This window comes from Condylostylus longicornis, unplaced genomic scaffold (assembly GCF_029603195.1).
Source record: "Condylostylus longicornis isolate FDR11 unplaced genomic scaffold, ASM2960319v2 ptg000055l, whole genome shotgun sequence".
NCBI lineage: Eukaryota > Metazoa > Arthropoda > Insecta > Diptera > Dolichopodidae > Condylostylus > Condylostylus longicornis.
This window is the reverse complement of record NW_026578024.1, coordinates 5,240,283-5,312,371: the sequence shown is the minus strand read 5'-3', so window position 1 is coordinate 5,312,371 and position 72,089 is coordinate 5,240,283. Positions and strand designations below refer to the sequence as shown.

At 26.2% G+C, this 72,089-nt stretch overlaps 1 protein-coding gene across 1 annotated transcript; it reads right to left on the bottom strand.

The window, feature by feature from the left end:
- Window positions 1-26,678: 26,678 nt before the first annotated feature.
- On the bottom strand, window positions 26,679-31,363 carry LOC129611862 (insulin-like peptide receptor). Its single transcript, XM_055525266.1, has 9 exons — window positions 31,063-31,363; window positions 29,826-29,970; window positions 29,676-29,756; window positions 29,467-29,611; window positions 29,283-29,406; window positions 28,845-29,213; window positions 28,470-28,779; window positions 28,242-28,402; window positions 26,679-28,138 (listed from the first exon to the last, which is right to left on the bottom strand). Exons 1-9 carry the CDS (start codon window positions 31,347-31,349, stop codon window positions 26,731-26,733), a joined length of 3,030 nt encoding a protein of 1,009 aa, XP_055381241.1. The 5' UTR covers window positions 31,350-31,363; the 3' UTR covers window positions 26,679-26,730.
- Between the last annotated feature and the right edge of the window lie 40,726 nt (window positions 31,364-72,089).

The following is a 72,089-nucleotide window of genomic DNA, read 5'->3' as shown; positions in this document are numbered from 1 at the left end:
ACTGTACCCAAAACTGTTTTGTTTCAAAACGTAGAAAAAAAAATAAAATTTACCACAATGATTAGACAATTTTAATAAATTTTAATAAAATACAAAATATTATGTGAAAAATTGAAATTGAAATGATGAGTCAACTCTATTAATAGTAAATTGAAAAATTTTAAGCTCAACATGAAACCATAAAAGAAAATTCACTGTTAATCCAGAAAAAATTCTGTAAAGATTTTTGATAAATGCTGGTACATTATCAAGGACAAACTGATTGAAAAGTTGCTAAACAAACAGAGAAAGAAATAAAATATAAAAATTAACATAAGCGTGGAAAACTTAAACTTTTTTATTAAATCAAATCTTTCGTTTTTTTTTTTTTCAAAATACAATCACAAAATATTCCAAAGATAGAAAAAATAAAAGGAAATTCCTCAAAATTTAAAAAAAAAACTTCGCTCTAAAATTAATGCAAAGCTATAATCTTAAACTTCAACCTGAAATTAATAAAAGTGTGAGAACCAAAAAAAATCATTTTTTCTTCTAAATGGAATTTTCCTTTTAAAGGACTTAACCTTAATTCATACATTAAATAAATTTTTTTTTCCATTTCTTTGGTTGATATTTTTTTTTCTTTATTATTTTTTCATAAAATGAAATTATTTTAAATTTCATTTCCTACCTTATTTTAGCCGTACTCACTCTATACTACAACATTATAAAACACTGTAATAATTTGAATCCTTTAAAGACTTTAAACCTTAGCAAAAAAATAACAACAACAACAATAATAACGATAAAATGAAAGCAAGAAAATAAAGCAAGCAAAGAAAACTTCTTTTAATTTAATTTCATAACGTAATAAGCCCTTTCATATTTATCAGAAAATTTTCGAAAAAGAAAAACTTTTTTTTTTTTTTTCATAATAAAAAAATCGAAAACACATACAAAAGTAAAATAAAACAAAACAGAAAAAGTGAAAAACAAAAAAAAAAAATGAACGAAAACTTTAAACAAAGTTCTGAAGGACTTTTTTGTTCTCTTGTCATATATCCTTCCTCAATATTTTCATATTATATTCATTATAAAATTGAAAAATAGATGTACGACAAGAGGAGGGTGAAAGGGAGGGTTGGTGTATGGTAGAAGAAAAATATGAATGAATTTTTGTCGTGTTTTTTTTTTTATTTTTCTGACGAACAACTGAATAAACGAAATAAATAATTTTAATAATGTATGCATTATGTTTTAAGTTTACTAGGATAGCCAGATATTCTGAATATCACGCATTCGTAAACTTGTTTTACCTCGAAAAGAAGTTGATTGCAGTATATAACAAAGTCTTTTTCTGGTCGGTCAGTATAGCTGTGCACATTTGATTGTAGATTTGTACAAAAAGGGCAACAGTGCACCAATACCATGTATAAGGATCTATTGTGCACGCCTCCCCGCCCCCTACGAGTCCGGGCATGCCTTACAGCACACGTTTGAGACTCACCCTCCTACTACACTCAAGCAAATTGTGAGCCGCCGCGCCGTGAGGGCAAAGCCCCCTTCACCTTAGAATGGCAGTGCATATTAAAAAGAAAGCATAATTATTTTCGAATATTTAGTCTAAAATTCAATTTTGAAAACACTATACTCCAAAACCGGACCCCAAAATAAATTTACGCCTTGTGAATTTTCTCGATTTCAGATTGAATTTTTAAAATGTTTTTTACCACTCTTAACATTCGAATGTGCTACAATAATAAGATTATGCAACGTATTGTTTTGGAATGCACTAAAATATAAAAAAAATATATGAATTTTAACCTTTAATTCCTTAATTTTGCTTCGTTACGAAAATTTCAGCTTAGACTCTTAAAACGGGGATAAGTATAAAACAAGAGTCCAAACATCAGCATGTGCTCAATAATTTTATTAACTTTCTTAAATTCGCATATTAATCAATAATTCAACCAAATATTTGGAATTCATCTTACGAAATTTTCAATTATTCATAAAATTTTTTACGTTTTAAACTTCTTTGAATTTTGATTTAATAATTTAAAAAACAAAAAAATTTTGATTTTTAAAAATTTGTCAAAACTTTATAAAAGATTTAGAAACAGATTGTAATATAGAATTTCTTATATAATGAATTGTCTAGCCTGTTTTTCTTAAAAAAAAAATCTGATCACCTTAAGCGTGTTCTTATAATACGTATACGTATGTGTGAATGTTATCCTTATGACAAGATAATGTATGGAATTAGATTGAAAAGATATTTTATTGTCTAGAATTCTGTACAGATGAAAAAAATTAACATGTAGGTGGTATATACAAGAGTACATGTAAATCACAACTATATTGCATAATCATACACATACACAGCAATATAATATTACATTTTATATTTATTTTTAAAATTTACATTGTATTAATTTAAGTTATATGAGAATTTATTCAAATATTGAAAAATTAAAATAATTTTCATTTTTTATTTACAAAAATGAGTAAATTATAATATTAAATAAAAATGTAAAATAATATTTTTTATAATTTTATGAGAAAATAAATATTTATACAAAAAAATCTTAAACGCATGCATCAATGTTAATTTTTCTGCTATCATAATGAAAATATTAATAATTTTTTGGCAATCTATATAATATTTTTGCGTGATACAATGGGTTTTTCGGAAAAATGTAGACATGAATTGAAAATTTAATTGATCGTATTACATTATCAAGCCGAAAAATCAAATATTGCTATCACAAATTCAGGACATAATATTTTCTATTGTTTACAGTGCCTAAATAAATTGGAATTAAAGTGTTGGATTTCTAGGTTTGAATCGAAAATTAATGAAATTTTTGCCTTTTTTTCTTCCAAAAATAACAAAAATATTAAATTTCATAATTTTTTTAAAAATATTCATTTGTTCATGAGATAATTTTAAACCAAAAATAGAATTGAATAATTCAAATTAGAAATTCAAGTCAGAAGGACAAGGTTAGATTTTATTTATGGTAAGAATATGGCCAAATTATAACAGAAAATTTAGAATAAACTATAGATAGAATTTTAATTTACAATAATATTAAGCGGTTCTTGATTAGAACTGAAATATTTAGCAATTCAATTTATTTTTAGAAAAATAATTTGAATAAGAAAGTTCAAAGATAAATCGAATAAGAAGGATATATGGTATCGTTAAAATTGAATTTCAAAGGGTTACTAAAAAATAATTCATAAATATCTAAACATTATATAATTATAAATAAGAAACCCATTTTTCCCATAAATTTTAGTACCTTATTATCACCAAATTGTGGTAACTAAAATTGGGGAACATTCACGTAGGTTATTTATTTAGAAGATTAGTTTATTAGTTATTTAGAAGATTTTTTTAATAAATTCAAAAAAGGAACTTTGAAAACCCTGTTACATACAAGTTTTGTGAAAATCATGATGCACAAGGAATTTTTTCCAAACGCACGTTTCTTAAGCCTTCATTCGACATAATTTTCGCAACACTGTTTTAGATTCTCCTTTTTTTTTTTAAATTCCTCAAGTTTGACTGCAAAAATTTCTATATACAAAGACAAACTATCTTTCTTACAGATTGAACATGTCTTTTAATAACAGAATGTCGTCTCGCAAATGTCAGCTTGAATTTGTTTTTCTTTTCATTCTTGAATATTTTATTAATTTTCTTTTTTTTTTCAATTTTTATTCAAATAATTTTTAACAAAATATATAAGATTTTAGTATAAAATTATAATAAACTGTTATACATACATACATTATTTTTGATATTGGCACATACAAGCATACAAGTGTACGTGTAGTAATTATTTTCTTTTTAGAAAATTTTGATTTTCTTAAACATTTTCCACGTCATCTTACTCATCTTACACTACACATAAGAATTTTATGTTAATAATGTTATCATTGTCATGATTATTTTTTTATGAGAATGTCATGTAGATTGTTTTTTGTTTTTTTTTTTGTTTTAAAAGTATAATTTTTTTTTTCATATTATTTTTTACAAAAGAAAGTAATAATGAATTTTCTTTATAACATTCATTAAAATCCATTAGAGTTTTTCACTCATTTTCATGTTCATTATTTTGTCATCAAAAAAAAGAGAAATAAGGAGAAAAAATGAGAAAAAAAATCTTTGTTTTTCTTTACATGTGATTTTTAAAATTTCTAATTTTTGCTGTTGCTTTTTTTAATTTTTTTGTGCTCAAAGAAGGCAAGTTTTATATGAAGAAATTCGGCTGGCTTGCTTATGTTTTCTTAAAGTTTCTTTACATTACGTTTTTGTATAATAAAGAAGGTTTAAAACTTTCATTCAAATAAACTTTTTAATAATAAAGTTTGAAATTGTAATACGAATCGATTATGGAAAATAATAATTTGGATCTCCAAATTGGATGGCAGGACACAATCAAATCAATAAGGTAAGTTTTTTGTACGAATAAGGAAATTATTATTATTTTATGCGTTTGTGTATTTTTAGAAAAGTATGTAACTTAAAGAGCATGCATTGGCGTTTAAAAGGATGCAATCCAGGTCGGGCATTGCAGACTGGGATATCACCGGCTTGTATTTGTGTAGATTTTGCTATCATGAAGATGAAAAGGCTGAGCATATTCTCTGCTTTTGTAAAGCATTAACCAGGATGCAATTAGGTCGCTTAAGGAGAATATTTGCTGGCATCTTTGGACTTATGGAAAATGGCGTTTGGATAAATTTGAAATTATATGAGGATTATGGGCCTAGGTGGCGCTTTGTAAACAATGGGATGTTACAATAAGTTTGTAAGGGTGCAGTGTCCTGGACTGAGGTTGACTTCTGCGAATAAGTTCTTATGAGGATTGCATATATTCAAAAATTAAAATTTTTCACTTACCATTTGTATTACTTCCGGTACAAAAGTTATCATTTCTACTTCGACGTATTGTATAATAGGTCAGAAATTTCAAATGAAAAGTGCTTGAAATTTTCGAAGAGAGAAATGATTTTCAAAGAAAATTATTTGTTAAACAACCGGTTTAGTCAAAAGTTACTTAGTATATATACGCCTTGAATACTATTTTCGCTACTTAGTACATAGTATTCAATGTGTGTTAAGAAAGTGAAAGTAATATTTTTGATTTTTAAGATTATTTGAAGCAAAATTGGAAAAACATGAAATAGTTGTTAAATAATGCTTATAATTAAATGAAAAATTCAAAATATCCTTTTGTTTATTTAAAGAATTTTCCTAATAAATTTTTTATTTTTCTATTTATATTGCAAAAAAAAATCATTGATTTCCTCTTCCCCAACAATTTAGTAATTGTTCGTTATTTTCTATATGATTTCCTGAATAATTTTTATTTTATGATTTGCATATTATTAAAATCTAGTCAAAGTTTTCATATTCTAAATAATGTTTTCTAAATGGTAATATTCATGTAGCTACTCTTCCTCCATATTATATTTATCTTTGAATTAATTCCGAATTGACCAAAAAATTATACAATTTTTCATTAAATCTAAATAATATAATACTAAATAACATTTCTACTTACTTATGTAGTAGCTGCTATATAAGTAATAACTGTATATATATCCTTTCTCTTATTATAATGTCAACAAAATACTTAACCAAGTAATCAGCCACAAGAAATCAGCGTATTAAGCAATTAAATTCTAATTCTATGCATGTTTATAATTTTATTCTTAAATAATATTCATATTTGAGTATGTATGTATATGTACACACAATATTTTGATATGTACATAGAAATGGTAGGTACGTTATGTATGGTACCAATGTACACTCCAAAATAACACAAAGAAAAAACCGAGATTTTAATCTTATAACAAGAAAATGAGAAAAATAAAAAAATGTTATGATAACCATTATACCCCATATAGCTTAAATCTGCATATCTTAATTAAAAAGCATAAAAATGGAATCTACATAAATGTCAAAATATATATTTTTGCCCCTATTTAGTTCAAATATTTTATATTAAACAACAATAACAAAAAATAGGAAAAAAATCTAAATCAAATATAATAATAATATAGGAAAAAAAAAGTGAAGGAAAAATTAAATTTATTTTTTCATATTTTTAATGTTAAGAAATCAAAAAAGGATAAAAAAGGATATGTGTTTTTGTGATTGTTTGTCTTTTGGGTAATAAGAAATTTTTTTTTTATTCTTGTAAATAATAATAATAAGCAGTTATACCTCAAAATTATAGGAATAATTTTGATTTTGAGGTAAATAATTGTAATTGTATTCGTGTACTGAATTGGAGCTGCATTGTAGTAGCAGTACGCACCAATTTAAATAAGAGTTGTTGAAATTTTTGATCATAATTAAATTTTGTTGAAATTAAGTTTAGTTTAATCGCAATTCAAATATGTACTTGGAAAATTTTGCGATTTTTAAACTTAATAACAAAATATATGACAATTATTTAAATGTACACCATCCATTCAGCGATTCCATGATGTTTTCGTCAAAACGATGAATGTCAGTCATTTCATTTTTATTGAAAGCAATGAAGTGATAGAGCGATGGTATTTGTAATAAAATTATTGATATTTTAAGAAAAAGGATGAGAAAATTTTTCTCTTAGAAACAAAACGTGTTACCTGAAATTTTATTACTGAAACAATAACTCAAGTTTGACGCACCCTAATTTCAAATAGAATCAAAATCAAAAATGAAACGTTTACTGTCATTAATATTTACAAGCACCATCACCGTCTTTTAACAAGTTCAATTCAAAAATTCAAATTAAATAAAGTCCTTTAAACATTTTAAATATTGTAAATGAAATTCTTCGAATATTCTAAACTAAAACAGTATTTAAAAATGAAAAATAAAATCATTATACCTTTTTATTGTATATAAGAGAATAAAAATTCTATACATTTTCTCACTATATACCAAAATATAATATTATTATTATATTATAAGTGGCCTAATACAAATTTATATAATAATATATTTTTATTTAGTGAATATATTGTCGGCGAGAATTCTGTAGGGATATGTGGACCCGACCGACCATATACGTACATGGATATTATATGCTTTACATATGTATGAATGTACTTGAGTATAATATTTATATTTGTATAATATTATGGTTTACAAAACAATTATATTTATATATAAATAAATGAGTATGGAAGTTGAACATTTTATGAGTGTGTAAGACATTAACACATTTGTTATTTAGAAGGAAAATATTTTGATTTATCTCATGGGAGAAATTATTTAAGATATTTTTTTTTTTTATTTCGTATATTATTATTTTTGGGTTATTTTTTTCTGAAATTGTTAAGAGTAATTTCATCTTTTATAGTATTGTGAGAATTGCGGAAAAATTTTTTTTGCAAATTCTTGTATTTTTTTTTTATTGTCCACTTACTGTTGTGAATGCGTTACATAATATTATTGCAGTTGTACAATTCAGTAAGTGTTAAAAATAATTATTAACCTATTCATTTTAATAAATAAAAAAAAATTGCATATTTATAGGCTGTAAATCTACATTTAACACAATTAAAAATTTTTGTATACAGAAATATTATAAAATAATTTTGGAAAGGTCAACAATGAAATTTCTGAAGGTCAAATGAGTTTTTTATGTTATACTACAACCTTTTAAGGCTAATTTGGAAAAAATTTCCATTTAAAATAACTATAATTTTTTCTTAAATAGTTTTCTAATTATGTGAAATTTTTCTTTTGAATTATTATTCTCTTTTTTTTTTGTGACCCATAATCATAAAAGAATTCCAATGATTTCATTAAATTCGACTTGTTATTTGCTGTTTTAATGATATTTTATTTAATATTAACTTTATAATAGAATTTGTTACTTAATTACCACTTAATGTAGACTTTTGGTATTTTAATGTCGAATGAAGAGTAAAAAGTTTTCTTTTTTAGAATTGCTTTCAATTTTTCTTTATTGTTTTCCTTTAACATATCCTAAAATCCTATTAAAAAGCCATTTCTTTTCTCTGTACGAGTATTTAAGATTTTTATTTTTTCATATATAAAATAATTTCTTTGAAATTATTTGTTTTACTTGGAAATAAATATCAAAAAGTAAAAGAAATTTCTCATTTTTTTTGAATGAAGCTAGGCTATGGAATATTTTCTTTTCAATAATAAAAATTGAATTTCAAATTCTTTTAGAATTGATATAGAACGTGCGTATATAAAGTGGTTTAGATTGTGGTAGATGAAAACTGCTTGGATACGTTGTTCTATTTTTTTTTCTTTACACCATAATTATATCAAATATTTGAGGGGGGAAAATTTCATTTAAGGAACAGGAAATGTAAACAAAAAATTTTCTTTTAAAAGAATTAATTTTTAGAATTTTTGTTTTTTATTACTTTGGATAAAGAAAAATTTTGTATGTAGAAAAGTTAAAATTTATGAATAGAACAATTGAAAATATTATGCCCTCAAATATTTGAGGATGCTTTTATAGATTGTACATTTGCTTAAACTTAGAATAATAAGATTTTTAAATATTTTTTCGTGGGTCAAATACACTTAGGTTGCATTTTAAGGAAATATTTCGAACACTAAATTAATTTACAGTAAGTTTTTATTATGCTTAGTTTCAGGGCCTGATCGTCTATCTCGATAGTTTACTCGGCAAGAACTGAAGAACTGAATTGGGCTGTTAATTTAAAATTGAATCTGAAATATTTCCAATTATTGTGTAATAAAATTAACTGTCAAGAAAGTAAATCATACAAACATTTTTCACTCGACACTCATTTTGGTTTTGTTTTAAAACACAACAACGATAAGCCCTATGTACAATTTTTTATAAATTGAGAATCTTCACAATATCTATTGTTGTAGATCTATTTTGAATATATTTTGGAATTGAATGTGTAAGTATACTGTGTATGGTCTAAATTTTTACATATTTTATTTTGGTCATATATCCATAGGAATGAAACTTTACAATATTTACAACATACCACAAAACTAACAACATTGTGCTTCAGTTAAATTCGTTCTCAAACACACTAGAAGAAAACAATTTCATATAAAAACCATATGTATGTAGGAATAAATGACCATATTATTATTTATTTTTTCGTTTTTATTAAAAAAAAAAGAAATCTTGTCGAGTAATTGTATAAGATCATACATTATTGGTTTTATAATAATAACAATGGTAATAATAAGGACAATTACATACTTTTAGAATTCAACTAACAAGAATTCAATATAATAAGAAAATTATACAAAACAGAAATACAAACATAAAACATTTATATAGAAATTCAACATTTATTGTATACAACTGGGACTTGTTGGCTAAATATATAACAAGGACTAAATATATTTATCAATAATATTATTACATATAGACATTTTTCTCATTAGAAGGTATTATGAGAATGAAATTGTCTTTTAATAGACAATTATTATAAATAATCTTTTAAGTATTTTAATGGGAAAACAAAATGTTTAGAAAAATCGATTTTTAGGAAAAAAATAATACGAAATGTACACAAAATTTAAATTTATGTTAGAAAGTGCATTAAGATATTATAAAAGGATTTGCTTTAATAAAATTCTAGTTGTGATTATAGCTGTTGTGTTGCAACAGTATAATTTTAAAAAATTCTACTAATGATTCATTAATGAACAATTTAATTCTATAATACTTTTCAATATTCCTTGATTATAAAAAATTGAAGGGCTACAGCGTTTAAACTTCATTTTGCATACTTTGGAACTGCTGGTTTATAAAACTTGAGCAATTAATGTTTTTATAAAGCCCAAGAGATTCAAGGATCATTGAAAACTTCAAATGTTAATGTAAAGCAATATAAAGCGATTTGGCGAAAATTTCGGAGACTTTGTATAACACTTTTAGAAACAATGCTTATACCCAACAAAGGGTACTAAAAATTTGCCTTAGCATGTGTAACGCTAAAAAATAATGGTCTGGGACTTAGATATAAGTGCGTCTTTTTGATCAACGTCAGATTCGATTTAACCACTTCCTTCCGCCCTAACGATAATTCAAAAGCTAATTGAGTCACGCTCACCAAATTTTTACAATAAATTAGATTTATAATGGTAAACGCTGAAACCCTATTTAATTTGGATGTAAGCAAACCAGTGGTTCGGGGAACTACATCTTTAAAAGCTATTTGATTATATTTCAGAAATAATTTGGTAATTTAGCTATAATATCGACATTTCATATTCCCTTATAGAATAATATTAAAATTTCTTGATCTATTGTAGTAGCTGCTGTACAACCTCAATAGTTTTGTAGTGAAAGCTTAGAATCTATTAAAATAGTTGTCCTAAAATAATAAATTTTCATAAATGAATATAATAGTTGCCGTTTGCGGCAACTATTGATGCAAACGTATGTTCGAATGATATTATAAATTCACCACTTTGTTTGTAACCGTTTGTAACTACAAAACCGGCGTAATTAAAGTAATAGGCTGTGTCATAGTCAGACTTGTCGTATATTTCTTCGCTCACAGGATAACAAGTTAGCACTGGTATCACAGAATTGACAGGATCAGCTCTAATTTTTTTAGTTTTTTTTTATTGTAATTTGCTTAAAATATTAATATTTTTGAGTTAACAAAATTTGGCGAAAAGGTACAATATTATTTAAAGAAACAAACAATTTTAATTAAAGTCCCAGTTTCATATGCTATTTAATGAGTTTAAAAAAATATATTCATTATTTAATACACACTTGCATTCAATTCATGAATATTGTATGTGTATGATTGTATGCCATACATTGTTGGAATTCAACGTTTTAAAGCTAACCAAGGTGCAAAATATATTTAATCTTCTTAAATAAATTTAATCCTCTTAATTTTATTTTACTTTTTTTTTTCAATTTATTTAAAGAGTCATTCCATTTATTCATCGTTGTTGGTTTAGGTTTTCGTACATAATTTATTTTAATTGAAATTGCTTACGATTATAATTATGTTGTAAGTCAACCGATTTCATCGTAATCACATTTCAGAAAATGAATAATTAATTAAGATTTTATTGATTAATAATTAATTTCTATAAAAAATTTTTATAAATTTAATAAATTTGAAGAGATTTTTGTAGAAATAATAAGCTACTTTAAAAAGAAAATTCAGTTTCATTCCAACTAACTGGCTGAAGATTCTTTAATATTAGATAGAAAAACAAGTATATCAAACAATAAATATAGAGAAATAGAACTAAATTAATGCTTGTGCGTAATTCTAAATGCCGGAAATGAAGAAAGGGTAGCACCTCACTACATTAATTTTATTTAAAGATCAAATAAAACAAATTTTATTTGGCAAAATTGCAAACACACTTTTTTAAAATGTAAAGTGAAAGGATAAGAAAAATTCCGAAAATTTCAAATACATATGCCCTACTTATGTAATTATTGCTTTCACTTATATAAGGAAAAATGAATAAAACTTACAAGGACTAATAATAAATCTAGTTTTTTTCTTTTGTACAATTTCCGTTTTTTACTCACATTGATATTATGGAAGCGTAATTCTTTTACTGAAATTGTTGTTTATCTATCTTTACAGTCTTGCATTCATATACAGAATTTATGCCACGAAATACAATACTTAATCTTTCTAAATTTTTTTTTTTTTGGAAATGTTGCAAGGAGTCCAAAAGAATTTTTTTTTTGTTGGGTTAATATTGCAATTTCCGATCCATATATCACTTTTGACCTTTCCATTTATGTATATTATTTGTGTGTGCAACAAAATATTCTGTCTGAATTTACTAGTTCTACTGAACAATTTTTAGATTGTGAATTTGAAGTTCTATTAAAACTTACAATTTTACATTCATACATTTTATTTGGATTATTTGGAAATTACAAAAAGTTGTTGTAATAATTGGTTATCTTATTAATGTTAAAAGTGCTGTTGAGTTTAAAAGTAACAAAGTATATATGAAAGGTTGTAGTGATTTCCAATATGACTGAGTGATTAGATCCTAAAAATCTAAAACAGAGATTTGTTTGGCATATTGTTATGTATATAGATGATTAACATTTTAAAATCCGATTTGAATGAATTTTTTATTCCTTAAATTTATCTAGCTGCTTCAGATAAAACAAAGCTGAATTTTGCATTCGAAAGAGCTGGTTTTATAACTTGTATTAATATTCTTAGATTAGGTTGAAGAATCGAAAATAGACGTTTATTGTAAATCAGCCTTGGGCTGCCGTTATGTTTTCATTTAAACATTAATTATAAATCTTCTAATTCTTTGTAGTTCCATTACAGAGTAATTATACGAATGGAATAGAAATGGCGGCTCAATTCTTTTGAATTTTCACTTTTTAACAAAATCCAAATTCTCATTTAATATTTAAATATATGTACAGATATATATACTCATATAACATATAATCACTTAAGGGTTCCAACTTTAAAAAACAAATATTTTTACTTTTACTTCACTAAATTATTTCTATATAATTTTCGCATCCATTATATATTTTGCATTATGTGTGCGTTTCAAGCATATTCAAGCATATTTTGTTTGTTTGTCTTAATTTTTATGTTGTTTTAGTGTATTTTGTATAAATGATAACAGGCGGAAATGTCGTTCATACACGGAAAATCCATTTAAAATTTTTAAAAAATTATAATTTTATGCGGTCACAACAAAAACCAAAAAAAAAAAAAAAAATTAAACTAGGATAAAATTTACTTAAACTTTTTAAAAAAGAAACAAAAAATATAAAAATAGAGGAACAGGAATGCTTGTTCAATAATACAAAAAAGTCTTCCAAAAATAAACGCTCATACATTATTGCGATATCCTTCGCTCTATATCGTTAGCGGTCTATATACGTATACTCGTATGCACTTAAAAAATTACAAAAATCTTATGTTCTATATTTAAGCTCTGCTATTATTATTTCCTATTTTTTTGCTTTCGTAAAAATTTTTTAAAAATACATTTCCTGTACTTATCTTACTCGCATCCGGTTTACATTTTAATTTTCTTCATGTGTGTGATTATTTATATTTCTCATTTATTTTTGTACTTTCTGTTCTATTTTTTGTGTTTTTGATTTTTATTCTTCCGAAAATATTCTCTGATTCGTGGATATTTTTATAAAACATTTAGATAAAAACGAAAAAATTCTGTTATATACATTTAAAATTTTTAACATAATTTATCAAAGTGAACAAGAGAGTTAAAACCTTGAAATGTCAAAAGGATTAAAAGTTCCTTTTAAGAAACCTAATAAAAATTTAGCAATAAATGTAAAAAAAAAATGGAAATGAAAAAGACAGAGAAGTTAAAAATTGTTACAAAACAAAAAACAACAAACAAAAAACAAAAAATCTGATGTGATCAGCGCATAATCGACCGCAACGTTTATTGTCTACTTAAGCAAAAATGTGTCAGACAATTAAGAAAATGCCCTTTAAACACTTATTCCTTCATATTATATCGATGTAAGTATGATTTTAGTTAACATAGAAAAGTGTGGATTTGACTCTTAGTAGAGTTTCCCTTTATGCCACCGAAATCTCTAAAAAATTCGCCAGTTACTTCCAGTAACATCACATATTAAATTTCAAGGAAATCGATTGATTATTTCTCTTAATATCTGCAGGAATAATAATATGCAGATCGGCTTACATATTCCATAAAAGTTGGTCAATTCATAACATAGCCGAAATAAACTTACAATTAAAGTTGAAAATTAGTTCAGCCGAACTTGAGATACACGCGTGTACACACAGACCGGTAGACAGACAGACAGGCAGACAGATAAACATCTCTCTGAAACTAGTTTATTTACGCTTCCCTATACCGTGGAGAAAAGTGTTCTCACAGAAAATTTCAACTCCAAAATTTGATACTATTACAGTATCTCCCTTACTGTATGCAATGTGGTTGCTAATAAGAGAAGCAGGACAAACACAAACAAATACTGTAGATAATAAGAGAATTTCGTATAAGTTTTATTACTCATTTCATATAACCAATAAATACAGAGGGTCATACTTTTTTGGATACACATATTTTGTAAATCCAGATTTAATATGGTTGCTTATAGAAAAAATCAATGCTTACATAATTTATAAAATTTATTTAGTAAAACTGTTAAAGATCAGAGTAACACTGGATCATCAGGCAAACTTTTATTTATTTTTATAAAAGATCACGATTTGCTTCATAACATAAAATTGCTTGTTTAAATTTATTAAAATTATTGTATACTTACCAAAACTATGAATATTTCTTGAAATTTTTAATCATTACTTAATTATCAATTAATTTTAAAAGTGGCGTATTGCAATATTCCACTAATTGGCCTGAGCTTTTCTTTTGCATCCAAGTTTCACCATTTTGTTTTAACCAACATTTTAGTAACCGATTCAATTGAATTTCCGACTTTCTTATTAATCGAATTTGACAATCAAATAATAACAATATAAATTTCTAGAATAATACAAGAACTTTAAGCTGAAAGCCGAATCCCGGATCTTCAAGTTTAAATGGCTAACATAAAATATTGTGCACAATGTAAACAAAAATAAGAAAACAGAAAAACTTTTTTATTTATTTCATTTTTAATTAGTCCCTCCCCTCTTCCCAACAACGTTCAAAAAAAAAAATGAACTTTTTAAATAGTTCAACTATATTAAATAAAAATTTACAACACAAAAACAAAAAACAAATAAAAATTATCCTTGAACAAACTAAAATAAAAATGTCAAAAGCTATTTACGATTTTTAATACTCTAATGATATCTGAAGGAAAAGAAAAGAATTTTTTTATTTTTTACTTTTTATGCTCTTCATCCTTTCCTGAAGAAAATTTAACAAAAATTTTTTGTTTTTATTTTTACTTATATCCTTGTAAACTTTCACATACAAAAATTATTTTTAATTAGAAATTGAATTCGAGAAATTATTAAACCAGTCACAGGACAAGAAAATTATTGGCACAGAATTTTTATTTTATTTTGCTTTTTTTTTAAATTTCTACTTTCGAAACATTTTATAACATTATTAACTGAGTATATAAGCCATTGTATAACAATATTAATTTGAATTTTATCAAAAAAAAAGTTAATAATTTTTATTTAATTTTGTTGATGAATAAAATATGTGCATTTAAAAATTTTAATGACCTTATTGAAATTAACCTTGTATGAAAGTTAAAATGAGAGAAGTTAAATGTTATACGTGAATTATTTTATTAATTAATTCAGAACTTTGTTAAACTGTAATATAAATTGAATTTAAGGCTTGGTACTAATTGCTTTAATTATTTAATTAATTTATCGCCAAAAAATATAGTCGATATTTTCGATATTTACATTATTAACATATATGGTCAATGTAAAACTCTGAATTAACATCCCATAAAAGTATTCGGTTCCTAAAAACTTTTGTAGATACATTCTCAGTTAAGAAAAATATTAAAGAGTAAAATATTTTTAAGAGAATTTGTTAATATAGTTTACGATTGAGCATTTATCGTGAAGAAGAGTAGGTTTTAAAATTAATCAAGAACAATATAATTTGTAAGGTGATTAAGTATTATAATTATTTAGAAATATGAAAAATTTCATATATATCACATAATATATCACAATTATCATATACATGAAATATTTTATCAATTTTTCGATAATACGATATTATCGCCCCCATATATATTATCCCAAATGGGGCCCAAAACCGCACTGTCACCTCCTAGTGGTAGGCCCCGGTAATGGCGGAGGATAAAGGGGTGATCAAAACGATCAAAGTTACGTCGTGTCTTCATGTCTCGCGGCGAACCTCTTGATTTGTGAGTTTCAGCCCTATATCTATACGTCAGCTGACGACAGGCATCCCAAGTCAAGGTGGAACAGCATATGCCGATGGCTGCATGGCTAAAGGGGAGCTTAGTTGATGTATGCGGACTCTGGATACCAGACGCCCTCCAGTTTAAACAAGCCTTCCCATGGTATGCCGGGTGACTATACTTTCCCGCGCTACTCGTGGAAAAAAATGGAGAATGAAAACAATAACAAAAACAACAACAGCAACAACAACTGTGACAAATACAACAACTGCAACAACAATAACAACAGTGACAGTTACAACAACAACAACAATACTAAGGACAACATTAATACAAACACAGTTAGTGCTCAAGGGTCTACGGAACCAGAGCTTCTCTCGACTGACGCAGAGGAGGAACTCCTTCTCACGCCAGTAGAGAAAAGGATGGCGCCTCCGATGGAGACGGATAGTCAGGGTCCTTTTGGACCTATTATCCAACAAACTGAGGAGGACCTAAAAAGGTTGGATATCAGGGGAAAAAAACAATATTTCTGTGTTGCATCCAAGCGGCGTATCACAGCTTATATCAGGGATGGCATGTCCCTAGAGGAAGCTCGCAGATATGAGAAGGAAAGGCTAGAAAAGGCAATGTTGAGGGAAAGGCCCCTGGGAACATTCCTCAATAAAACCCGAAAATGAATTTCACAATTCACTGCAGCATTGCAAAGGGATAGATGGATATCCGTAACATGCAACAATCAAACACCAGAGAGAGTCTGCAGGAAGACAAAGCCTTGGGACGGTTGCAACGTCGTGGTACTGGATGGCAACGACATGCCCAAACAGCATTACTGCGTCACATACGTGCCAGACAAGACAACCGTCAGTCTCTCCAGGGACGAATTCCTAAGCAGTATAGGGAAGCAAAATCCCAGCCTAAGATGAGTTCCTGGAGGGTGCTGAGGATGGATAAGGAAAAGGACGCTGCTCCATCACCTTTTCCGTGGATGATTTCGGAATAGGAAGAGCTACGGAACTTCTTCCGTGTTACCGTTCGGGTTAAAGGAAGGAAATCCTCTCAAGGTGTTGGCGGCAGGACAGGATCAAATAAAAAACTAACGCCCACCGCGACAACGACGAGCATTTCAGGCTAACCAAAAGAGCCAAAACTCATTGGAAAGTCTGAAGTCTTTCCGAAAATGGCGGCAAGGGAAACGGGTGGACCATCAACCAGCGCGCCAAAAACAAGCGTCACGGGTGAACCAAAAGGGCCCAAGCCCATTGGGAAACCCGGAACTGCCTCGGTATTTGCTGTTGGAGGGGCTAGTGTGGCGCCTAGGATGGCAAAAGAGGCTGTGGCAGGGCAGGCGCCCACCAAAATGCGTAAAAAGGTGGCAATGAGAAGCAAGGCTCATGTAAAGCGTTTGTCTAAAGCGCCATAGACCATAGACAAGAGCCGAAGGAAAAGATGTGGCTGTGAGGTGCATCTTAATAAATCTACAGCATGCTAGGGCACCTACTAATGTCTAGCTCATAGATTTATGAATGATCACCTCGATATCGGCCTTATCCAAGAGCCTTACATAGTGAGAGGTCAGGTTAAGGGCATAACAGGTGAGCTATTTTATGAAAATACAATTGGAGGCAGGCCTAGGGCTTGCATTTTATTTAGTAAAAGAGCTAACATATTTTCCCATTCCAGATTACTGTTCTAAAGATCTGTTGGTGTAGGGGAAGTCTTCCGAGGGTTGGACAGAGTTCATTGTGTGCTCATCCTACCACCCGGGAGACTGTGAACACCCAGACGAACAACTGAAAGATCTAGTGGATTTTTGTGAAAGGAGGAACTTCGCCGAACACTGGGGATACGCCGACCATGTTGCCTTCGTGCGAGAGGTGGTGCGAAGGCTTTGGGTTAAATATAAATGGTCGCCTTCACCAGACGCAGAACCAGGGATAGATTAACGAGCCCAATTCTGTTTGGTGAACGTATTAGTTACTCTAGGGAGGTGAAGTGTCTGGGGGTAACCCTGGATCATTGTCTCTCCTGGAATACCCATATAGATGGAGTTATCGAGAGAGCTACGGCGGCCTTGTGGACGTGTAAGAGCTTCATCGGGGGGACCTGGGGCTTCAGACTAGCAAGCAAGATACCGTATATAGAAACAGATAGCACTGTTTCTATATACGGTATCTTGCTAGGCACATCGTCATCTACGCGTCGATTGTATGGTGCCGTAAGGCTCAGCAGGCGGGTGTGCGGGCCAAGCTGGAAAAACTACGGAGGCCGGCCTGCCTGGGAGTGACCGAGACAATTCGGACGGCTCCTACCGCTGCATTGGAGGTGATGATTGAGTTACCGAGACTGCACCTCCATATATTGAAGGAAGCTCGGCTAGTGACTTACCGACTTCGCTCTGCCGAGGATAGGGCAGGGCTTAAGTTGTCCCACAGGACTCACAGAGACTTCATTGAGATCGATCCGATTCTAAGAATAACCATGTCGGATACTTGTCTGCGCGGTACAACTTCGACCACAAGTACAGGGTTCTGTTTCCCGATCCATGGACGTGGGATCAGGGTGGTATTTGAGTGGGGTTCGAGCGTGTGGTATGCGGACGGGTCCCAAACGGAGTCGGGTGTGGTTTTGAGTGTACACGCTATCCGCCCAGACACGTATATATGCAACCCTTGATTCGTATTGCACGGTATTCCAAGCCAAAATACATGCAATAGAGATCTGTCTGAGGATCAATTTAGAAAGGGGGTATAGAAACCGCACCATCTATGTGGTCTCGGACAGCAGGGCTGCACTGCTGGCGCTTCGTTCAGCTCAGGTTACATCCAAGCTGGTCTGGGGCTGCCTTGCTGCACTTGTGGATTTGGCATCGAAGAACAGAGTCAGGCTCATTTGGGTGCTAGGCCATAGTGGCCATAGGGGCAACGAAAGCTTCGTTTCTTAGATTGTTAATAATACGAGCGAAAAGCTTTTATTTCAACAAATTTAAAATAATTAATTTTTGTAAAATTTGGGAATATTGTTTTATGAGATTTTAATAATGAAAGAATTATTCTTAATCATTTTTAAAAAATTTATTTTGCAAAAATTTTTGCTTTTTTGCAAAATAAATTTTTAAAAATTGTAACTTTTCAAGCAAATATTTACTAAAAAATTTCAAGTTTTTTATATAACCTGCCAGTATTTGAATACAAATAAATTTAATGAATTGTTTTCAATTAATTAACGTTAACAAAATGAAGACAAAAAAATTCGGACGTATGTATGTAACCAAATTTGAAATGTAAATAAAATTTAAAACCCAAAATATATCGTAAATAAAGAAAAAAAATTTAAGTTTGCTTAATTGAATGAATTTTTTTTAACCAAATATTTATCCTCACTTTAAAGAAATTACTTACAATATTTTGTATACTTGCATATTTTTATCCTTTTACAATAGCATGTACGTATTCAAAATCCTTTTGAGGTTATAAAGATTTCTTTTTCCTATTAAAATCACATTACATAACAAAATTTTCATTTATTGATTCTTTTCAATCAATAAATAAAAATTATTCTTTTTAGATCCAAGGATGAAATCAGTAAATTAGTACAGATAAAGCATAAAAATTAGAAATATAAAATTGCAAAAAAAATTTGGAATATTTTTAACTAATGCAAATATTATTAGAGATGAAAAAAAGTGAAAATACCTGAATTATTGTTAGTATGGCAAGCTTTCATAAATTGGAATGTAATAAATCCATTGCATTTACTTTGGATAAATTTTCAGAAGCTCGGATTACTGTATAGATTTAAGCATTTCTTGCAAGCCACCTCGAAGCTTGAATATATTCCAAATATGATTAGGTTTCAAAAAATATGATTTGATGACCCTTACAAATTTTGTTCGGATACAATTGAAATTGCGATGGGAATTGTTGCTGTTTCAAAAATAAAACCGGATAAGAAAAATTATCCAGAATATGCGATTAAAAATTTTCGAAAAAATTTCATATGTTTTTCGAATTTTACTTTTTCCTAACTAATGTCGTTACAATTATCGGCAAGAAAGCAAGTTATTAAACTTTTTAAAAAACGAAAAAGTGCTATAACTTTTTTTCTAGAAGTAGCGATAACACTTTTGATATGCAGAGCAGTTTCTGTTTAAAAAGTAGCTTTCGAAGCACTATGCAATTTTGTTAAAAATATTAACAGCTTACAATTAAATTTACTCTTTATAATTTTCATAATGTTATACACATCGAAAGAAGGAAAGTGTTAAGACTATTGTAATTTTAATAACTTTGAGTCCTACTGAAAAATGTTCATAATTAATTCTAGAACATTTTATATTTAATAAGAACTTAAACTCTATATTTGCTTTTAACAACATTGTTATAAACATTCAAGCGGATAATCTATTTTAGTTAAATATTCTTAAAAAATTTTCATATAACAATATAATAATCTGTCATAATCATTAATTATTAAAATATTTTATTAGATTGTTTTGAATTTTAAAAGAATTTCTCTACTGACCTGAAACCATAGTTAATTTATAAATTGCGTTCGTATTATTTTTTAAATAAATTATTAATAATTATTATTTTATCAACAGTGAGTTCAATGACACATAAAATTTATTATAAATATATGAATAATTAATTATGTAATATCCTTTAAGGATAATTTAATGAAATTTGCTCAAAAAAAATGCATTAATATTGCTTTTTTTAAAAAATAATTGCAATTTTCAAGAAAGAAAAAATTTTACACAAAAGACTATGTACGAATATACTTTGTCCTTTATATAAAAAAAACAAGAGCATCATAAAAAATAAATTCTTTTGAGAACCGTTATTTCATATTTCTATTGTATTTTTGCTTCTGCACCATAGAAGTAATAAAAAATTTAGAAAATATTTCTTTAAGTCCCTTATAGTTACTTGCATTTATCATAAATGCTCCTATTCATTTGGATTTGATTAAATTTCTCGTACAAATTCAGATCGAAAGAACAGTAAAATCATTCCAAGTATAGGTAAGTTGAACCCTTACGTAGGAGATGTACATACAAAATACGTCCGATTTAAAGAAATTTATTTAACTTAAAATTCAACTTCTTTGGATACGTCTTTAATGATCTTTCTTTGACTGCCATAAGCAGTTTGTCTTTTCAATACCGAACGCCAATAAGAAGTGGTTTTATTTTTAAGATTTGTAATTGAATTTTGCTGGTCAATAAGGTTCTATATCTATCTAGTAAATGCTGAACTAAACATGCAGATTTAACAATAAAAAACATTCATTAGCTTCTTCTTAAATTCAATTGGAACCCAAAATGAGTGCAATATTTTATAGTGCAGAAAGATATTGAAATTCGAGATCAGGAAATCGACATTTTCACATACCTACAAAACAAAATCAATTTCGAAAAAATACTTTCATTTATTGTCATTTCGGACCATCATACGGGCAAGTCAAGAACAATATTCGCTTGGGGCATTTCTTTAGTTATCCTTCTATCTGTAATCTCTTAAGTTTATAGGAGGCCGCATTCATATGTGACGTTTACTGAAGAGCGTCAATTGTGCTTGCTTTAATTCTACTTACTTTAAACCAGAAATCCAGTCAAGTAAAATTTTTTTTCCTTCTTTTTTATTGTGAATTTCATGTAAATATTCCCGTAAACAATGAAAATATAGTCAATAAAAGCAATCAATCATTTTAATTTGTTACAAAATAATGCAATCGCCTTAAGCTATTTTCCAATAATAACAAAATATTTAAGTCTATTGTGTTGAAAATGTTTTGTTATCGAAAATTTATTAAAACTTTAAATAATATTCAACATTTTCTTATTATTATTAATATTTAATTTTTAGCATCCTTTAAAGTTGTTATAGTTAAGGATAACAATATAAGCAATTATTTTACCATTACAGATCCTATACCATTAATAAAACCTTTTAATGTAGTAGTGTTAACTGAAAAATATTAAGAGAATAAGAATGGGAATGAAAAAGCATTGAAATAAAATTTTTAATGAAAATAAGAAAATTCACAATAGTTGTACAATAGTCAAAGTTATTTTTTATAAAAAATTTTAGCTATACGAGAATTAATATGGTTTTTAGGAAATCTTTTATTCAGTACTTGTGTAAGATATTCTCGTAAATTAATAGTACCCATTAAGTGCTTGGAATACAAGCACCGTCACGTACTAAATTTAGAGTTAGAATTATAAATGGAAAATAAAATCAAATTAACAAAAATTAATTGTTCTATAGTTTTTAAAATTTTTCTATATTTTCCATCCATATTTAAAATAATGCACTATACGAAAAATCTTATGTTGCTTCTGTTGTACTTCATGAGATGTATTGAAATTAACTAATTAGTATGTGACGCGATATATATATAATCAGTGCTCGAAAATCGATGGTACTTCGGAACGCAGTAACAAACACATCCAGGCGAACAAAAGATTTGTTTTCTCAAGTTATAAGGATTCAAAGTCAGTTTTTCTTAAAATCCTTAAATTTTTGACATTTTTACTTATAGCTTCAAAATTAAGGCAGGCAAAGCCAACTTAGTCTACTGATTTTGAAGCTTATGAAATTCCCGTTCGGTTCTGTAGTGCGTCATTTTGTGCGTGAAAGACTTTTTTTAAATTCAGAGGCATTTATGAGTAAATTCAAAATTTAAAGAAAATATTTAAACTAAATTTTTCTGTAATTGTCATTTCCTCATAACTAGATGTTATTAACCTATCGTTTTTTCGGTGATGTTTAATATTCTGACTTTCATTTTGGTATACCGTATACTCTTATATGTGTGAAAAATCTCAGGACTATCATAGTATTGCTCTGAAATTGGTGAAATTTCTCATGTCCAGTTTTAAAAACAACTTGATTCTTCGAGAGTATGTTTTATTTTCGGGCTGATTGATTGATTTAAATTGTTTTATTGAAAAATACGTCTGCACTTGACGGCAGTCGAAACAAGAAGAAGGATTAATTTATATCATTAATATTTGGAAGAGTATTTCGAAAGAATAGAAAATAATAACAACAGCATAAATAACGAACCCGTAGAGGCAGAACCGAGAATCCACGTCCAAAACAATCGCATCAACCAGGGCCCCCCAACGCATAGAGAAGTCATGCAGGCCATTGACAAGCTGAAACGTAATAAGGCCGAGGGGCAAGATGGTATAGTAGCCGAACTCCTAAGAATCGACAGTAACACAGCCGCTCAGAAATTGCAACCGATCATGGAACAGATTTGGCATAATGAAACTATACCGAATTCTTGGAAAAGAGACATAATAATAAAGATACCCAAGAAGGGCGATCCGAAGGAGTGCAAGAATTGGCGTGGAATCACCATACAAAACTCTATTAATAGGGTTCTGGCCCTGATAATTCTCGCAAGAATAGAAGATCAAATAGAATTGCGGGAAGAACAAGCTGGTTTCCGTAAACAACGCAGTTGCATAGATCAATCAAACACATTGAGAATCATTGTGGAGCAATCAGTTGAGTGGAACTCACCATTATATATCGCTTTCGTAGATTTCGAAACAGCATTTGATGCAATACATGGCGAAAGCATATGGGAGGCACTAAGAAAGAAAAGAATCCCGCAAAAAATAATCAACATAATAAAGACACTATACGAAGAAAATGTAACTAGAATACTACATGGTGGTGCGCTAAGTGAGCCAGTAAACATAGGCACCGGAGTTAAACAAGGCTGTCCACTCTCCCCGGTGCTCTTCAATTCAGTCCTAGACGAAGTAATGAAAGAAGTCACACGCACGCCTAGAGGTTTAAAATGGTCATTAGCAAGTCGCCTAGAAGACTTAGATTACGCGGACGACATTGCCCTCCTTTCTCATACATATGAAGAGATGCAAGCCAAACTCGATCTCCTGCACGATAGAGCAAAAGAAGCTGGACTCCGAATTAACACAAACAAAACTAAGTCGCTAAGAATAAATAGCCGGAACTCGGGCCAATTCAAGATAAATAATTCATCAATAGAAGATGTAAATAAATTCAATTACCTCGGTAGTATAATTACTACTCAGAAAAACCAAATTAAGGCTGTTCGCAACTTGTGTAAAGCCGATACTGTTGTATGGAAGTGAAACCTGGCACGCAAATCAGTCCAGCATTAATAGTGTTCAGGTATTCATTAATAAGTGCATCAGAAAAATATGCGGAATCTTCTGGCCAAGAAGAATATCAAATGCTGAGCTGTGGAGGCTCGCAGGTGAAGAGCCCGTATTGCTACAGATAAGAAGAAGGAAATGGCGCTGGTTGGGGCACACGCTAAGGGGACCACAGGCTGCGATATCGCGCCAAGCATTAGAGTGGAATCCACAAGGGAAACGTAAAGTTGGAAGGCCGAAAATGACTTGGCGTCGAACAATAGACAAAGAAATCATCGAAAGCGGCAAGACCTGGGCACAAATAAAACATCTGGCCCGCAACCGAGTGTGATGGAGAGGCTATGTGGAAGCCCTATGCTCCCCAAGGGAGTAAACAAAGGAGAAAAAAAAAAAAAAATATTTGGAGACTGGATGTAGTTATAACACTATTACTAATAAAAAAAATTATTAATACCACATAATATTAATTAAAAGAATGAGGTGAGAGTTCTCATACCTTATCTGGTGGTAAGGTATGTTGAGTTCAAGAACGTTTTACAAGTGTATGAATACAAGCACATAGTTTTGTATGTTAGATTTTCAATTGGAATAATGATAGTTTTATGAAAATTTATTTAAATTTTTTATTAAATAAAAAATTTTCCATAAATTCTTAAACGATTTATTTTTATATTCTATACTTAGAATGAGTTCGATAACCTGAAATATATGGAACATTTTATTTAAATTTCAAATAAAATGCAATTTGTTTGATACTCTTTAAAACAAAAAGAGAACCAAGATTGCCCCTTAAGCATAGATAATTAATACTTAGTTGTTTGTCTAGTGCTTCTCTATTCACATCGTTTTAATTTATAAACAATAAAACAGGGAACAATATATTTTTTCTTGTTAAACTTATGGTACGTTTTCTATTTTATATAATATTAAAAAAAGAATTAGAAGAGAGAAAAAAAATAAATTACAACAAAAATAAAAATACAATTTATTCAATGTTGCAACAATATCCTTGTTTTTTTTTTCGTTTCTCTTTTTTTATTTTTTTATTATTGTATTTAACAATTTTTCTCTTATATAATATTTACGCTATTGTAATCTAACAGCTTATATAATATCGTAAATGGAGTAATTGTAAATTTTTCACACCTTCTACTTTTGATGTCGAGTTTATAATGCAATTTTAATGTCTTATTTTAGAGTATTTTTGGTATTAAAATATGATGTCTTCAAAGGGTTCTGAACTTTCTTAAAACAAATCGGATTCTTACCCGCTACGTTAGTTATAATATCTCAGAGGCTCTCATTTAAATATTTGTGAATAATCTTAATAAGAGAATCAAAAATAAGAGTTGAATTGAAAAATAAAAACTGAATTCAAGGATTTATTGAAATATTTGCTAAGTGTACTCTACGTTTGCTTGAAATTCATCAAAATTTTTCAAACATGCCTTTTCAATTTACGACTGTGACGGTGATCTATAATATTTCCTGTTCCTATATTTAACCTCACAAACCAAAATGTACACTTTTACTCCAAGTAATTGTACAATATTTTATTTTATCTAATATAAGTACATTTCTTTTTTTTATTGAAAATTTCTGGGTATTTTTATCTGCACTGCACGCGACGAACATAAAATTTAGGGTTTTATCTCAAGGGTAAAATTGTTTTCTACATAGAAAAAAAAAAAGAATGTACAAACATAAAAAAAAAATCAAAAAAAAGGATATAGGAACAAAAATTAAAACTAAAATTGTATAGAAGAGAAAAGGATCCAATAAAAACAAAAAGAACGAAAAAACAAAAATGTTCTACAACCCATTTATTGCGAAAAAAAAACAATAGAAAAACTATATTGTGGTTTAAAAAAATTTAGTGTAAAAATTAAAAAAATAAAACGAAAAAAAAAAACAAAGTAACAGGCATATTATGTAAGAAAAAAAATAGATAAAATTCAGTTGTTTAACTACAATGCCCCGAACTCCGATGGCAATACCAAATAATAACGAAAAACAAAAGCAGAACAAAATTAGAATGAAAGTCGAGAACAATAACCTATACGACCATTAAAAACTTAAATTATTATCGTATTTTCTCTCTCTAAGCCCAAAAGTGTTGGCTTGGGAATTGAAATAAAGGTTTTTTTTTTCTCTTTTGTTATTTATTTATTAAAGTTAAAATTTTTAGACTAAAACAAAACATTACGAGAAAAAAAAAGAGGTAAAAATTTAGGTAACACTAAAAAAAAGAGAAAATCCTTTGATGACTAATAAATCATTAATTTGTATGGGAATAATATTGAATTAGAAGAAAGAAAAATTGCTTTCGGACAGAGGTTGAGTCAGAAATAAATCATGAATTCGAACTTTATTGCAAAATCAGCAGTTAATCATGGCCACAAACAGACTTGGTGAGAATGTCCCAATATTGCTCTTTCAGTGTTCTGGATCTCTACCTGAGTTAGCAATAGATGAATTTTTGTTTTGTTCGTTGCATCTAATTGAAGGCAATTTAACATACTGAGATATTTAAAAATTTCCAAATGCAATAATATTGTTATAATTTTGTAATCAATATTGAGAGTCTCTGAAAATAACCTAATTTTTCATTAAAAATTACAAGTCTTTATTTTGTATCTAGTTTAATTTACAACACATAATATCCTTCATTTTTAATTTTTAATTTTAAAAATTGAATTAAATATTTCAGTGCTATAAACTAAAGTGATCATTTTGTAATTGAATTGTTTCCATTTCTTTTTGAATTTCTTCATCAATATCATCAGGATTATTGTAGTCTTCACCAAGTAAATCAATACGATCATCATGTACGTTATAATAAATTTTTGTTTTAATATTAGGATATTTTTTATATGTATACCAACTAACACCACCAACTATCAAAATTATTAATATTATTACCAAAATTTCAATTGTTATGACACTATTACTGCCAACACTATCATTATTTTCAATTTTATTGTTATTATTATTGTCAGTACTAGAATTCGGTGATATTAAAAATGTAGGTTGTTTTTCTTCTGTTATCACATTATTCTTATTAGATTCTTGGAATCCTTTTAAAGGACTAAATTTACCATCATCGTATGTACTTAAAACGGATATTGCAAAATTAAAAGTTTTATCATAATCAATTGTAAAATTATTTTTTTGCATTTCAATATTTCTATAACAAAATAATCTTATCATGGTTTTATTTCGTGTTTCAATACCACCTTGACGATGATTTTCTGATGATATAAATTTCTGAAAAAGTACTTTATAACTTAATATAGCACCATTTGGTTTATTCGGTTCCAATATTTGTAATGAATATTTTTTAGTTCCATTTTCATATTTTCCCGATTCAATTATTGTTGTATTTGTAATAGCATTTCCGTCATTAATACGATAGGTTTTATCAAAATGTAATCTGTAATCGTTACAGCCAATACGAGTACAAAAGAATACCTTAAACATGTATAATGTGGCATGTGTTAAATTTTTAATAGCTTGAAAATTATTTTGTGTTGGAACAATACTAATATTACGTATGAAATTCTCTTTTAAAAATGAAATATTTTTTGCTAAAATATTAGAACTAGCATTAGAATAATTTTTATAATTATCCGATTTATAATTTGAATATTGAAATTTATTCCGGATTATTGTATCGAATTCATCATCTTCATTTTCTTCAACAGTTTTGCCATATAAACATTTTATTTCATTACCATTTACACCTTTCTCAAAAGCAGGTGGATATTTACTATAATATTCGGGTAAGGTTTTACAAAAATCTCGTGTATCTAATTCATATTGATTATCAGTTATTTTGTAAACTTCAATTATAATTTTTGTTAGTATTTTAAATTGATAAGGTAATAGTTTCCAGCCTATACCAATTAAATTATACATTTTAACTGTTGTAAAAATCTTTGGTTGTATTGTAAAGTCTGGTGTTGTTGATGCGTACGTTGTTGTTGACTGAACTGATGCTATTTTATTATTGGAATTGTATAATTTTACAATGAATACATATCTTGTATTTTCATGTAAATTTGTTAAAGTATAATTATTTCTTCTGTAATTTTTAAGTTGAATTTTTGTCCAAGATGTCCTAAAATTTTATAAAAATAATGATATCATATGAGACACATGGATTATATATAATTTCATTTCTTTTAGAGAGTTTCCTTATAATGTTATCAATTTCAACATACCTTAAGCAAATATCTTTGTCAAGATCATGATCCAATGTTAAAGATATATTTTCTGAATATTCTCTAAAGAATATTTCAATGATTTTGGATGGAATATATTGAAACTTGGATTTTAAAACTGGAGTTCGCCATGTCAATGTAAGCGATTTTGAAGATTTATCCTAAAAGTTTTCATTAAAAAATAAAATATGTGTCATACATCAAAGATATACGACATAGCTACCATACCGTAATTTCTAATTCAAAACTTCCTTTATCACAGAATATTTCTTCGTCATTGTACACAATGAAATCTAAATCTCGGTTATGTTCAATACTTTTTTGCATTGTTTGAATTTCCCAGTTGCATAGTTTTGGATTTGAGTCAATATATAAGCCACCTTCAATAAGTTTTATCTTTCGAATTTGATGTAAATCCCATAGTTGTGTTAAATTATTGTTTTGATAAATTAAAATTCCAAAATTTTTATTTTTTGTTGGAATACCATGAACCTCTTGAAGATTTTTAAGAAATTTTAAATTTTTTATATACGGTGAACTAAAATGTCAGAAAAATTAGAAGATATAATTTTGTTAAATTAAAAAAAATTTAAATGAAATTACTTATATACTCGTAAGTGCCCCCGAATAATACGAATTTCACCAAAATTATTTTCTAATTCAGAAGCATCTAAATTATCCAATAATCGTATATTTAAAGAATTATTTAATACATGGCATCCTTTATGCTGTTCAATACGTGCTAAAGAATCAACTTCACTATCCTCTACATCTATATCACATTGTATATAACAATCAGGATCATTGACATCAGTACATTCCACACATGTGCTTTCATTTACCATAAATCCATATGGGCATGTTAAAACACATTCATTTCCTAATGAGCTTTCGTAAAGTAACCCTCCTTTTTGATTTATGCATTCCTCTTTTGTATAACAGTGCATATCCAAATCATATGCATAACTATTTCTGAAAAATAAAATTGGTTTTATAGACAATGTATCAGAATTATTTTAGTCAAAATTATAATGTATATACTCAGTGCAACGTTCCACACATCTTGAATTTTCATTATAATTTTTACAAACATAACAGTGCATATCTGATGAATCTTGTGAGCAACCTCCAAAACATTGTGGATGACATTTCAAATTTTTTTTCTCTATAGAAGATATTATAATTATTTTTTGTTTTCAGAATTCATTAAGAAATTTTAACTTACGATTAAATAAATCATATCCTTCATAAAATTGACAATATTTTTCTCCCCAACAATATGAACAACCATGACATACAGGGCAATTGGTTGCATTTGTTGACTGTATGTAATTATTTCCCGTAGATAAGGTTAAACGAGTCCAATATACCTGAATAATTAATTATTATATCATGCATTACTTGCAATATTTATTCAACTCTAGTTATAATTACCTGGTCGGCATTACATAACTTCGGACAATGATCTATGAAAACATGTCCCCTTGATATTGAAAGTAATGATTTCAAACCGATCTGTATAAATGAAAATTAAGAGGAAATGTAATTGTGATTTTTCAAATTACTTCTATTTATTCAAATTACTTCTTCTAAATCTGGATTTTCATATATTGACAAAGCATAATTATGAAAAACAGTTTTTCCTCTAATTATAGCTAAATTTGGAAATAATGCAGCTAAACTAGTGAGTCCTGTTATATTATAAATAATGAGATACTCTGTAATTTCCCTGAAATTGAAAAAGAGATTACTGTTAATAAATTTTATTCCAAGACATGAGTTATTACGTGTGATAAAAGCATATTATTTGTGAAAATAAGCTTCTAGAAATTTTACGGCTTCTCACTTATTTATATTGAATTTTATCAGCTTGTAGTATTAGAAAGAGAAGCGTTGAGTACTTTGATTAAGAATAATTCAGTTTTATATTTTTTACAGAAAACATTCATTGAAGAAAAGGAATTTAGTAGAAATGAAACGATATTTGAGAGTATTTGGAATTTTTAGGTTGTTCATTAGTTTGGTTTTTTTGTCTTTCAAATCTTGAAATTATCGTATAAAATTCAGGACAAAATTTTATATTTTTACAATTTTTGCCAAAATCTACCTACGTATATGGTTTAAAAAATTCGATTAATATCTACATCATCACTTTTATTAACAACACTAAGTTAGATCACTAAATGAAATTGGTATTTTGGTAATGCACATGAGATTTTATTGAATTGCCACTTTGAACCTATTAATATTAATTTAATCTATTAAAATGCAATAAAAAAATTTAGTTTTAAACATAAAATTTTATATAATTTGCAATGTGCTTTTTGTTCAATTAAATTCCAAAAATGTTAATTTCAGTAAGCATGGCCGACAAGTCTCTAGAAACTTAATCATATAAGCGGCGGGAATTTTACATAATGTTCAATAATCAGATATAGTACAAAACTCGGTATTATTGACAATTTTTTCTTCTGAAATATTGGTGAAGAATCTGAATGAAATTTACAATTATATTTGTATGCATGTATGCACTTATATAATTTTTTAATTACAAAAGGTACAAATAAAAGATGATTAAAATTTTATTATAAATTTATCGTTATAAAAATTTGAAGCTTCAATTTTTATTTAAAATTAGTACCTAGATTTTGTTTTTAATATTTTGAAATTTATTCCAAATTTGGAATTAAAAATTCCCAAATTATAATTTGCTATACAATAAAATTTTATTTCACTCATTATTATGAACAAAAATGGTAATTAATGCATGAATAAAAATTAAAATATTTTAAATCTATTAATTATTTTCAATTCAATTTACCTTAAATTCAATATAGTGTAATTATTTATGTTATTCTTATTATTATTATTTTCAATATTTCCTATTGCACTCATATCAATTCGATTTATTGTTAAACTACCATGAATTACTGTACAATTTTTAATTAAATCCAATGAATTTATTGAATAATCGATTATTGTCGATGTACAGTTATAATGAAAACTATTATTTGCTATACTAGACGCAATTAATAATAGAAAAATTATCATAAAATTTAATAAATCGGTTGAAAAATTTTTCATTTTCATTATTATTGAATTAGTCATTATGGTCTATGTAGTTGGCGTTTTGTATAGTGACGTATGAAATAATAAGAATTACGCGTTTTTTTAATTTATTTTTTTTATTAAATTTTATTATAAATGTGAAATTATAAGAAAGATTAAAATCAAATATTACACATTTTTTTTTTAATTTTCACACATTTTGCTGTAGATGTTAATTACACCGAAATTTATACAATACTAAAAAAGCGACTAACAAGTGTACGCAATGTACCGTTAAAAAAATTCATTGATGATTTTTTTTTTGTTTTTTTATTTTTTTATTGAATATTTTTAATATTTCAATTATCCCAAACTCATACTAGTGCAATGCTGTATACCATAAATATTATATTAATTTAGTATTGCCACCCAAATTCAATAATCTGCAATTTAATTGAAAATTAAGTTTGAAATTATTTAATACGGCAAAAAACTGATATACTCAGTTAATTTTAATAAATTTGAATGCAATGTGAGAATTTTTTGAAGTCGAATTTGTTAATTAAGTATTTGCTTATGTATTTGCTGTTCAAATTCAATAAATTCATTATAAATCTCCTAATCTACTTTTAAAGGCTGTAAAAAGACCTACATACGATTTTGTATATACCAATATTTTTATGTATATGAGTATGTATGTTTAAGTTATATTGACTATAATATTATATTAGTTGATTACGTCATATCATCTGTATCTTTGTATTATAAGAGTTCCTTTAAAATTATTAATGACAATGACGTTTTTATTGTCATTGTCAACCTTAAAATATCAAAATTGTATAAATTTTGTTTTTTTTTTTAAGGTTGATGCTCTTTTCAATATTTTGTTTTAATTGAGACATGCGATCTCTAATGAAATGGAAACTAATAGCTAATAAGAGAAAAACGTGCTTCTAAAAGTCGAAATACATACACATTACACACATACTGAATTTGATTTGATATACTGAAGAGACAAGCCAAGACAGCAAATAATTAAGCCAATTCATTCAACTAAACCGCGATAAAGTGTGCACACACACACACACACACATTTTTAATATTGAAAATAAATCAGAAACTAAAAGAACACTAAGTTACCTACGTTACGTATGTATATCAGAATACACTCGCTTTTTAAAAAGTTCATAATGTAAGTGGTAAAGTAATAATTGAGAATCTCTAGTTTCGTGTGTGATGAATCGCGAATTTATAATTAAAGGGTTAAATTGGGTCAAGATGAGAATTAGAGACAAAACATAAAATGAAAGAGGAATAAAAACAAGAGAATCGAAGATTCAAGTGAAAAATTATTAATTGTTTGTAGTTAAAAGCTTTTTCAATTTCCGTATGAAAACAATATTGCTCACATATATACATACATATGTATGTACTTATATATAATATAATACATTCACCTGATCGTTTTTCTACACAGTGTTTAAAATTCGTGCATATGTAAAATTTTTCTGTTTATAAGTAATAAACAATCAAGTCTGCATTTCTAAATATTTTCTACACACACACACAATTAGTGCTGAAGAAAATATGCCCCCTCTTGCCTTGTACGAAATCGGAAAATAAAAAGAAAAAATAATTAAATGATTTATGAATTTCTTAAAAAAAAAACTACTGTATGCAATGTTTAAGATTTTCACAGCTTATTTTATTCTTATATCGAGTAAATATGAGCTCATGCCATGATTTTACGTGCACGTGTACCTATTTAAATTTATGTACATAATAAATTTAATAACATCGTAAAATAATACACATTTTTTTATTCATTTTATAAACAAAATCAAAAAGTCTTATGGGTTAACTCGTGATGAATCGTCGATGAAAAATCAATCAATTAAAAGTTTAAATATTTACCGATCGTATTGTATGTAATATGGGAGGTATTGCGATCACAACGCAAGCATTTTAGAAAATATTTTACATATATTATAGTGAATTTTACCACTGATGTAGTAACTGATGCTTCACAAATTAACACATTTCCTCATCTGCAAAGACATAATCAAACGATTCTGTTGAAATTTAGTATTTTAGCTGTATTTGACATTTAATTAAATTGTTTTGTTTAATTTTTTAGAGATATTAGGACTCGGAAACCAGTTTTTCACTACAGAACAATTTCAGATTCTTCGCCATATTGTGGAGCTGAAAAACTTTTAATTGCAGAAATGGGATCACAAACAATAAATTCTTCTACAAGAGAAAAATTTGTATTTTTTGAGGTACAGTAACAAGAAGGCTCTTAGTTTTCAGAAAATTTGAAATATATGTTTAAAAGTTGTTTCTACAATCTTGTGCACCCCTTTCGTCCAAGCAATAAGAACTTATTACGAGTAGTACTGATTTCTTGATGTTATTCAGAATATACACATTGTGGTCGGTTATGTACTGTTTTATACTTTCTTGATATTGAACAGATTGTTTAAAAATAGAAAATTTAAGTAATTTAATTTTGATATCTACTTTTCTTTTTTTTATTTTTTGTATAAATTAAATTAAAACATTTTTATAAGAACGTAATTTTTGAACGTAAACAGTTTTTAGATTTACAGAGAACATGTAATTACTGTTGCCATTTTTATCGATAAAATCGAATTGAGACTATTTTATTGAAATTTTATTGAAATTACCGTACTTCTTTATAGAGTTAAAAAAAAACCAGAAATTTTGCTACGATATTAGCGGGCAGATCTTCTTAACGCCGTATTTGAAGTGAAATTTTCATGGTAAGAAGCAAAAAGTTATCATTCACAATCGTAATAATATGGAAGTCGTATTGAGGTTGTGCTTACAGAAATTGATTTTGTAGAAGAACTTGTAGGTACATTATTAATAATAACATTATTTTCTAATTCAAAATTACTTGGTTCATAGAACAAAAGGAGAGGAGAATGTAGAAACACACCACAATATTCCCAGAATTTCTGAATGAACTCAAAAATTTAATGGGTAGATATTTCAGTGGAAAAAATATTTTAACTAATTGATAGGTGTATGGCCAGTGGCTACGCATCAAACAAATTATAATGGTCAACAAAAAGTGAATGGAATTTTTGATTTAAAATTAAATCAATTAAAAATAAAACTATTCAATTAAGTGTACTTAATATACAAAAAATATTTACAATTTTATATATTAATTTATAAGTTTTTTCAGAATAAGCAAATTATTTTTTTGTTCATATTAAATTGAAAATTAGTTTTTTAAATACTATATTTAAAATAGAGCAAAACCAATCTTCTCTCCTTCTTTAGTAGCTCTACAGCCCGATGTGTGCCTTAGCTTGATTCACTATCCGCCTCTATTCTTAGCGTTATTTAGGTTGGTAATTGCAATTTGTTTAAATCGTTTATCACATCGTCTTTCCATCTCAACTTTGGTCTGCCCCTAAATCTGTTGAGTAGGGGCCTCGCGTCATAAATTCTTTTTGGAGCTATTAGAGTTCATTCTGAATAAGTGTCCTGCCCAGTGCAGTCTTTTGACCTTTATATACCCAATAATGTCTTCATTGCAAACTTATTCTATCAGTTCGTGGTTCGTTTTAATTTCGTATTCGTTATTTTCGCTTTTTTTCGGCTTAAAAATTTTTCGTAATATTCTTCGTTCGAAAATTCTTAGAATATTTATATCACTTTGTATACAATGTCCAAGTTTCGGAATTATAGCTCAGAATCAGCCTCAGGATTGTTTTATATACCTGTAATTTACATTGTCGTAATAGTAAAACCAATGGGATCTTATAAATTAACGTTAATGAACTATGATATGAGTTTTTCTTACCGAATATGCTCAAAGTTAAATGAAATGAACATTAAGCCAGAATTCTTATCTATTGTTTCAGAATTCAAATGACATTCAACAAATTTCAGATTCAGTAAGTGCGGTAAGTCTATAACTTTTTACAACATTGCTTTGTATATCCTAAATTATAAAATACAAAATATTATTAATAAAATAAATTTTATATCAAAAATTTTTAATTCTATAACATCTTGTATCATTAAAAATTATTTAATTCACCATTATTCACCATTATTAACCATTATTAATTCAATTATGTTAATTAAAATTAGTAAAAATGTCATTTGAAAATAATGACAAAATAAATACAAAATTAAATTCAATAATGTAGAACACTTCCATTTTTTTTTTAAATTTACTAAATTGTACTTTTAAATTTTACAATAGAATTAAAACTTTTTGTCATTTTTAAATCTAACATTTTATTTTTAATACAAACATTTTAATTTTACATGAAAATTTTATTGTATACATTAATACAATAATTATTATAATATGTAATTGTATTTAATAAAAATTATTTAATTAAATTGTATAAAATTAACAAGCCAATATTCATGTATTCCTAATGCATTCTTATTTCATTTACAATATAACATCCTTTAACATTATTATTTTAAAATAATTAATCTGTAATTCGAGTTCAGAGAAAGTGAATGAGATAGAGAGCAAGTGATATATAAAGAGATGGTTATGTATAGAAACAGGGATAAAAATATAAAAGAATGAAATTGATATTATACACGTATAACACAAACCACAATTTTAATTCTGAAAAATAACGTTTGTGTAAAATTTAAAATTTTCAATACATATACCTACATTTTAATCCTTTATAGTAGATTGAATCCTTTTTTATTTTATTTCAACATAATATTGTTAGTATATGTATTCAACATAATTTTTAAAATATAAAGTCCTGAGATTAAATTCATAAAAAGTTTTTTTTTTTGAGGATGAAATTTGTGAGAAAAAAAAATATGATTGCAAAAATTTACCCAGAAACCATTATAAATTTCACTCCTATATTATTAGGAGTACATTTCATCGATCAATTAACAATAAAAGTAGGAAATATCAGAAAAGAAAAAACAAAAAATTTTTTTAACCATACTTTTGTATAAAAGTAGAAAAGGAATCTTAAAATAATCCTTTTCTATACCATCATTATATTCGAATTACATTACACAATATTTTATATATGAGCTTGCATACATATATTTTTATATATATGTACATATATAATAATTACGTAAATACCTATACTCACTTACATACATACGTATTATTCAAATACAAAGGAAAACAAAATTATTTGTTCCATTGTTTTAAATCTTTTCTCTAAGTCCCTTTTCAATTTTTTCAGTTACTTATTTTTTGTATAATGGTTGTGTTTGTTCATTCATGTACTCGTATATGTGTATATTGTTGCGGTTAAATTTACAGTTTTAAATTTACCGCCATAGTATTACTCTTGTAAATTTTTAGATTTTACTATTTTCATGCAAATTGCTATTGTTTCTTTTCGGATAATTACCATTGTATAGTATGTATAATAATTACAGTACAGTATCAATAAATTTCGGAATAAATTTAATTAGAGATTTAATTTTTAAATTAGAATTTCGGTTTTTATAATATTCTACTTATATATGTATATATGTATACCTATATATCCCGTTTTCTATTATATTTTAAATATAATAAAGTCATAGTATATGCTTAATTTTTGTATTGAATTTTAGAAAATTTCAAATGAAAGTTAAATGAAATTGAAATTCACTTGACAAACTTGTCTGTACATTAATATGTAAAGGGAGGTTATAAATGCGATATATGCATTTTGAAAATTTTTGATAGGTAATCAAGTAATTAATTTAAATGTTATAGTTTTTAAAATTCCAAACAATTTGAAATATTCGCAAAACATTAAGCTTTCATTAGAATCGCCATTTCCAAATTCCAGTATTTATTATAAAATATGTTTTACAAGTCGGATAAACAAAAATTTTAAAAATTCGACGCTAAATTGAAAATTTTCAATTATTTACACTAAATTTCTTTGAAATTTATAATATAAGTGCGTACGTACTAACTAGTTTATATTTGTGTCTCGTTAACACATATTCGAATGTGTCCATATACCAAGCTCTATTTATTCATAATCAGGTGCAATTCATTTAATAATAGAACCTTTTGTAATGTTAACATTTTAATTGTATTTAATAATATTAAATACAATAATAATTATAAATATTTTATTAGAAAATTATTAAGTTATTTACAAAATTTTGTTTCTGGTTATGTTATCAGAATGGTTTGCATATTGTAGGTAATATTAAATTACACAAATTTTTATTGAAGTCTTCATTTCATTGTTATACAAATTTTTAAGTAATCCTACTTATTTTATATTTATTCTAAGCGTGAGGCTATTAAAAACAAATTATCTAGTAGCGGAACAAAGTGAAAACTTATAATTAATTGACTTGTCGCGTACTGTATAACAGACAGAAAATGTACTAAAATTTTTACTGTAAAATAAATTTATTATTATTTTAATTAAACAATTAATTAAAATATCAATTTAGATAAAAAATATTGGTACAGGAAATTAATTTGAATCAACAGTCGGAACATAAACACACCATACGACAAATACAAAAAAATTTTATATAAAAAAAAATTGGAAAAGCTGGACAAAACTTTTTTTGAAAAAAAAATAAAATAACAAAATTATAAAAATAAATTTTTATTTGTTAGGAAATTTTAACAATATTATGCAAGCAATATGATCTGTGAAAAAAAAATATCAAAACAGGATGAAAGAACGGAAAATTAAAAATAATTTTTTTTAATTTTCCTAAAAATGTAGTACAAAAAACAAACAGAAAAAACAATGGAAAAGGAAAACATTCCAATAAAATTTTCTCAATTCACTTAATTTTTGGTCGTCTATACAATAACATTAAAAAAAAGTGAAACAAAATAATTTTCTGACCTATAGAATAGTCAAACTAATTGTTATATTAAAAAAATTGAAAACATTGAAAACTTGGCATTGCTATATACGAAAATATTTTTATATTATCTACGTTAAATTTAGAAAGTGTTATATGCATTGTGATAATGGACATGATTTTAATATGCAGAAACGAAATGGTAAAATAATGTGGTCAAGTATGTGGTTAGTTTAATAACAAATTCTATAAAAAAAATTTTTAATAATGTGAGGTGGAATTTTGTAAGGCAGAATATATGGGACCGAAAAGGATTCAGTAATTCAAATTTTGGATTAACAAATTTTAGAACGTTCTGGTATACAGTAATACCCCGTGTTACGTACGCTCGTTTTACGTACCCTCACACTTACGTACATCTCATTTTTGTCCCCAATTGCCCATTATACGTACAATGATTCACACTTACGTACAAGTACATTTTTTCTGGTTTTGAAATTAATGGAAAAAAAAATTATGTATACCAAATTGAGAATGTACACTTGTAACAACGTGTTTTTGTATGTCTGTACATTATTTCTATGAAACCTAAATTTTGTTATGAGTGAATGCATGTAGAAACAAGTCAAAACAAGTCAATGAAGATGAAGATGATACATCATTCTCTACATCATGGAGCAATTAAATTTGAATTACTGTTATCCTCAGGAAAGCTGTCCAAAATTATCTTCTTTTTTGTCATAGTTTTATTAAAGATCTTCTTCGCTCAGCTTTTTCCTCCTGCCGTCCCTTCCCCTCTTTATTCTCTTTAAATACTTTTCGTTATCAACATTCCTTCCTCTTTGGGAATGATGGCGGTATTAAAGGGAGGTAACTTGGACTGGTCTGGCGGCATTCTCAAACATTCCTCTCCCGAGGCTGATCCAAGCTCCAGTGTTCTGAGCTCTCGCGTAACAATTACAATATTATTTATATTTAAATTATGTATTGATGAATTTTGATGTTTATGTTTTATATTTCAGTTTTGTTTGATATTTATATATGTATATGAATTTGTTTTTTGTTTTGTTTTTTTAATACACGTTAAGTGTTAAATATAGTATAAAAACGTATGAAATAAAAGTATAAAACTGCATACATAATATCCCCCTTTTTCTTTTTATTTATATATTTATTGTTTTAGTTTGTTTCAAACATATTATTCATCAATAAAGTAGAAGATTCATTCTACGTACATTTTTGTTTTACGTACACGCTCCGGTCCCAAAGGGTACGTAAGTGCGGGGTATTACTGTAATTACATTTTTTCGTAGTCACGCTTATAACTAAAATTCATAATATGAAATTTAACTTTGCTAGTAAACTTTCAACTAAAAACTGTTATACACAATTGTTATTGAATTATGAGTAACATAATTCGAAATTTAAGGTTATTTTATAAAAATGAGAAACCTTTGTATATTATAATACTTTCTTTTAAATAATCACAAATTTCTCCGTAACAAAACTCTTTATAATTTTTTTATAAAACTTTTAATAAATTATAGTAATCTTCGTTCTATTTATGGTGGTTAACAGGTCTAATATTGAAATTGAATCTGTTTTCTTAGAAGATCAGAATCGCAGCCTTACAATTTTCAGAACTGATAATTTATTTTGTAAAATTTAATTTTTTTTTATTCAGACGTCTGCGCTATGAGCAGTACGTCCTTGCCGTGTAAAGTTTAAGATGCAAAACATAAATTATAATTATTGTCTACTAATATTTCTGGCAATTTAAGAGCATTTTTTCATAACCTTTTTAGCATTACAATAACCTATTAAAGTAGCTGTGCACTAACATGCGTTCCAAATAAGAATACAGTTTAAGAATTCGTTGCATAATATAAAAAATTACCGCTAATTTTTTATTCTATTAAACAAATGTATAAGATGAAAAATCATTTAACATTTAGAATTTTCTAAAATTATATTGAAAATTCTTTCACCCAAAATAGAAAAAGATTGACCCTTTTACATAATGATTAGAAAAATGAAAAAAAAAATCATAAAATAAAAAAAAAGCATTAAATGAACAATAAAAGAAGAATTCAAAAATTTCATTATTAGAAAATTACAGTTAAAATTATATAATAAAAGAAAAAGGACATTAAGGAAAAAAATTCTGCTAACAAATTTAAAAAGGATTTTTCTCATTTTTTGTTTTTGATATTTTTTTAAAATCGTCTTTATTTTTTATTTTCGTTGAAAAAATAAAATTCTTTGACTTTATTTTTTATTTCTGTTTTAATTTTTTAACTTTAAGACTGGCGCACGATGGAATTTTGTCGATTTCATTTTCCTAGATTTAATTTCACCCCATAAAATTTTAACCAAAAAAAAAAAAAAAAGAAAAATTAGAGAAGAAAGTTAATACATCAATGACAATTTTTTTTTCCACAAAATTTAAAATAATTTATGAGAACTCATTTTATTTTTAAAGCATTAAATTATAAATAAAAATAAAAAACAAAAATTATAACAAGAAAAAACAAATTTCCTTTTACTCAATTTTGGCAGGATAATATGCTCTACACATAGACAGTATCCGCGTAATTCAAAATTCTCGAAAAATATTTTATGAGTTTATGCAATTATAAATTTTATACATGGTGTATAATTAAAGATTGTTGTTTTAATGCCTGCCATGTCAGTCACATTTCAAACACAAAATAAATAAGACTTGTTGTCGTAAATTAATTAATTAATGGTAATGATGAGACCTTGTCTCTAGGAAGCTTATATTTTACCCATTATGGGCTGTATGTTTTCTTTTAACGGAAGGGCTATTTTGTTCAATGGAAAACAAAATAAAATATACAATTATATCTTTCATTCTTTTGTGAATTTTTGATGATTTCTGATGCTTTCGATCTAATTATTGAACAAAAACTTTCTGTTCTCTAACAAATATTTCTTTGAATTTGCATTAATTTTTCTCGAAAATTTCTCAATTGACTTAGAAAATTCAATAATTATAGTTAAGCTCATTTTAATATTTTTAAATTTATACAACGAATTCATTACAAATATGAAAATTTTGGAAAAACAATTTTTGCGTTTCCGATTGCCTCATATTTAGGGATTTGAGTGCAACTAAAGAATTCACAGAGAGTACTGGAAATGCTAAAAATTTAATATAAAATTTTTATTTTTCGCAATTCAAATTAAATTAGAAATTTATTTTCAAAAACAATTGGTTTCGGAAGATACAGTATTGCACCACAAATTTAATTAAGACATAAAAAAATTACTTAAAAAATTTTCTAAAATATTTTAAAGTTGTTAGGAAAAGGCATTTAACTGGAAAACACAAGATCTTCCTATTATCACTTGTTCTTCGCTTTCATACATTCTTTGTTACACTTATACGTACAGTTCTTGTAATTCGATATAGAGATACAATTACGGTATAGAGAGCGTCTTTATTCAAGAACAACCGAAACTTGGTAATAAAGAATGGAGATTTGTAAAACTGATAAAAGTTATTGTAAATCTCCTTCTTTAAAATTAGAAAATTGCAAATTATTGATCATAATTAATTCCACCGAGACATATGCCTCCTTGCATAAAAACACTTGAAATTCCCAATACATTTTTACAACTCATAATTTGAGTAACAATATTGTAGCAGAATGAGAGCAGTGATTTCTATTTGTCCTATAAATGAAATATTAAGGCACAATATTAAATAAAAAATATTCCAAATATAAAAATTATGGTTGTGGTAACTCGGAAATATTAAAAATGATTTTCTTGACAAGTGGGGTGGCGATAGATTTATAAGTTTTTTTTTTCTTTCAATGATAATTTCATTTAAACCAGATTATTTCAAATGCCAAAATATTATTTTAAAAAGCAAGAAAATTATTTCGATTTATTATAGTTGGTTGTTCTTTTTTGTTTTTGGTGTTCTCAGTTTTTGAGTTTTTGTTTGCGGTGATGTTAAAATCGATGAGAAAAGTTTGTATCTAATTTTGTTTTTTTTTTTGTTTCTTGCTGAAATTTCGCTTTCAGCCAAATTGATAGAAGAAATATTTGAAAATAATTTTTTTAAGCTTATTTTTTTTTTTCAAATGAAAAGAATATTGCCAATAATAAATCAGAATTATTTATTTAAATTTTATTATTTGGAAAAGTTTTTTTTTTATTTTTCTAATAAATTTTCATTCCATTGTGTAGTTAGAGTTTGATGAATTGAAATTTCCTTTAGAGGAAATTCAATTGCAAGAAATTTTTTTTTGTTATGTTTTCGGTTCGTTTAAATTGTTAAAAAAAATTTTTATTGTTAATTTTTTATTGTTTAGATTTTAAATTCGTCGAATAAGATTTGAAAATATTATTGAAATTTTAAAAAAATTTTTATATTATTTAATTGAGGTTGAATTATTTTGTATTAAAAGCAATTATAATAGGTAAATATAACTTAGAGGATTTTGGTGGAAAAGTTGAGCTTAAAGGAACATCGGTTGTTGTCTATGGTTTAATAAACCAAATCTGTTTAATACGAAATTTTGGACCGCATAATCAAGTAAAATATGTACAGAAATATTGTTACAGTATCATTACGATTTCGCAATGGGCTGACAAAAACAATAATAAATTAAAAACTGTTAAATTAAGAACAACACCTTAGGCCTCTAGAACACCTCCCGACTCCTCCTACTTGCAAATGTAATCAAAATTTTGTTGTTAACAATTGAACACATTTTTAATACATGTGTGCTTTGTGCGTTTTATTACCCAGCAAAAATTTTCTGTGGCATGGGAAATATTAATATATTTATAAAAGATGATCTAAATTCAAATGCAAAAGTTATCATATATCAATAGCCTAATTGAAATTTGTTAATGTGCATGTACATTAATAAATTCTTGTTAATGATTCCAAATATTATTATTTGTGGGCTTGTAAAACCAATATGTGTTGATGTCCCTGTAAAATAAAAGCTCATTATAAATAAATAAATTATATGATCTTAAAATCACTCAAAAACGAATCCAACATAATATAAATGAGAGGCGATATAAACTCCCACATATAGTTAAACAATAAATTTTTCAAAGAAAATTTTAGAACAAGATTATAATATGAATTTGGTTAGGTTCTAATCTAATTGGTAGGTGGGTGCTAGGGACCACAAATTAAGCGAAATTTTTATTAAACTTTATAGGGACCTTATAGGCTTATTTTATGTGGGAGGTCGTAATAATAGTACGTTACATATACACATAGTATTTTCTTATACAAATCTGTCATTATTAATTGTATGAGCTGCTCTAACCTCTTACGGCATAGCAACTACGTATTTTATGGATTGATAAAGACAGTTAAAGAAAATTTAATGAATTTTTTTTATATATAAAACATGTAAAGTTATTTTGTAACCAAAAATTAAAAAAATTAAGAGTAAAAAAAAAAAACAAAAATAAGAAAACAAAATTTTAATTTTCTTTTTAAAAAACAAGGAAAAAAAACCCTAAAGCCTTGAAATTTTCTGGTAAAAAAGAAGTGTAATTGGATTTGAAAGTTTGTTATAATTTAATTTTCGTCCTTTTGTGAATATTCGTTTGTTCTTTAATAGCTTCTTAAATTTTGTTTTTTTTTTATGCCAAAAAAAGGACTCTGAATATGAAAAACTTGACAATTTTATTTTTATAACAAAATCAAAGAGAAAATTATTATTAGTTTTTTTTTTTTTCTTCAATTAAAATTTTATTGCATAACTACATAATTTGACAAAATTTAATTTTTCTTCTAAATATTTTATAGTCTAAGGAGAAGTGTAAAATATGAGGAAGCAGAAGCAGTTGTCTTACATTTTTTTAAAGTAGAACTTTAAGAAATTAAAAAATTCACAAATTATGTAAAACTTTCGATTGAGTACTAGATTTTTTTTGTTTGCTTACCCAAAAAGAAATATTGAGTTCTTCTTCCAAAAGATGATTTTAAAAAAATATGGTATTGCGATTTTCCATACATTGTGATCTACTCTTTCATGTTTATTGCATATTGTTCATTCCTTTGGATGGAAGTGATGGTTCCATTTTTTGAAAATCACGTAGGGCACCGAACAAGTCAGAACCGGGAATGGCCAGAATATAAAAATTACATTTTGAAAGTTTTTCATTATTGCATTTCGAATATAAAACTCGAACTTTTTCCATTATCGAAAAATTTGAAACATAGACTTGAAAATTTCGGCAACTCGCATGCAACGGTCAAAAAAACTTACTCCAAGTTTGTAATCCGTATAAGGCCATCTCCCAAACTTCTTTAAACTCAATCTAAAATTAATTTGAAGCTTTTTCCTAAAATAATATCATCTATTTTAATTAGAAGCTGTTCAGGCAACACATGGTTCTTTATTGCATTGCCCATACTGCCATCCCCAACTCTAAAAACCTAAAATTTTACGAAATTTCGCCTTATTAAAGCTACATTAACAGAATGTAGTTGCTCTTGGAGTTTTTGGGCAGTAAATACGTTTGAAAATTGAAAAATTTTATTGATCATGGTTCTTATTTAAATATTTACTGCATTGATTTCACTTCGCACAACATCCTTATTCAATTACTCGTAATGATTTAAAATTTTCATCATATTGAGATGAAGAAGTTGTCAACAGAATTAAGGGACGAACGTGTCGATTTATGACTTTTGAGGTTTGACTCAAGAATTTTTAATATATAATTTATATGAATTTGTTTTCCACTTGAGTCTCATATGTCCATGTAATTCTAATAATTTTAAAGAAAGCAAAAAAAACATAAGAATTTTTGTAAATTCCAGAAACTTTTTCTTATGCATAACAATAAATACATAATAAAGTTTCTGAAAACGATAAAAGTAAATTAAAAACTACAAAATAAATAAAAATAAGTTACTCCTCTAAATGTGTGCAGAAAATGGTTCTTTTTTTTGTGTTATTTCTCCTTAAACGCCTTCTTAAACGGAATATGGTGTTCTTTTTGTAACATAAAATGCTTTTTAAAGTCTTTTTTTTTTTTTAAAGAAAAACTTTTGTAATAAAATTGCAAATATTATCATATGCATAAACTAAGTTAAAAATTTTAAGAAAACAAAAGGAGAAGCAAAAATTGCATGCTATAAAAAAAATTTAAGACTTTTAATAATCACCGATCCTTTCTTTTTTTAAAAAAAGTTTAAATATCTTCGACATCATTTAAGAAATTTTATATTTTCTTTGTATTTGAAATACTGTTATATAGCTACGCTCCATAATTTATAGATGCGTTTACAACCACTTAATATCACTCTAAATGTGGATAATAAAGAAGGAACTATTTTAGTTCTTACCCAGCTTTTTTGTCACTATTTTTCCATTTCACATAAATTATTCATTATAATTCGACTTAGGTTTACTGATTTTTATACTACGTTAAGTTAAGATTATTAGATTAAATCTTTAGAAGAATAAAAATTAAATCATGCCTCTTCAGATTTTAATGGGGCTTATTGCGCTTACCGTGCTAATATTTCAGAATTATAACGGAAGAGAGATTTATCAGAATCAGAAATTAATCTTAGGTCTAAACATAATATTTGGGATTTAATTAAACAATTTGGAAGTCTCCCTCATATTGTTTATTATTCTGGATGATGATGATCCCCATTTAATTTTCAATATTTCTTGAAATTTTATTTAAATTCTGCGTATAAAATGATTGAAAAAGACAGTAGAACTATATTCTAATAAAATTATTATAGAATATAATTAATACGAAGAATAATTTGATAATATTGTCAGAACACCTAAGGCTTTTTCATGTGATTACTTCAAAATAATAAAAGAAAAGGATATAGAAACTAAAATAAGGATAAATTTTGATATTTTATAAAAATTTGATTAGAACGTATATAGGTAGATTTTAACACTGAGTATAAAACTGTAATCTTTGTAAAGCCATAAAATTTTCGTTTCGAACACATTGAGTTGCACAATGTTCTTCGATTAATTTGCAAAAGCTCTTCGTGCTTTTTGTTAATAAATTTTGTTAAATAAGCAACTTAGTTGCTATTTAATGAAGGTTAAAAATCTTCAATGAGGAAACGGCCTTTAATTTTAAGTTTCATGGATAATTAAGGATTTTTGTTTTAATTCTTCCGCTAAATGTAAGGTTTTACGTGAAAAGGGAACAGCTCGTGATATCAAAAAAATTAGCAAATTTAAAGGTGTATTCAGTACAATATTACTGAAGCAAGATTTTTGTTTAGAAGATGGTGCCAAAGTTCGAGGGCTTTCCAAATTCATTGAAAAACAAGCATTGTAAATTTAGAAAAAAGTACATTTTTTCCTTTTAATATTTTCCGAATCTTCAAAAAATTACGCAATCAAATCTAAAATTATTAGTCACTTCCATTCTGGAAAATACTATTTTTCGGATTACAAAAAAAACTTGGACAAATTGAAATTCTTTAGAATTTTGAAATTCGTTAAAATACCAGTATCCCGGAATTCTTTCAGACTTGACACCTAGTTGAAAACAAAAAATTCAGCCATTTCTGATGCGCCAAACAATGTTATATATTAAAGCACTGACTCTTAAATCACACATAGCTGGAACTAGTTGTGTAATCGATGACTCTAGTTATGGTCAATAAGTTTATGATTTTAGCTATAAAGTTAATAATTTTTGTCTTTTGTTGAAATATTTTTGTATTTTCACAACCTCATAGTTAAATAGATAAGTTTTTTAATTCTCTTTGTTTTTTTTGTTCATGATTTCTGAAATGAAAGGAAATATTTTTTCAAAATTTTCTGCATTTGACATAATTGTATTTTCTTACTTCATCTTTTTTTCCTGAAATAAAAGGATAGTTTTGAATACAAACCTATTGTGGTAGATGGTAGCAATAGAAAAAAAAATATGATTTCATTTACTGTAACGAAATCTAGTAAAAAACTAATGTTTTATAGACATTTTAGTAATAAGAAACAAAAGAAAAAGGGATAGGAACAAAAAGCAAAAAATTATGATGAAAAAATTAAAATAAAAATCAAAATATGGTTATCTTTTCACATTTGTATAGCTGGGAAGGGATTGGAATAAAAATTTTCAAAAAAAAAAATTACGTAAAGAAATTTCCAGAGAATCTACGAAAAATATGAAATAAAAAAACTTCCAAAATAAGAATATCTTTGGGAAGTTCAGAAGGAACTTTTAAAGATTTCCAATTCATTCCTTTTAAATTTGATCCTTTCGTTTTTTTTTTGTTTTTGTGGATGTTTTTTTATTTTAGTGAATTATTGTAATACGAATGTTCAAAAAAAACATACATAAATGTTTGAAATAGGAAAAGTTTCTAAAAGATGAGAGAAAAAAAAAACAAACTTTTGTCTCCTCCTGTGTAAGAAAATATTTCTATTTTATTGGTACAATGAAAGAAGGTGTTCGGATTGTCAGAAAAATTTTAAAAGATTTCCATTAAAATTGAGCGCAATGTACAAAAAGTTAAAGAGGAAGTAATTGCCAAAATGGCAGCTTATTGGCTCTAATGCAGTTTGCAGAAAATGTTCTAAAAAGTTTTACTTATTTGTTTCCCACTGCTGTTCGACACTTAATGTGCTTTTTCAAAAAAATCTTGAAATCACTTGTATCCTGTGTTCTGCCACATTAAATTAGTTTAAAATTTCAAAAATTCTATGGTTAAAAGAAAAATTTCTTAAACTATGGGTCTAAATAAAAATTATAAAAGAAGTTGTTTAAAAATTCGGAAAGAATAACTTAGCTTTCCTTCGGGCACCTAAGAAAAACGGTTTTAGTAACCATTTCGTGAAATGGCCAATTTCGAAGCAAAAATATTTTTAAACTATCACATTTTGTTCTGCTGAAATAATTCCGACATGGTTTAATTCCATCTTACATTTAATAGCCTGACAATATCAAATAATCATGCACGAATAATTTTCATAGCTCTCAAGTTTGTGGAAGAAGCAACATTATTTCTGTAGCAAAAAAAAATTTCGGAACTTCATACATACGAAATTATGCATAATATTTTGTTGTTTATATTTGGAAGCAATTGTATAACTAAAAATATGTCAGAACTGTAATATCGGATAAAACCTAATTGTAATTAGGCCTAATAATAACATTTAACCCTTTGTAACTAAAATAACGTATAAGATACTGAGATTTTTGTTCGATTCATACAAATTCAACCTGATGTAAGACCTAACCACTTCATTTGCAATAGATTACAATTTTTTTTTAATATACATTTGAAAACCTTGATCCATTGTTATTTTGTTACGTACAATTTCAACTTAAATTTATTTTTTCAAAATGTCTGTTACAGAAGTCTGTCTCAAAAATGAATGATGATGGTTTCGAAATACCAAAAAAAAAAAAATTAAATAAAAGTTTTTACTTCACTTTTTCTTTTTCCCAAAAATATCATTTTTAATATGGGTGGTAGTCGTAGCTCTTAGATATTTGCAAAATAATATAGATAATAAAAGGTAAGTTGGTTGAATTGTGTCATAGGAAAATGAGGAAAAGGTGAAAATTTCTGAAATATAAATTTAATATACACTTTTTTTCTTAAAATAATAATAAAGAATAATTTCAGAGCTGTTTATTTCTTATAATTTCATGAAAGAGTTGATGACATTACACAAAATATTCAAAAATTTCAAATACAAAATGTATAACAGAGTAGAAATTTTTGAAATTCTAGAAGCACTTTACTGGCGACTTATATACATAAACACTTTAACTCTTAATTGTATAAAAACTTTGTTCTGTCAACATTTTTTTAAATGATTTATTGAAAAAATTAATTTTTTTGTTAATTTGCAAGATGACGATGATGACTTGATTGTTTTAAATTTTAATGAATTTTTTAATAATTTGTTTGAACAACAATTTTTCAAAAAAAAATTTACAATTAATTTAAAACGAGAATGTTACGAGTACTTTAATTTCGAACTGAAAATTCGAACAATTTTAAATTCTATATTGTAATTTTTCACTAGGATAACGATAAAAAGACCAGGAAGGCTAATCAATTCCTGTAAACGGTTTGATTCTTTGAATGATTTTTTTTGAGTATAATTCATTTACTTCCTAAATTATACTTATGTGCGAATACTAACCACTCATTATTTCAATACTCGTTACTTGGAGTATTCAAAGTAATTGGTTCCTGGTAGATCAAGAATACTTGTTACTCAATACTCGCACATAATCTTTCATATTGTCACATGTACCTAGGATTAACTAGCAGGCATTATATTTGTTATACACTTAATGGATAATTAGAATATTCTGATTCGTATTAGAATTGATTCATGTATTGTTGTTATTGTATAGGTGCGATTATTACATTGCGATGTTTATTACATCAAAATATTGTTCATATGTACAAGTGAAGAGTATTTACAGTTTTTTTTGGCAAATTGATGTTCTTTATCAAAATCCAGGAATAGATTATTTAAATCATGCCTATCCGATTTTTGGTTCTCAAAATACAAAACTTCTTTGTATTTTGAGCCTTAAGTGTGTTCGTTTCTAATAAGATTGATCAACACTCACTTGGAATATAAGTTGCTTTCATCATCATAAAAAGCATTTATGGGAAAAGAGCAGTCGTGAAATCACTGCCCTTTTTTATTACGGTTTGAACTGAGAAATCATACAGTCAATCTGTATAATTGAAAAATCGCAGTTTTTTACCATCTCGGAATACTCTGAATATATCAAAAATAAAATTTTTGGGAGTACCAATTACACAGCAACCAGAACATATCAGGTGTACTGTAAGTAATGAGTATTCACGAATACCACAAAGTAACTGGATTGCAAATCCCTAATTAAAAAATATGGAACAAAATTTTTAAACTTATTTTTTTTTATAATTTTTAAAGCAAATTTTAAAGGACACATAAAAAAAAGATTTTGCTATAAAAAATAAATGAACAAAAATCAATAAAATTTTAATTAACGATCACTGTTCGACCTTTAAAATACTCGTTTAAGTTCACCTCGAACTCTCTTTAGGATTATTTTAAGGAAAAGTGAATTTTTGCCTTTTTTTGTGTTGGTATTTCTAAATTAATTATTCATAAAATAGGGCCAAAATAAGGACATAAACAATTTAACCTGTACCGTATTCTTTGTCATTTTTTTTTGGTCCCTTTTTTTATATACCCCAAATTTGAAGTTCTTTCTCTTTTACCTTGATAATCTTAAAGTTTTTTGTCTTCTTTATTTATTTTAAATTTAAAATGTTTGTGTGTGTGTATGTTTTATCAAATGGTGTTTTTGTGAACTAAAATAAACTTCAATATCAACTCACTTTTGTTATTTTATTCTTTTCTGCTTTTTTTTCTGTACTTAAAGGTTCATTTTTAAGGTATAAGAAAAAAATAAAGTTCGAAAATATTTTTTTTTCTTTGTTTCGGTACATAACGTATCATTTCTTGTATCTTAGAAACCAATACTTACTTAAATTCTCACCTGTGCTTTTATCAAAAGAAAAATATTTTTTGCCACAACCTCCCCATTCTCTATACAACACTTAAATATTCAACTTTGACTTCAGTTATTGTTACTTAAAACCTTGTTTACATACGAGCAGCAAACAAAAAATAAGGGATAAATTTTTATTAAGTTACGTGTAATGGGTGTAAAGAAAGTGGATTTTTATTTAAGAAAATGGTATTCAAGAATTGGAAATCATGTAGATTGTCAATAGTTCGTGAAATCGGATTTGATATTTGTGCAACATAACCATTGCTAGTAGTTTATTTAAAACAATGCAAAGTTCTTAGTTTGTCCAGTTCAAATTGTTTGAAAAAGGAAGTGGGCCTGATCTAATTATTCTTGATTCTCGAGATCTAATTATAAATTTTTTAATGGAAACTATCATTCAATCACAAAATTTTAAGCAAATAGGAAATTTGATCGAGGATATTAGTTCTTTTTAAAATAGCTTTCACTATCATTATAAGTGCATTACTCTGACATAACAATTCTATTTTATTACAGAGTTAGATTGTTATATCAGTTACAATAGAAAACAATCAGACACCCAAGAACTAATAAAGTCATACATTTCTTTGTTCGCCCTTCTTCTTGATTTAAGGGTTTTTTAGTACATAGAAATTTGATCGTCTTAAAAAGTTTCTTATTTTTAGATATTTTTTTTTTGTCAAGAACTTTAACCGTAAGATGTTTTAAGACTCTTGATATTCTCGTTCTTACAACTTAACTCTTCAACTTAAAATGCGGTCAAAGACTTTAATATTAAAATTTATTTTGCTTATATAGAAAATCTTTAAGTTGACATGCAGAAATGTACGGGGGAAAAAAATTTTTTTTATCCAATTTAAAGTCAGATTAAAGACATAAGCAATCATCCTTAGATGCCGTTACTTTAACTACATTTTTACAATATTGTTTTTTCAAAAAAGAAAAAAAAAATGTTTATTTTAAAATATGTTTGGAGGTTTTTATTTTGTTATTCTGCTTGTTCTATAAGATAATTTGAGTTTAGAAAGTTTGCCGATGTAATTTAATCAAAATGTACTGATGCCAAGAATTCAAGGTATTAAGCGTATTATCAAATCTACCACATTTAATTTAAAAATATATTTTAAATAAAATTTGAAAATCAAGGACTTTAATTGCTATCACGACTTAAATATCTTGAAAATGGTAAATTTTCGGATCTTGTAAATTTACTTAGTTATTTTCGGAAACTAACCGTTCTTGCCCATCTGTAGCGCAACCCTCGTACTAAGCCAAGCAAGGTCTTCTTTTAAAAATCAGCTTTTTCAATTCTTTTAAGTCCAAAAATTTCAATGAGCTGAAGTTATTCAAAAATTTTCGTTATGCTACTTATTTGCCGAACTTACTAATTATTCTAAGATTACATATCAAAGTCTTCATTCTGTTTCAGATTTTGGAAAAATTACAAATTTAAAAAATTGGGACATTTTCACGCTCCATTTTAACACATTCTAATAAGCTATGGTACTTCTAGAAAAAGCTATAGTCTCTGTTAATATAACAGATGACAAAGAGTTTACATTTTACCTTATTAAGAACTGTCCACAATTACAAATTTTAAAATTTTATTACCATTAAATTTTTCTAGCAATATTACTTATTTAAAACGACTTAAAAACTTGCTCTCGATTCTACTTTTCTACTTACGTCTATATAAAGTTTTTGATGAACGTAATATTAAGGATGCAAGTCAAGAAATATACAAGTATTTCATGTGAAATACCAAAATCTCTTAAAAGAAGAGCATATTGTAAATATAAATTCCTCTTCAGAAATAGAAAAAACCAAAACAAACTCACTCATTCCCCAAATTTCTAAAAAAAAAGTTACTTGATTTTTTTTAAATTATGCATGTACATATGGGTATGTATGTATCTATGTGTATGTAATTTACATAATATTATGTATTATGAATGTTTTGGTCTTTTGTCATGTAAACAAGAATACAATAATAAAATTGTTTTATCTTATTCTATTACACTGTGAAATTGTGCGTATTTTTGTTCTTGTTATTCTACACAGTTTTTCACTATAGAAAAGAAAATTCACGTGATTTAAACAAAAAAAAAAAAGTTCTATAATAATAAGTAAAGTATCCCATTTAAAGTATAAATATGGGAGAGGAAAAATGAAGGGAGAAGAGAAATTTTTTTTATACAAAGCAGAGAACAACATACTAAAGAGGTGAACTGAAAAAGACTCTTTATAAGAGCGAAATATGATGAAGAAGGTAAAAAAAATATGTCTGGTGTGTTTATAGCACCTGAGATTCCATTTTGAGTTTTGTGTTTTCTCCTTACATTGTGTTTATCCATTGTTTAGTTTGTTTTTGTCCTTTTTTCTTTTTCTTCATTTCATGTTAGGGTGTTTATCATTGTTATTTTGTTGTGTTGTGTTGTTTTGTTACCTTATGATGAGTTGTATTTATATGCTAATAGATCCTTATCTATTTTTCATTTAAATTCAAAAATTTTTTGAAGAAAAACAGAGTATGTGAGTGTGCATAAGAATTGTATATAAGATAGAATAAAAAAACAGAAATTTCATTTAAGAAACATCATGCATATATTATAAAAAGTGTAAGTAAGGTAGATGATATTCTGTTATATTGATATATGTATGTATAACAAGGTATCTTAGAATATTTCTCATCTTCTCTGTGATAATTGACAGAAATTTCCTTTGTTTTTGCATACAAATTTAAATTTTGCTTTAGAAAAGTTTATTGTGGGAAATATGAAAAAAAAGAGAAAAATAATATTAGAATTTAAGTTAAGAAAAACCATTTAATTTTTTTGTCATCTTTTGTCGTATAATAATATGCAATATAAAATGAAATAGAAAAATGAAAATGAGATGAGGTTTGTTGTTAATTTTGGTAACCAAGTTCAACATCATTTTGGAATTCTTTTATTCATTTAGAGTAAACTATTTTCCATTATAGTTAATTAGTAAAAAAAATGGTATTTCATATTTAGCATTTTTCATAATTAAATGGCAATAAAGGGGAAAAATTCAAGAAAAATCATATTAAAAAAAAAATTTAATAATGATTAAAAGTGAAACACCAAAGGCTAGTTTTACTTTCAATAAATTTTTACGTTTATTTTTAGTTTTGAAAGCTTAGCGTTACCGAATAAGGGTGCTTGATTGAGTGATCAGAGAAATGAGTGTAAAATATATTTTATTTTACGCTTTATATGCGACTATTGAATAGAGCATTGAATGGACTTGAGTTTCTTAAAAACACAAAAAAAGTAAAAAACTGCCCTTAATAAAGTTGTGGCTTCAATATTGCTACATTGCCGGCAAGTGAAGTCACAATGACACCTCTAAATCTGGCAAATCACTTGTATAAAGCATGTATAATATAGGATCTAGAACACTGCCTTGAGGCACATCACACCAAATTTCCCTAAACCTGGAGTACTCCTCGTCCAGTTTGATTCGAAAAAGCCTGTAAAATAAATATGGTTCAAGTAATGTCACAAATCGCAAAGGTATCCATTCTTTATGTCTAAATAATAAACTGTTGTGTCAAATCTTATATCGAATGTCTGGGCCAAGTTAAATGATGTCAAACATATTTGCCTTTCTTCTATCGTCTTTTCCACAATATTTGTTATTCTCTGTACTTGGTCTAATGTTGCATGTTTTGTTCTAAAATCAAGCTCAATTCTTAATTTCTATTATCGTGATTGTGGAAGTAATGTAAGAAATCATAACATTATATTCTGAGGTGTGTAATAAAATTTGCATAATTTTAGGATTAAATTTACTAAGGAAAAGAATATCGCTTAAGACAATCGTTCAACTATACGCAATTATTTTGAATTTTTATAAAAATGTCTTTTAAAATTAGTTGTATATAGAAGAAGATATTAATCAGAAATCAAATTAATGATCATCCAATTTCAAAAAACCCTCATTTCCTTAGTATGTATTTTGTAAAATAATAATCATTATAACCGAGTTCATACTCTGTTTCAATGTTCTAAATAAAATTTTTCTAAATAAAATTGAATTCATATTAATCTTAATCTATACTAATGCGATCCTCGTGTCTGCATTAACCGTATCTAGCACGTAATCTAATATGACTTAATAATTTTTGTAATATTTTAAGCTTTAATATAAAAATGTAATAATTGACGTATTTTCTAATGATCCGTGGGTATATAAATGTGTGGATTAAATTTAACCATCAAAAATACTTGAAAACCAAACACGAGAAATTATTTTTACAGTTTACACCCACTTTCATTTTTCTTTTCATAATTTCCTGTTAATTTGATTTCAATTTTTTTTTTATTATTTTTTATTTTTATTTTCTGTTATAAAATTAAATATTATTTTACCGCTTTCAATTTTGTTTTTTTTTTTTCTGCTTATTGTTTATTTGCTATTAGAAATATTGTTAAAAATTGATTTATGCCTATCGACTAGAAAAATCCGAGAAACTAAATAATGAAAATTTACGAAAGAAAAACAGATGTGTAATGTTAGGAATTAATCCCTAAGGAATTTATTTTTTTTTTATATTTCGAATATATCCTATATCCTTCCTGTTTTTATAGAAAAAAAAAATAGAACTTTTTAATGGAATTTCAAATAGAAAAAAGTGAGATAAAAAAGAAACAAAAAATTAAATCGAATTTTATTTTTCTTTTATTTTTCTTTTTTAATTTCGGTTTTTTCTTGTTATTTTTTTATTGAGAAATTCTAAAGATTCCTTTTGGCAATATATGATATAATCTGAATATAATCCACGTTTTATAACTTTTTTTTATAAATATTTTGCAATATAAGTACATTTTAATGTATGTATACCTAGTATAGAAAGCTGTAACATTAAGACACAGCAATTTAGTATAGCATTATGTATGCAATAAATATAGAGTGTTTCAGTTGAGGGCACTGAACTAATTTGGACTAAATTGAGATTATCACTTAGGGAATTTCGTATTTCTGCTAACGACAATAACTACAATCTGAAAATGGATTCTAAATTAAATGAAATAATTTTATCTTCCTTATGTTTCGCTTCTCTCGCTTTTCATTGGAATCAGTTTGAATTTTTAAGAGAAATCAAGAAATCTTTATCGCGAATTGGAATAGATGGAACATTCGCGTTCTTTTCTCTTTCTAGTATTGCAGCAGTTCCTACACAGGTGGCTTATTCATCTGGCATGATGGACAATCTGACAATCAACTTTTGACAATCAGCAATATTTTGTGGTTTAAGGGCATAGCCTCTTGTTGCGCATCGTACCTATAGTCTTGAACTCTTTATTTCGCAGCTAATTTTTTAAAATATTAAATTTTAAAATCTATCGCATATACTCGTAATATGTTATATTTTAATTATTTTTATTTAAATTTTTAAAATCGCATAATTCTTCCAGTGAACATCAAACAAGGAACACCTATTTAACAATTTCATTGATATTGTCTGAAATATACTCAAATAAAAATAAAAGTTCAAAACATTTATGGATTTATTTTGTATTATATAATTATATCTGAGTGTATTGATGTGGGTATAACCATTTATAAGACTGTTATACAGTATATTAATATACAGTATATGAGTACATAATTTTTGTATGTATGTGTATTAGAAATTGTTTTTCGCATGGGAAACATTTATTTCCACAATAAAAATAGCAAAAACATTCCCAAAAAAAAAAAAAAAACAGGAGATAAAATAGAATTTTCTTTCCCGAAATAAGGCAACAGCAACAATAAAACAAAAAATAACAAGCCTTAGCTATTCCGGACCTTAAAAATTAAGTTTAACTGGGGAATAATCTAGAATTGAATCAGGAATTCTTGTTAATCAGTAAAGTTAAAAAAACACAAATCACTTGGATTTATTTATTTTTTTTGTTTCGTATTCTGTTCCTTCCGTTTCCAGTAAATACAAAAATATAAAATTATATTTATATACTTAGCCAACATACACTCATTCACTAATGTACAATTTGTATACATAGGTCTAGGGCTCATATTAAAGTTTGAATTTTATTATATTTTATTAAATAATTTCATAATTTTAATTAAATTTTTTTTTTTTATTGTAAAATGTAAATATAGGAAATAAAATTAAAAAATAAATAAAAAAATGTTTGTACTATATGTAGAGGTTTGGTCAAGACAACCATGGGATTCTTTGGGTCAAAGATGAGAATGAAATCAGAGAAAAATATTCAAGCTTAAGAAGACAAAAACGATTGATTTTCACAAGATAATTTGATTTTATGGGGAAGATCTGATTTTATTAAAAAATTTCCCTGATGCTTATGGGCGGAAGGCACAATAAAAAAATTTTTAATTTCTTAATTAAAATTTTTAAGTCATTATTTATGTTTTCTATATTTTTATTGCCCGGATTCAATATTAAAATAATTTGAACTAATGAAAAGAAGTGAAGGTAAATATTATGTGTGTAAATAACGAATGTTATTCTTGCAAAATTTAATTCAAAATATTTAAATATGTTAAAAGTGTAGTGTAAAGAAAGGGTAAAGTAAAGTTTGTGTAAAAGTTTTTATAATAAATAAAAATATTCAGTAAAAATATTTGATGAAATAGTTTGGCATACATAATTATATTAAAATTTGGCTTACAATTTTCTAAATTTTAATTCAAGCTGTAATAGATTAAAGTAGAAGTAATAGAAACCAAACTACCATAACTTTTGAAATAAAGCCGAATTAATAAAAGGATGACTTACATCATATTATGCGCATATTATTTTACGTATATATGAGCACACCAATTTTAATACCAACATTTATTCAATGAATTTCGACTTTCGATATAATTCAGGCACCCTCAACGACTTTATTATGTATTACATCCCAAACAATTTTAAATATGTCCTGAATACTATTATGTCCTATTAGAAATTATTAAAGTTAAGATAAAACGAGAAAAAATAGAGTTGACCGTGTCAACTCTATGATACCCATACGAATTTGTTATCCTATGTGCGAATAAATATGCCATAGTTGACTATGGGGCAGACTATGACTTTAGGTTTCCATATTACCATATTAATTTATGCAAAACATCAGTACTGTGTTTTCAATATTTTATATGTGAAACGAGCCAAGAAATTTCAATAATTTTTATCACACATAACAGCTCTAAAAATATTCTTGTTCTCACAACATTTCTATATTATAATTCTAATAATTTCAGAAATAATGCCAAATAAATTTTGAAGTTGTATGGCAGCTACCCGAACAAGTATCCCGATCAAGTCCAATTAAATAGGGTTCTGACACTTACTACAATAAATCATTTGTGAAAATTTAGTGAACTTAGCTCAATTAGTTTTTGAAATATTGCTGGGACGGACGGATGGATGGACAGACAAAGCTAAATCGACCCAGAATTCGACGTTGATCAAAAACATACACTTACAAACGGTGAGGCAAATTTAGTATACCCTTCGAACATACGATCGTACGGGTGTAATTATGATGAGTCGCCACTGCTCCATGATTACGTATTATGGGTTTAGAAAACTTGATAAAGCAGTGTGAAATAATTATTTGTAATATTAATGAAATTTATTAATTGTGTTATCCTTACTTGCTTCGCACATATTATTAAATACAATAAAACATAATAACAAAAATCACATATACACATAATAACAAATGTTTGTTTGTATTACAAATTTAAAAATCCTGTAAAATTCTTTTATCACATTTAAATTAACCAACCAAAAAAATTTCGCTATATAATTACTATATATTTACCACAATAGTACACACATGATATGTAATTTGCATGCAATGTGAATTCATATGTTGGGTATGAAGATTCATACGTATACAAACTGATATATTCACAAATACAAGAATATTTTTAAATTATAATGTAATTTTTATCCTTGCACCAAACAACATATAATTTAATTATACGAACTATACTATTATTTTCTATATAAAAGGTTGAATGACAATTTTTATCAAATGTTGGAGAGGGGGAAAAATGAATGTTATAAATGAATATAAGATGAAAAACAAGACCTAATCAAACCTTTTTATTATAGGTTATCCTTTTTCATTATTCTCTTTTAATAAAGTAACAACTAAATTCAAAAATATCTATAAATGTATATGTGTTATACTGTAAATATATACATGTATATATGTATGTAAATAACCTTTTGTTATTGCTAAGTAAATATGAAATTATTTCTGGTCAAGTATACTATTATTATTATTTTTATTATTATAATGGTTATTTAAATTAACCCCAAACTTTTGTTATAAAATTCCAAATTAATGAACTTAAGGAATTTTTTTCTTATTACTATTTATTATTATTGTTTTTTTTTTGCTTTTGAAATAAAAAGACAATTAAATTAGGTTTTGGCGTCTGAACTTTTTATAATAGTATTTAATTACTCAACTTTCAATACATATAGATTTAAATAAAGTTTATTGAAACCAAAGCAAAATAATATAGGAAAAATTTTTTTATTTTTTCAGAAAAGAAAAACTTTTAAATTGTATCCTTTAAAAATGACTATTCAGTTCACCAAATATGGTAATTAAATTGAAATTATTTTTTGAATGATTTTTGTTATATTATGGCTTTTTAGAGTTAACAAAATTCAATAAAAATTATTATTTTTTTTAATTATTTTCAAAAGTTTAATTATTAAAAATAAAAAATTTTTGAAAATGCTTTCGTAACGGGTGATTTGTTTTAACAGGGCCAATTTTTTGTCTTGTAATCTTGGACAGTTATAATTAAGATGTTCAAAAGAAAATCAACTCACCCATTTGATTTGCCATTTAAACAGCTCTTATAAATTATTGAAATTTAAAAATGATTTTGTTGAGCAAATAATTCATGCTTAGAACCAGTCAGTCGGCCACCCGAATGATATGATGTGAAGCCTCTAATTTTAATACTATTTCCATTTACGTGAGAACTTTTATTTTAATCGGAAAACCGGTATCGATTAAAATTTTACATAACAAGAGTTTACGTGTAAAACGGAAATATTTCAGCCGAGACTATTAAAAACGTGACTTAAAACTGGAGCCTTCAAATTTAAACAACAAGATAATAATTAGCAATTTATTAATAAATTAAATAAAAAATTACGTGGAAATTACTTAGATTTCAGTGTTTTATTTAAATTTGAAAATCAAACTTTTAAAAAAGCATCCACTTTTTTTTGGGATTTTAAGGATTAAGGATTGTCGTTTAAATATAGCATGAAATTATGTTTTTGTGTTAAGTAATATGTGACGTGACGTTAATGTATAATATATATAATGTATAATAATATGTATGACGTTAAAAATGACAATTATTTTTTTTTTTGGAAAATTGTTCATTGATATTGTTTCTGTCTTATATCAAAGCAAAAGAGGCTTCTGAATGTAGTACACTAGTACTGGTTTGTATGGGTGCTATTCTTGCTTCTACATTATGAACATTTTTTGGACAATATTTCAATACCTTGCTTTTATTTATTTCTAGTTTTTAATCCCATATAATTATCTTTCATTCGACTTCTTCTCCTACATAAATATGTACATACAAATTATATTTATGTACATTTATTAAGTTAACTTCTTTATGCTACTTTATACCATTAACAACTTACCACCTACATTATACACATAACATTTTATATATATATAATTTTTTTTCTAATGTGTACATTTTATTTGAAGCTATTCTCGTAATTTTCTATTTTTATCCTTATTATTGGTCCTTATCACATTTATATATGACCACATTTAATTCGTCCTGGAAATATAAACATTATTGTTAGAATACAAAGAAAATAAAATAAGAAAAGAAACAAAAATTATATATAGAGATCAAAACATTCAATTTATATTTTATTATCCGTAGCGTTTTATGTTATACTCCTTTGTATATAAACACTGTAGTGGAACATATTATCGTTTATATCATACCTATAGTTATAATTATAATATGGTATTTATATTACATGCAATAAAATGTTCTCTCATGATATGTATATTATTATCTCAAGTAATAAAAAGCGATCTCTATAGAGAGAAGTTTAATAAAGAGTAGGTAATTAATTTTTCTCATTTTTACTATTTCAATTTCTCTTGATATGAATTAAATAAGAAAGGTTGGAGAGTAAGCGAAATTTTTAAGGAAATGAAACGAATTTATTAAGCTACAATATTTCACCTTCACCCAAAAACGAGTTTTTGTCAAAGTCACCCCATTTCCACCGATTTTAAATATGTAATTTTAATATAAGTGTTTGTTATTTGAATTAAATATTTTCTTTTGTACAATCTTTTTATAAAATATTTTAAAACTGTTCTGTCAGCTTGAGTCAGTTTTAGTTAACAAAATTGCGAAGTTAATATTGTAACAACGCAGTGCAATAAATCTTAAAACTGTAGTAATAAGCTTACATTATGATAGCATGTATGGGAATCGCACGATTCAGTTAGATAAATAATACGGGAATTTAGAGTAGAATTTTCCATTTAGTTTTAGCTTGAACACTTGTGAAAGTACATTTAGTTTGGTATCGCATTCTTATTTTACAGTAATGCTGATCTGTTTTTTAAAACATTCTTTAAATTTCCAAACTTTTTATTAAAATTAAATAAAGTTCTCTAAGAGTATATGAAATCTTTGAAATAGTGAGAACATAATGTCATAGATAAACATGTTATTCATATTTATAATAATATAGAGTATGTACGAGTATGTGATTATATGTGTATTTTTAATATTTGTCCCTTATTATACTAGATTTCTTTTCATATCCTAATAGTAATCGACAAATAGCAAATAACAAAAAAATTTTTCAAGAACAATGAACGAAAAAAAAACACCGAGTGAAATTAAAATGAATTCAACTGAAACAATAATAATATTTCTATCTCTTTCTTAATTTAATTCGTTCTCTTTCTATTTCTTTCTTTTTAGAATTTTAGATTAATAGTTGTTTCTATCATTCCTAAACACAGTATAGTCTCATATAATCACGATAATTTTGTCTAACAAACTTTTCGAAGTTAATTTCTATGTGTTATACAACTACATTTTTCACAAAACAAATGTGGCTTCTAAGATTTACATTATTGTTTGCATACATCTACATTATCTTTTATCTAGATATGTATACACATAGTAATGTGTATGTTGGGGTTGTATAAATAGCCTGTATATTTATGCAGTTGTAAGAGTGGTTTAGGTAACACTGTACTTTTAGCTTTGAATACAAAATTTAAAAGTCTAGGATGAGCAAAAATTCTTGTTTTTTTTTTGGTGAATGTCGTCATTGTTGTTTTCTTCTCTTTTTTATTTTTTATTCCCAGATGAATTCATTATGAACGCACTAATTATGGTGGTCATAAAGATAGACAAATGGAAATGTTTACTTTTTAGCTTTTCTTTTCTCATTTATCTTTTGGATATGGAAATAACGAACTGAAACACAAAAAAAAAAAATAGTACACAAACAAATATAAAAAAGCATGAAGCTAAAAAAGCTATGATATGGTAAATTAAAATCAAAAGAGTCTAACTCAAAATTAACTGGTTTCCAAGTGTTTATTTTATAAAGATGAAAATTTGTTTTTCTTTTTTAATTTTCAAACCTGCTAGCTTGCTCCTAAAATATTTTCATAATTGATGTAATAAAAGCGGCAAATTCTTTTATAACAATTATAATGGGCTGATTTTATTTTAGTCCCCTGAAAGTATGCAAAATTTTCAAAAGGTAAAGAAACCAGAGAAATAAATTTAGTTTTGTTGGAACTAATTTTGCTCCACCAAATTTATTTGGAATTATAACTGTAAGGAAAATGTTATTGTTTTGATTCGTTCCAGCATTGCAGTTATTTGAAGTGTTTTTTGTGGCTCGATATATTTTACGTACTCTCCAAAATAGAATTGCTGCAATTTTTCGGTTTGATTACTCTCTTTGCTTTACAACATCACATTTCTTAAGCATTAAAATTTTATTTTAAAAAAACCTGATAATTTTGATTTAGTTCAGCACCGTTTTTGATATCACAACAAATAGAACAATAGTTAAAGTGTGAAAGAGACAAGTAAAGAGCCGACAAAAAATCAAATATAATTGTAAAAAAAAGAAGGAAAATGAAAAGAAAAAAATCACAAAACAAACCAAAAAAAAAAAAAGAAGAAAACAGAAAATTAAAACATGAAAATAAAAATTAAAAATAAAAGAAAAACAAATTCCGAGCTGATAAAATGGAGGAAAAAATATGCTAATTAAAACTGAAATCTGTCGTTTAATTATCGGATTTTTTCGTAATTTTTTTTTCATTTATTACAATATAGTAATTGTTGTTATCCTCGACAATTTTTCTTCTTTTTTCTTCTTATTCTATTATTGTTTTATTATTTTTGTTCCTTTTACGAGTGTATACCATACACTTTGGGGCCTTTTTAATTGTAAAGGCGAAGGAGTTTATATGACATGTTTATTCGGTTTTATGACAAATAGTTTGTCATCTACTAGAAAAGTACTGTTATTTTATAATATGGTTTTGTTATTTTTATTTGCTCTCTCTCTCTTGTTTCATAATATAACATTATTGTATGTTATAAACTCTACAATTATAATGGGAGAAAAAAAAATTAAATACATATAAATCTTATTGTAGCAATATAAATTGTATTTATGTTTGTAGATAGAGTTGGAAAGTTACTAATTAACATTTTTATATATATATACATTTTTTCTGTTAACTGTTTCTGTTTTTTTTATTATCTTTGGTTTTTTGATCCGCGCCGGAAGTAATCCTTGTTTGGTTCTATATTTGCTTTGTTAACCAACTAAATAATCATCAGATAAAATTCACTTGTGTGTTTTTTTTTATTTTATTATAAATTTTCTATATTATCATTATGTATGTATACATATGTACGTATAAGCATGTATTAAAAAATAATGAGCATATAGCTAGGCGAAGTTTAGGAGCACAATATTAACACCAAAAAAAAAAAACAATGAGAAATAAGAGAAAATAAAGCAACAACACAATTTTTGTTTAATTTAAAATGGAGACAATTAAAAATGTGAAAAAATGAAGAATTATAAGAAAAAATTAAAAAGAAACAAAATGAAAAAATAAAAAATAATTATTCTTTTTAGAATATCTTTTGCGATAGGATGAAATTTAGTATAAGCCATTAAGCGTATTATTATATTTTTAGTCATGTTATTTTATTTTGAAATATAAGACTGATTTTGAAATTTCATAGTATGTAATGGTTGTAAGTTAATATTATTCTTTGGTATTCTCCGGGTTGTACATGACATTAAGTTTCTATAACAAGTTTTAAATTCTATAATGTTGGGAATATTTCAGTTTCATTATTGGATTTTAAAATTATATGCATTATATGATGCAGTATAATAGTAACTGTTATAAATTAGAGATCATATGCTGAATCCCATTATTTTCAATTTTCTCGAAATAGTAGATGCAAATAACATGAGAATTCACTATAATTTAATATTTTGTTCTGGTCACTTTTATAGTCAATTAAAATACATTTTAAATATTTATTGAGCCACTTACAAGACTGAGTCTAAGTCATGCTCTTCGTAAACATATCATTGTTAACGCGGCATATAAATTCTACTGCTTGGGCTATGTAAATGAAATCTTCCGAAATATAATAATTTGATAATTTATTTTATATTTTAATTTTAAGTGCATATTAATTTTGGAAAATCTAAGAATTCTGATTCTGGTGTATTAATTTTTATAAGACACATAATTTCCATTATAACATTAAATTCATATAGAAAATATTAAAGGCAGTTCACTTGTCTTTAAGTGTTTTCAAAATAGTATTCATTTTGTAAAATGACAATACTTATATGTATAATATAATGGCAGTATAACAATAAAAATTATGCGAAGGAAAGGAAAATTGGAAGAATCTTATATCGAAAATTATTGTAATTTTAGAACAGTGCTCAAACTAATTTGCATAGAATTGTTTCTGTTTTAGAAAGTGAATTCCTTTTCTTTTATTTGAAAAATATGAAAATTTATAAAATAGGTTATTGAAACAATGAAATAAAACATGTGTCTTGTAAAATGATTTCTTCTTCCAATACCTTGATTTCCAATTATAAAAAAAAAATTCTTTTTCTACTCCACACCTCTCTCTCTCTACTCCTTATTAATATCATATAACTGCCCAAGGTAGTATTGGTAATTGCATAAGCGCATGAAGAAAACTGAATCTATATTTTTTCTACGTATATTTTAATATAATTTAATCCTGTTGTGAAAAATAAGAATATTAAAGAAAAAAAAAATAAGAAAATTTGAAATTTAATAGAAAAAAGCACTTCTCTTCAATTTAAAAATTTTTTCTATTTTAGTTTTCCGCTTTTAATTCTCTTAAAAGTAACTGTTTTATATCCTTGTTTTTTTTCCATTTTTTTTTTGTTTATTTAAACTATCAGGTACATTCGTATAATATGTTCCTATATACATATAAATTTATATATAATTTTGATCCTTTTTACAATTTACTTTTTATTTTAATTTAAATGTAAGAGTTTTAGTTATTCTGTTTTACTAGTGTAAAAATAATTGTAGAACGAGAATACAAGCAATTTCTGTTCTAGAATTATTTTTTTTGATTTTGTTTTTTGTTTTTTATTCCATTAAGTTAAAATGTGATTTTATGTAAGACTTAAGAATAGAGAAAAAAAAGCAACATATTATAGACTTTTTCCTTTGAAATAAAAGAATTTTTAATTTGATATCCAGTGTTCCATAAAAATCTTTATGCGAAATCAAGCCTGAGGAATGAATTCACATATATAACAATTTTAATCTTGTACATACGTTCAACCAGTTGTTAGTTCGCTTTAAATAAATAATTTTACATTATAATACAGGGCACATTTTTTGCATAATTGTCATCTTATATAACTGGAAATATTTGAATAACAAACGAGAATTGACCAAATAGTGCTAAAAATTGGATTCAATATAAAGACTGATTTTGCGGTTTCCGTGTGAATGGTTGATATGTATCGTGTGGTCATTCCTGTAAGCTTATTTCAGAAAAGGGGAGAATCTCATTGATCATGTTCAAAATATTTTTCATAAATCAAAGAAATCATGATTGCAATTCAATTACTTTAATTTCAAGTAGCCTTAAATTTGTTAGCGAATTCAACGGGTTTGTATTATGTCAAGATGTGTTTGATTTGGTGGGATTCTTGAAGTAGAATGATAGAATGCATCTAAAGGAATAAAAAGCAACTGGTGATATTTTGTGTTTTGGGTCCTCTTTCTGAATTTCTAATGTCTCAAAATGTGTTTCGGAAAACCATAAAGTTTTATACTTTTAGTTATAACTCGGAAAATAAGGTAGATAAATCCAACTAAGTGTATTTATTCTCAAGTTTGTATAATTTCACTCCTAGTAGTACATTTTTGGCGTCAAAGATTCAATTTCACAGATATTCCATGTGCAAAGTCAACATTTTAAACATTTTTTTTTCTTTAATCGTCACGTACTTATAATTATACTTCGTTAGTTCTGATATAGCATGACAATATTTATTTTGACATAGTGTCTCAGAAACCAAACAGGACATTTCGAAAAAAGCTAAAACCAAATATTTTCAGAATAAATTTTTTTAAGCTTTGTTAGTTATAATGATCCGTTATTCACATGCAACTTCTTTTTTCCAAAATGAAAGAATTTAATGACTTACCTTTCATTTTACTAACGAAAATTTCAAGACTGTCGTGATTATTCGAGCGAGAATTTACAAGTTATGTTGACCTATTTTGCGTATTCTGTATTATTATAGCAAAAGTGCAAAAGCACAAAATCAAAATGGAACACTGTGCAATTGCAATGTTTTCCTCTATACGATTTTCAAAATAGTTTCCTGCCATTTCTTTTTAAATTTTATATTTTATTTTATAAAAATACTGTTTTTTTTTTTAATATAATTTTTTGAAATATTATTTTCCTCTTATTATATTTGAAAAAAATAAAAAAAGAAAAATGCAATCTGATAATTCAGAATTCGTCGTTCTTGTTTCTTTATCCTTTTTTTGTTTTTTTGTTTCATACATGAATCCATAAATTTGATGTGAATGCAAAGAAAACGTAAAAATGCTTTTTAGCTAAGTGTTTTTTTGTCACTTTTTAAATAGTGTATAGTAGAAGGTAAACAGAACGTAAATAGAACAAACAAATAAAAATATAACAGTTTTAAGGATTAAAAAAAACAAATAAAGAAGGAATTTATCCGGTCATTTTGTTTACATTTTCTTCTCTTATAAATGTGTTTCAATTGTCTCCAGTTGAAATTAAAGAAAAATATTCGAATGATTTTTGGTACATAGGGGTAAAAGGTACCTGGCCAAAAAAAAAATCTGAATTTAGTTTGTTTGACTTGTTTTTATTTTGTTATTTTAAGGTAAGAAAATATTTTTGGAATTTAAGTTTTTTCTTATACATACAATAAGAAGACTCAAGATGACCAAATAAAATAAAAAATTTTTTGTACACATGTCCTTTTTCCTTTTGTATTGAATTGCATTTGTGTGAAGTTATTTGTTTTCGGAAGACATATAATATCTACTATTCCACAATGTAATGTTCCCATATTTTTACAACAAATTATTTATAAATTTTATTTTTTTTGTGTCTAAGTGATGCAATAAATTTGATTGTCCAAGATATTAAGAATTTAAGAACTTTAACCCTTTTGGTTCAGTAAATTTTTTGATAATTTTCCGAAAATATTTCAAATGTCATTAATTTTCATTAGATTAAAAAATTATTAATTTTAAATTATTTTAATTATTAATCTTATGTGTATAAATAATTTGGAAATTCAAGGTTATTCCGTTTTAAAAAGAAACATGCATTTGTGAGGTCTAATATAGCTTTCAAAATTGACTGAGAGAAATAAATTGATTTCAGGTTTTGATTGCAGTGAGACAATAAAGAAAAATGAAATTTATAAAAATAAATTTACAGTATGCAAAGGGTTAAAAGTAACATGTATTATGGTATTGTATAAAAAAGGATAAATACTATTAGTTTTAACAATAGTTTTGTAAATAAATAAAACAAATATATACATTGATTAAATATTTATGTGAATAAAATAAAATTATTTGACAGACAAATTATATTTGCTAATCCATTAAAAAATTTTTCGAAATATACCTAAGAGTTTATTAATAATAAATTTTGTAATTATTATTGTAAGTTGTTTTTGATTGAAAGTTTTGGGAAAATCTTAATTTTCTATTCATTTACAATCCTACTTTTTAATATCTATATATGAAATTTAAATGTCCTTTTTATGTTTAATACCGAAAATACTTTTGGAGCTGATTTAAGCACTTGTATATTATGTAGAATGAATAAATTTTCTATTTTAATTTAATATTTAAATATTTACATTGGTAATTTAATTATTTTTACATATTTCATAAAGCCTCTAGGAAATTAATTAAATTTTTTTTTTAAAAATTGTGTGCAATTATTATGAATGTTGCAAATGTAATCAGAATAGCTTTTGCTTTTCAATATTCTTGAATTCTTGGGGATAAATTATAATTTTCTATGATCCCTACACGAGATGAAATTTATTCTTGATAAATTCAATAGAAAACTGTTAAAAATTTCATAAGTTTCTTTACCACTCAGAAATAATTTTGGCGAAAAATATTTGTAATATCAAAAATAAAATAACAATAGTCTTAAATTTAATATGTTTTAATTATTTTAATAATAAATTTGCCAATAAATACCGGATATCACTGAAAGAATATTTATTATATATAGCCTCCAAAAATATGGTATATCATTATAATAGTGCAAGTCCTTTACACATAATTAAATTTAAAATATTCCAATCTTTTATATCCTATATAATCTTGATTTACTTTTTTTTCCCTGGAATATTTTACATATTTTATTTCTCAATTCCTTATTCACAACTTTTTATATGTACACTATAATAATTATTGCCCAGCGTGTATAAATAATTAAAGGGTTTAAAATGGGAAAAATTATTAATCTGAAATAATACTAATATTAAAAAGGATTGTTCTTGTTATCAACAATTTTCTCCCAAATGAATTTTTATTATGAATTTATGAAATTTTTTTAAATATTTCAATTATATTTAATTTGAAAAATATGAGTATTTAATTTGATATTTTCAATAATGTATTGGATAGCGAATATTATGTAATAATAATGTTATTTCTCTGTATATTAATTAAAATTAATTAATTTTTTTATTGATAAATGCATGTTATTTGAGATTTTCGAATTTTTTTTATTAAAATATTAAATAAGTAAATGGGTAATATTTATTTAAAATTCTTAAGGATCTTAATAATTTGTGAATTTAATTTCAATTAAATCAGGTTTCTAGAAATTGGAAAAAAAAAATTTGAATTATAAATTTGGATTTTAAAATTATGTTTATAAAAAAATCTGCTGCAATAGCCTTTAGCTGCATTCAAAGTGAATAATATTTGGGATGTTTATTCCACGAGTGTATGTTTAATGGGTTTTATAAGTATACCTTGCCTTATTTGGAACATTAACAAACAATGGGCTGAGATATAGACATAAGTGTTTGTTTTTGATAAGCGTGGCACTCTAAGTCGACGCCGATCAAAAACTATGTCTGTCCGTTTGTTTATTTGTTTGTCTGTCTGTCTGCCAGTTCTTCCTAGTCATAACACAAAAGCTAATTAAGCTAAGCTCACCAAATTTTCACAAACAATTTATAATAGTAAATGCCGGTTCGGGTAGCTGCACTACACCTATTTGATTATATTTCAGAAATTATTAAAGTATTGAAATTTCGCATAAGTAATTATTTTGGTGTGTTATGTGAGATAAAAATTGTAGTAGTCGTAGTAGTAGCTGCCGTAACAATTTCAATAGTTATTTGGTCATATCTTAGAAACTACTTAAGGTAGAGTACTGAAATTTTGTGTAAGCCAATATGGTAACATGGCAACTATATTTTTGCTAAAGGCTGTTGATAATGCACTCTTACGATAGCTGTCATACAACTTCAAAAGTTTTTTGGTATTATTCCAGAAATGGTTGAAGCAAGAACAAGTATTATTTCGGCTCTTTATTGCATCTTCATTTATACAGGTATCACAGAGTAAACAGGGTCAGCTCTATACCTATTCTGAATGCCAAAAATCCAATTTGAACCATAGCTTTCCATTGTTCATAATAAATTAAAATTTAATATCAAAAATATCTTTCTTCTAATTCGCAATCTAAGGTAGATTTTGCAATGAACAGAGGAGAGGTTTTTCCAAATTATTTCAAAATTTTTAAAATGTGGTATAAAGCATATTTTCCTATAAGCCCTTGATATATTGATTAGTGAAAATTCATGTCTAATCCGTCACAATTTCGTAACAATTTCAAAATTTCGAAGTCTATTTTCGACAATATTGAATTTTTTACTATATGAATAATTGCTTTAAAGATTGGGATTTGTAGTTAAAGAAATTTTAAAATAGATTATGTCTAATATACTAGATCTCACTTAAATTTAAAATTTTTAAATTAAAAACAATTGCTTATGAGTTAAAGCCCATAAAGCTAAGTAATATAAAAAAATAAGAAATAAAATTAAATATAGCGTTTAATTTCTATAAAATTTTAATTTTCCCTTCTTTCTTAGTTTTAATTTTTATTTTTATTTATTTTTTTTGTGTAATAAAATAAAACCGTTTTCTTACTTTTAATATATTACGTGTTACATAAAATAAATAAAAAAAAAGGATCTTTTAAGGATTCATTTTTATTTACTACATACTTGAAATTTATTTTCAATTATTTTTGAACAATCATTGCTATAACATTCTTTATTATTATTATTATTCTTGTATAGCATCATCATTTAAAATAATTTGTGACACCTAAATAAAATGCTCAATTTAAATCTACTTTTCATTGTTATCTTTAAAATTAATTTTATTGATTCTATCCAAAAGTGTTACTCTAGGGAACAAAATTTGAATATTTTTATTAATTGATGTTCGCGGGTAATTGGAATTTTTTTGTAAAAAGGTGTTTCTGAAGTAAAGAAAGGGTTCTGATGTCTTGCTTCTGAAAGAATTCAAGCTCTTATAAACATTTATGACTAGGAAGCGCGCTTAGAAACGATACAACGTGTATACTGAAAAAAGTTAATTAAATTTATAAAAATGATAAAATAATTAAATTTATAAGTATACTTAGTAATGAGTTAATTTCATAAGCCCTATGTAGCTCAACAACGATTCTTATATATATGAAATATGAGACCCAATATGAACCTAATTCCAAAATTGTGATGTCCGTTCAAAATATTTTTAATTCAACATTTTCAATATAAAAATTTTAACCTCAGTTATTTCCAATCAATGATTTTCTTTTGTTTTTTGTTCTTCGACCGATATGCTGATAATACCTTTTGAAATATATATGCATATATATATATACCTGTGTGTGTATAATAAAGCAAAAAACGGGCATAAATTATTCAAATTCTGTTCCCATATAATCGTATTTTAAAAAGCTGTAACAGAAACAGTTCCCATATCTCAATAACACGGTTACACAGTAATAAACATTTATATTAAAAAGTATATAATATATATGTATATGTGTGGTGTTAGAATAGTATTAAAGAGTAGTAGTGCCTATAGTATTAGAAACGGTTGGAGGAGTAGTAAAGGTGTTGTATATACAAAAGTAGAAATAAATTTGAAATCGCTGTTCTCAGCAAATCAAATAAATTTTCTGAAACTTTTAATCTTTTTTTATTTTATTTTTTTATTTGTGGTTTTTTTTTGTTTTGTTTTTTCTACAATACTGGTTTTGGATATTATAAAAGATCTTTCTTGCTTTTGGGCAATTCATGTTGATATAGGTATACTTGTATAATATAGCCTACAACGGATTTTGGATTATCCCTGTCGATTTGAAAATAAATTATTTTTTTTTTTTGTTCTACACCAACAAGAAAAAAAATAATGTAAAAATGAGCTTTCTTATGCACACATAAAATATTCAAATACGAATTCGGCACGTTGTCGCGTAAAATTTAACAAAAACAAGAAAGAGAAAAACGAAAATAAAAGAAAAATCAATGGGAAATTATGTGGGAAGAAAAATAATGTAAGGGTTCCTCTCCGTCTTCAAGAAAATGATGACGATGAAAAGAAATTTATAAAAATAAACTTAAAATATCCTTGTTATATTTTTAGGATTTTGGGTATCCTTTCGATTTTTGTATTTTATTTTGAAAGTTAATATTATTTTTTGTATATTTTGTTGCCGTATTTTTAT

Excerpts from the sequence above, each read along its gene's own strand:
- LOC129611862 (XM_055525266.1), bottom strand. The coding sequence starts at position 31,349 with ATGACTAATTCAATAATAATGAAAATGAAAAATTTTTCAACCGATTTA. Across the intron at positions 29,757-29,825 it reads AAAATCCAGATTTAGAAGAA|ATCGGTTTGAAATCATTACT; the intron begins GTAATTTGAATA and ends TCATTTATACAG. Across the intron at positions 28,139-28,241 it reads GACAAAGATATTTGCTTAAG|GACATCTTGGACAAAAATTC; the intron begins GTATGTTGAAAT and ends ATAAAATTTTAG.